Genomic DNA, 72,089 nt, shown 5'->3' on the forward strand with positions numbered 1-72,089 from the left:
ATAACCTGTCTGAACTGCTAGAAAGTGGAGTATTATCTCCCAGTGAATCCGGAACATACAGCTTCATTGTAGCCAGTGATCTTTGGCAAGCTCACAGATGTAAAACACCTCTATCTGCTTTCTCACTCCGACAGAGGCTGTATTTCACCTTCTGTTTCTTCAATTACTTGAATTAGAGATACATCAAATTTAGGAGGTCTTGGAAGTAGCTGGGGAGAATAGCTGAGAAGTTTGTTCTGAAGTAGAATGTTTACTGAAAAAAAATACTGTAATAATCTAATTCTTCAAAACCTAAGTGATGGAAAGAAAATATGCCTTTTAGCAACAGGCTATAAAGAACTGATAGTATGATGTTAGATACCACTTACTTTTAAGGGAGAGAACATTTTCAATCAAATCAAGAATTCTTGAACCTAAATACTTCCTTGCTACTCGATATTACAGGTGTTTCATTAAAGCATACTTAAAATAATATCAATATAAATGTAAAGTTAAAACCAAGTTCAATTTTGTTATTTTTAACTATTATTTGAACTCATTAGCAGCCCATCAGTAGGGTCAAGATTTGAAAAGCTCAAAAAGTTTCATCTCTTAATTACTGTGAACATACATTACCATTATTGTGAAGTTCTGAACCCAAAGCATACATTTCATAGAATCATAGAATCATAGGATGGTTAGGGTTGGAAGGGACCTTCAAAGGTCATCTAGTCCAACCCCCCTGCAAGGAGCAGGGACATCCCCGACTAGATCAGGTTGCTCAGAGCCTCATCCAGCCTGGCCTTGAACGTTTCCGGAGATGGGGCCTCCACCACCTTTCTGGGAAACCTGTTCCAGTGTTCTAGAACTCGCATCGTAAAAAATTTTTTCCTAATTTCTAATCTAAATCTACCCCCCTCTATTTTAAAACCATTACCTCTCGTCCTATCGCAACAGGCCCTACTAAACAGCCTTTCCCCATCTTTCCTGTAGGCCCCCTTGAGGTACTGGAAGACCGCTATCAGGTCTCCCTGGAGCCTCCTCTTCTCCAGGCTGAACAGCCCCTACTCTCTCAGCCTGTCCTCATAAGAGAGGTGCTCCAGCCCTTTTATCATCTTTGTGGCCCTCCTCTGGACCTTCTCCAACTGGTCCATGTCCTTCTTGTGTTGGGGGCTCCAGAACTGGACACAGTACTCCAGGTGGGGTCTCACCAGGGCAGAGTAGAGGGGGAGAATCACCTCCCTCGACCTGCTGGCCACGCTCGTCTTGATGCAGCCCAGGATGCGGTTGGCCTTCTGGGCCGCAAGGGCGCATTGCCTGCTCATGTTAAGCTTCTCATCCACCAGCACTCCCAAGTCCTTCTCCTCAGGGCTGCTCTCAATCCATTCCCCACCCAGCCTGTATTTGTGCCTGGGATTGCCATGACCCAGGTGCAGGACCTTGCACTTGGCCTGGTTGAACTTCATGAGGTTGGCACGGGCCCACCTCTCCAGCCTGTCAAGGTCCCTCTGGATGGCATCCCTCCCTTCCAGCGTGTCGATGGCACCACACAGCTTGGTGTCGTCGGCGAACTTGCTGAGGGTGCACCCTATCCCACTGTCCATATCGCCGACAAAGATGTTGAACAGGGCCGGGCCCAGCACGGACCCCTGAGGGACGCCGCTCGTGACCGGTCTCCACATGGACATTGAGCCGTTGACCACCACTCTCTGAGTGCGGCCATCCAGCCAACTCCTTATCCACCGAGTGGTCCGTCCATCAAACCCATGCCTCTCTAGTTTAGAGAGAAGGATGTCGTGCGGGACAGTGTCAAAAGCTTTGCACAAGTCCAGGTAGATGATGTCAGTTGCTCGTCCCTTGTCCACCGATGCCGTCACCCCGTCATAGAAGGCCACCAAATTGGTCAGGCACGATCTGCCCTTGGTGAAGCCCTGTTGGCTGCCACCAACCACCTCCTTGCTCTCCATGTGCCTTAGCATGGTTTCCAGGAGAATCTGCTCCATGACCTTGCCAGGCACAGAGGTGAGGCTGACCGGCCTGTAGTTACCTGGGTCTTCCTTATTCCCCTTTTTAAAAATTGGGGTTATGTTCCCTCTCTTCCAGTCATCGGGGACCTCACCAGACCGCCACGACTTCTCAAATACGATAGCCAGTGGCTTGGCAACTTCATCCGCCAGTTCCCTCAGGACCCGCGGATGGATCTCATCAGGACCCATGGACTTGTGCACCTTCAGGTTCCTCAGATGATCCTGAACCTGCTCTTCGAGTACAATGGGCAGTTCGTCATTCTCGCAGTCCCTGCTTGCACCTTCTACAGCTTGGGTGGTGGGACAGGAACTCTTGTCGGTGAAGACTGAGGCAAAAAAGTCATTGAGAACCTCAGCCTTCTCCATTGTCCTGGGTAACCAGGACACCAGTTCCCTTCCGGAGGGGGCCTACATTTTCCCTGGACTTTCTTTTGTCCCCTACGTACCTATAAAAGCTCTTCTTGTTACATTTTATATCCCTGGCCAGATTCAGTTCTGCCAGGGCTTTGGCCTTCCTTACCTTATCCCTGGCCACTCGTGCAGCCTCTTTGTAGTCCTCCCAGGCTACCTGTCCCCACTTCCACCCTCAATAGGCTTCCTTTTTCACTTTCAGTTGGTCCAGGAGCTCCTTGCTCATCCACGCCGGCCTCCTGGCCTTTATGCCCGACTTGTTCTTCATCGGGATGCACCTCTGCTGAGCCTGGAGGAGGTGCTCCTTGAATACGGACCAACTTTCCTGGGCCCCTCTTCCCTCCAGGGCCGCCTCCCATGGGACTTGGCCCATCAGGTCCCTGAAGAGGCTGAAGTCCGCCTTCCTGAAGTCTAGGGCAGAGAGCTTGCCATGTAGTTTCCTTGCTGCCCCGTGGATCTTGAACTCCACCATGTCATGGTCGCTGCAGCCAAGGCTGTCCTTTAGTTTCACATCCCCCACCAGTCCCTCCCTGTTGGTGAGCACAAGGTCGAGCATGGCACCCCTCCTTGTTGGCTCCTCTATCGCCTGCAGGAGGAAGTTGTCATCCATTTAAATAACTATTTAATTGAAGAGTATTAAGGCAGCACTGAAGAGACTCCACGAGGAAGGTGTAATAAAACTAAGATCATAGTACTGTAAAGGACTCATATTTTGGCCCTTTTACACTACTTTTAAATCCTTATAAAACTTTAGAAAGAAGTTTTTCAACTCTGTAAAGGAATAATGAAGAACTGGATTTTCTACACTACAAGGCTGCGCTGAGCTTAAGCACAAGGAACTGTGTGTGAGAATGGGAATAACTGCATCTGAATTTTGACAGCTTAATGTGCTCAGTTCTGGAGAACTGTATAGTTATAACCCAGATTTCTGAGGAAATCTGCTAATAAGATTGTCAGTTTGGAATTAATAATCTTGAATCATAGAATCATAGAATCACATGGTTGGATGGGACCTATAAGATCATCTAGTCCAACCGTCTTCCCACAGGAATCCACAACAAAAGGAATAATATTGAAGCATATCAAATTATTTTTAGAGAGGAATGACAAAAACTATTTACAAAACTGGGGGAGATGGGACTTAGCATGCAAAATATTAGGAAGCAGAAGAGCTGGCTAATGGGACATGACAGTGGACTGTATTGAAAAAGAAAATACTGACTTGAGGGGTAAGAAACAGTGGGATTTCTCAAAGATTAAGAAGTTAATGGAGTTGTATTTTCATTTATAATATTGCAGCAAGTTGTAGTGCTCTGCTGTTGCAGTGGACACGAATTTAGGAGGGAGTGTCAACAGAAAAAGGGTAGAGATTGTGAGAAGGGAAGAACCAGATGAACTTGAAGATTATAATAACAGAAATGTAATGAAATTCAGTTTTAAAAAATGCAGGATTATTCCTGTAGGTTACATGTAGACTGCTAAATAAAATGGAGAATAGGTCATGAGTATGAGCAGTGACTACAGATTGTACTGCTTAATTTTTAGCACAGTTCCTAATTTTTAGCATGCTCCGTGATGTGTTTTCAGGGCAATGACCAGGTATGCCTCAGGGAATAGTGTGCTCCAAACACCATTCCTGAAAGCCAGTTTGGACAAGACATCAGCGTTGGCACCACCTAACACTCATAGGCTTTGCACTTTCAAACATTCCCATGTGCTTTCATACTGTACCCTTGAGCTGCACTTCCATTTTGTATCATAAAAATACTACAGGTATGGGCTACAACATGGGGTTCTAATTTTTTTCAGATATTCTGAAAAAATCCCCCCCCAACAACAACAGTAATAATGCTAATAGTATCAATGATAGTCATTGTCGTCATCATCAATCATGTCCTTGGGCCAACTAGGTACAAAATATGCCCAATCTTAGACTCCAGTGCTGTGTAGTGTGTACATGGCTTTAGGGATAGGGAAGTCCTGGCACTTGCTTTCTTTAGCCTTACAGGCTACCAGTTTCTGCACTCAGGTGCCCACTTCAACCACAAATTAACAAGTACGAAAAAAAAAGACCTGCTAGGACCCCATGTACCAGAGGTACTTGCATATTGAGTGTGTGTAAATCAGGCTGTGGTATTAGCCAGTGGAAAACAGTGCATTTTGGTAGAGATAGGAGAGTGTTCACAATGTCATACAGGACAGCAGAGAAACCTCACCTCATTGTTTCGTTTAGCCGCATTAATGGAAAATGAATTGGAACTGGGACAGCTAGAGCTAGGTTAATTAAGGAAATGGAAAGATTGCCATGCAGAGGGGACAAAAAGATCTTGGCTTAAGTGTAGTACAATTAAGGCTGAGGAGTGTGATTACTCCTTCAGGAGCAGTCATCGGAGAAGGAAGTTAAATAGCTGTTTCAGCTAAAGGGCAGTGGTAGCACAAGACCAAAATGAATGTAACTGTCCCTGAATATATTTGGCTTGGGAGAAGGTTTCTCACCATGAGACAGGGTTCTGGAGCAACCTGTCAAGAGCAGCAGAAGGAGAAAAAAAAACTGGTTAGTTTTACAATGGGTCAGTGGCGACTTGTGAAAGGACTGGTGACCAGTGTAAAAGTTTAAAAGATGGAATTGATTGCACTCCCTGGGCTGTTCCTTTCAGGTTTATCTTCTTCTTTTTGTCTAGCAGAATGACCTAAACTATTTGGCCGTTCAAAGAAAAATAAGCTTGAACATCAAACACATTCAGGACAGTTCCAGCAGTAGTCTTCAGTTTTCTCAGGTTAAGCTGTACTGGGAAGAAACTGCAAAAAATCCTCTAGTGCTAAAGAATAAAAACTCTGTGTGCATCAGGTTGAACAAATTATGTGAAAACAATGCAAAGAAACTTTTTTATATTTTACTTACGAATTATTTTTTTGTGATTTAAAAATAAAGTTTGAGTGACACAAAGTACCTTCTATAAAATGCCAATGTTTTCCCACTTTTATTGCTGACCTTTTTCAAAGATGAAATGTAGTTTTGAAATAAATCTAGGGTTATTTTTTTTTCATACAATGGGAAACTGGTAATATCCCCAAGGACTCATGTTTCTTTGATTTTAACTTGGATATAGCATGAGCTTATATTCCTAAAGAAAAATGCAAATTCTTTGTGTGTTCACAGTGAAATTAATTGCATAAATCCTGTATGCTTTTAGTTATAACTACAAAATGGTAATGCTTTTATAGGCTGTGTGAGATCTCTGATATATATTGGCTACAATTTTCCAGTTTATTTTTTGTAAAAGTTGATGAATGTTTTACGTATTTGTAATTAGAGTGTTCATTTAAGAGAGACTATTTGACACATAAGACTATTTAATGCTGTATTTTTCTCTTCACCTTTCTATTTAATCTTACAGTAGTTCAGAGGATTGTGATTTCTGAAGTTCATTGAGATATAAAAAGAATAACTTCAGGTTAACCAAAGTTTACCAAATAAAGTATTTCCCAACTTATACTGGTGAGAGATACTCAACACCGCAATTAATTTGGCAGTCTTATTCTGGGTGCTGCAACCTTTTGCAGCTCTTGAAGATGTTATTTGGTGAAGGGGATAATTTAAGAACATTTGCTTTTAGAGAACTTGTGGCCTGTTATGGTTTCCTTTTTCTATACAATGATCTGATGATAAATGGACACATTCTAGAGGGAGAAGGTCAGTAATAAAATAAAAATGCATTGCTTCTTGGGGGGAGGAGGTGGGAGGAAGTTGCCATTTAAAAAGTGTGTTATTTTAGTGAGAGAGACGTAAGAGTTTTCAGGGTAGCACCTGGGATCTGAGGCTGTATATCCAATATTACCAGTGGTGGAAAAGTTGATTCACTAGGGACCATGTCTGGACATCTACCAGCCTGAGCTGTTATTTGTAGGATGTGCTGCTATAACCTCAGTTGTTCATATACTTCTATTTTTTTAACATGACAGCCTAGTCTTGTTGAAATTTCTGTTTATGCTATATTAAAAATACCCATTCCAAGCAGTATTACTGAGGGGGGAGGGCTAATTTAAATATATCATGCACTTATCTTTATTGGCATTCTCAAACATTATGTATGTCTGATAACTTTTCCTCTGAATAAAGAGACCCAACATATGCAAATATATGAGGAGGCATCCATTGTTCGGCTGCTTTGGTGCCTGAAGGCACTTTATGAAGCGTCAGTAATTACAGGTGCTTTTGTTTCAAACAGCCTTTCCCCTAAAATAGCAACAGTCCCTAGTAAGAGGAAAACAAAGCCTTGCCAATATCAGCAGCATAAATGAACTCAAGGGTGCTCAAGAGCCCTTCTAGCAATGGTAGCTGGTAAGGAGATGGTCTTCTCTTGGCATATTAAATGTGCTTTATTGTTTTTTGTTTTTTGGTTGTTTTTTTTTTTTTTCTGCAAGAGAGGAGAAATACACCTCTCAGAAACCCACTGGGAGTGGCACTGCAGCATCGCGGATCTAACTTTTTGGCTCCACTTTAAGTACCTCATCACAGTAGTGAGAGATTCAGGGAATGGGAGCTTCTAACCATTACTTGTGTGCAGTCCCTACTGTCCCTACTGTGTGAAGAAGCTGGAGAAAAACTAATGTATTGCAAAGAAATGTAAATAACCCAAAAGACTCTTAGGAAAAATGTCGTTGTATTGTTACAACCACAGGGGTTTAAGCATTCTCCCACTGTCCTTACTTGATAAAGACCCTCTGGCTCAAGCTGGTTGTTGGAAGGCATTTTGTTCAGAATGATGCCTTGAATTATCTGCTGCTACATCAGCCACTGCAGGTCCCTGCCTCCTGCTTTTGACTACTGTACTTTGGCGTTGGGTACTGTGAGAGCTTTTGAGTCCCCCACTAACCATAGCTACAGGTGTGGAAAGATGAATAAAAAACATCCCTAATGAAAGATGAATGTTCATGTGAAATTAAGATGTTAATAATGGTAAATATATTATTAACACCTGTATTAGAATTTGAGATAGCAAAATACAGGAAACATCAAGATCGTATCTTCCAATTGTTTTGATTAACTCCTTTTTTTTTTTTTCTCTCTGTTACATCTTGTTGCAAGTTTTGAGGACACTTGCATGACATCATGGCTGGGATCCAGTCTTAATACTGACTCTTTCTCCTAGGCTTTTTTTTGCCGAGTAGAGCCGCGATTTGAAGACATAAGTTTTGTTATGTGCCCAAACCTGCCTAGGATGCTGTTGCATTCTCTTCCTTCCATTGCTCTTCTGTGGAAGAGGAAGAGAGTAATTTAGAATGCTTTAACAATATCCCTGAAGGACTACTGAATGCAATGTCTAACTTCTAGAAATGCAAACCTCCATATGGTATTAGGCTGGAATCCCACATCCAGGCAGGGAGAAGAATGTGTAACCAGCTCTCAACATCTTAGCAATGTCTTGCGTCAGTGCTAGCCCGTGCTAAGGGAAACCTTTCTATCTGAATCACAAGCAGTGACTCACAGCTCTGGTTGCTCATACTGAGGACTATGTTTTCTCTACAAATGTAGGCAGATAATAATTCTTTCTGCAAGCCTGCATTTAAATTAGAAAAATGCATCTGGCTCAAGTCTAGTTTCATTCAGGAGCTAGTAATAAGATAGCTATTCTGAAGAGAGAGTCTGTTTGGAAGAAATATTTTGGAAGAACGTTTTTTTCTATTTGCTGTATTTTGTTGCAGGAGTAGTATTTTGTTGGATACTGCTGCAACTGTAAAAATAGAAGAAGAGTAATTGAACAAATATGTTCCTCTTGACATGAAACAAAATCTTATAGACTAACTTAAAACAATCTTGAGTAGATTTTTAGATTTTTATTTCTAATTAAGATTTACCAACCTTGGTAAGAAAAAGGGTTGATGTCAAAGTAAAACTAAAAATTATTAATAGATTTTACAGATGGAAATGATGAAGACTTGCACACTAGGAGATGAATGGCTATATAATGCAAAATCTAAATAGCAGAGAGCAAAAGAAATAGACGTGCCCAGCAGCGTTTCAGTGTGCCAGGCTACTGTGAACTAAAATGTATGATAGCCTCAAAATAAATAAGAAAATCCATTTTGGGGAAACAAAGGATGAAAAAAAATCATGGAAAATATGTTGGTTCCCCAACAGACTATACAAAAAGCCATTTTCAATTTCTGGTGATGCATCAAAAGAAAGATAACATCATTTTCTGTAGTGGTGCTCTCCTAAGGCAGAGTACATGAAGAGTTTCTGCAATGAAATAGATGAAACCTCAGATGCAATTAACTTGCATCTAACTCCTTAATTTTGCATAGCAGTAAATGCCATTAGCAAATTTGATCTTTCCTTTATGATAGACTGTATCAGGTCCTTTGTCTCGTATTTGTGTCTGTATGGTGACCAATTAATTCCAGACTAGTTTTTGCTGAGGTTCTCTCTGAACCAGTTTTTATTATAATGCATATGTCAGAGAAAAACAATGTTACATGGTTTTCAATAGCAGCCTAACTCAATGGACTATAGCAAGTAATCCAGGTCCCAGTTGTCAAAGCCCAATCCGAAAACAGAAACTCCAGTTTGTGGATACAGTCTCCTTTCAACAGTGTAAAAGGCAGTGAGCTGAAGGGTAGACATGTAGATGCCTTGCAGTGTAAAGTATGTGCAATACATTAAATAAATTAATTTGGAGAAATGTACTTTTTTTTTGCCAATAACCAAGTAGCTATTAGGTGTTTGAGTTGTTTTCAGGTTTCTAGAAGGTCTTTTGGCATACTATTTAATTAAATATAAGTTGCACAAAAGTTCTACAAGCAGTTTTATACTGTATACCATTTCAAAATAAACCAAGAAAAATCCTATAAACCAATTATTATTAAATAAAGACAAATAGTTCTAAAGCATTAAATTCCTTGTGTGAGTTATGGGCAAATACAGTATTTAGGAAGGCTTTTCAGTATTAGGTTAGTGAAACAATCATGGAGCACACTCAGCCTATTTGCTTTTGTCATTGAAATTTCCTGGGCATCTGAGCAGTCATATGACTCTAAAGAAGAGAATTAGTGATTGCAATCATATCTAGCTAATCAAGGCTTCTGCAGTGAGCCGTAGCTGAAATTTCTCCACGTACACAGGATATTTCAGTCGACTTCTAAATTTTTCTCACACATGTTCACAACAGTCCAATGTTGCATATTTGCTGATATTCCCTAATCTCATTAAACAGAGCGTGGAAGATGGGTAGTTAGTAGGGGAGGAGAATAATGTCAGAGACTTCTGTGAGCAGAAGTTCAGCTGCTGTGCCTCCTTTGTGAGAACTCCTGTTCTGTTTGTTGCTCTGATGTGAGAATTGAGAAAGCTCTGAGGTGAAAAACCAACAATCGCTTCTGAGTGAGGAACAATGCCTGGTCCCCTAGAGAAATTCACAGGCTCTGGTTTTTCCTCAATTGATTTTTCATTTAATGAAAAACATGACAATGTGCTAGATGCCCCCAAATAATAATCTCATAAATAAAAATGTTCATTTTTATAGGCAACATTCTTTGAGACTTCTTTTTGAGACATCTTAGCTCCAGCCTACAAGATCACAGTTTCTTCCTTACCTAAACTGTCACTCATGGTCACATAGAAAATAAGTATTTTTTGCAGGATCTTCCACAAAGAAGCAATCTTATAAAATTATTTAAGACAAGAAAAAAAAAACCAAACAAAAACTGCAACCCTGAATTATTCAAACTGTGATAGAGATCTTTCTCCTGACTGGTTTCAAGCAGTAATTTAATGAGGTATTTTCCGTACACATTTAATGTATGCTAGCTTTCTTTCCCATTTAAATTGTCTCACTGGAGGAGGAAGGATTTTGTCTGTCTTTGCTGGCTTAGCTACAGCAGCACAGGGCAAGACTGTTTTGTTTGCAGTAAAATACTGACTTCAAATTTTCTATGCCTAGTTCTATAAATTGTCAGGGAATTGAGCTTGGGGTTTGAAATCTTGAATTCCTGCATGCTAACAGCAATTCTCTTTATTGATTCTCACTGTCCAGCTTTGTACAGAGACAGTGGGAAGTGTAATGTCAGATCAGATGATCATAATGTCCTTTTCTGGCCTTAAAAATCTGTGGATAAAGCACTTAAGCCTCTCTGTTCCTCAGTCTCTCAATTTTTAAATGCAAATAATTCCTTCACACAGAGGTCATAGGATATGCTAGGATTATTTAGTGTTTGTGAGTGCAATGAAAGTAGAAGGGCATATATTTTTTAATAGAAATACTGAAATACTGTTAGAGATTTTCTTTAATCATTTACCAAAGTATCATCTGGCTGTCAGAGTTAATCTAATATGATTAACAATTATATTATTGTGATACGCAATGCAGACGTTTCAATAGACATTAGCAAGGGATTGCCTCTGATTAATTTGTATGGTAATCCACAATCATTTATTCTACTTTGTGCCTGTTTGTATGGGATGGTTACAGTTTATGTTAAGGTGTTTGCAAGCTGGATAGGCAGCTGGATTCATGCTCATTAAGCTTCAAAGCCTCTCACTTTCTCCCCTGCTAGCAGTGTTCAATGCGCTGTGGTTTTGTGATTTGGAAGTACAGCAGTGAGGGAACCGAGCTGAAACCACCAGTCTCATTTCGCTTTGGTCTTTTTTCACTTGACTGATCAGAATGATTTTCAGTCATTCCAGTCAGGGCTGGAATCCCGGAGGTGAAAAGTCAGCGAGTAATCCATTTAGCCACCAGGTCCTCCAGGTGGGGCTTAGCAAACTATAGCAATTATTGTATTCTCTTCTTTCTTATCATAGCATGGCCATTGCTAATGTTGTGCTGGAGCTGCCATTTTAAACCGTGCTTTGCATGAGGTGCAGAATTTGCTGTAAAACTTCCCTGCGTGATGAATCTGGACACAAAAGATTGCAATGCAAGAGCCATTTTTGGCACCAGTTTAAAGATGAGCTTCAGTGATTTTTAATGAAGAATTGACTTTTTCATCCAGAATGTTCTCCCCTAAAATCCATGCACAGAAGAAACCTTCTGTGAGGGAAAAAGGAGTATTTGGTGGGATATATGTCACCATGTCTCCACAGCTCCTGCTTAAGTTGCAGAGGGCCCCTCTTTTCAGTGTTGTAAGAAATGTGAAAGAGTAAAGGAATATCTATGAACTGACCCATTACCATTAAACATGGTAAAATACACTTACTTATTTATTTGACCTGTAACACCTCTTTTTCTTACACCTCAAGTAGTACCATTTAACCATAGAAATTGTTTTTCATGCTTTATAGTTTGCTAAAACCCTTGCATGTTTCTCAGGTTGGAGAACACAGATCTCAGGAGCCATTTGCGTGAACAGGCAGTTGCTGTTATCAGGTTTCCTGTACTTCAACATGTGGGAAGCAAATACCACAAAATCGTTTGGTTTAGTACAAAATGGTGGAATTGGGATGACTTTTTTTAAATAAATGCATTTCTTGGATCCCTATTGTAGAAAAAGCTCCACTTTATGGTAACTTAAATTAATATTAAATTAATATCTATCCCTTTTAAAATTATCTAGGCAAATCATGTGTGTGTGTGTGTATATATGATATATATTCTCACATGTGAATTTTTAACTTACAAAAAAACCTCCCTTTTTTGAAAACTTGAAATCTTATGGTGAAAACCAGATGGAAGGTGATAGGATCATTGTTATTTTAAAAGCAACTTCTTTATAACCAATCTTAAGTTTTGTGAGGCTTTCCTGTTGCCAATTACAGACCTAGAAACTGAGAGAACTCATGAAGAGTTTAAAAACATTCAAAGGAGATATTTCTGAACAATGTTCTATTTATTGTCATTTCTCCTATTTGGGCTTGGTTTTTTGTCTTGTATCGTTATATTCCTCTCACTTTCAAGAAGAAAACATTTGAAGATTAATGACCTTTCTGTTCCAAGACAGGGAAGAGGACTATACCCATAACTTGTTACTGTTGTTAACCATGCAGATACCTTCCCACACATTATTCTTCCAGTTTATCACCAGTGCTGGATTTCAGTGACTCCATGGAATCACATAGAAGCTTTTGGTATATGCACAACTTACACTTTAGCCATCTCTTTAAAAATTCAGCCTCCAAAAAAATAACCAGGGAAAAAATAACTAACAGAAAAAAAAACCCTTCTGTTTTGGTTTACTGACCTTTCGTAGCTGCTGTGGAACCCTTATAATTTTATCCTAAATTTCCATTAAATGATGTAACATTTGGCAGTATCACCAGGTCTTGCTTCTCTTAAATCCTTTGTACTAGAGTCTACTTTTGTACATGGGAACAAGATGGTATGTATGAGTGTTATGCACTCAGGATATCCCAAGTGTTCTGTCTTTGGGAATGGAAAAATAGGGAAAATTATGAAATAGAATATATTTTGAATGTGTCTTTCAGTGTACAGAACACAGCAGGAAAGCTGACAAAGTATTTCTGACACGAAGATCCTTTGTTTATTACAAATCTTGAACAGTCTCTTGTCTGGCTAGACTTGAGATGGATTCAGTTATTTTGAAAGTTACAAGTTTTAATCAATATGCAATTATTGGTGTGTTAATTAGTAGATGATGCCTTGTTTCTATTATTAGCATGGACAATTTGCTGCTGAACAACTTTTCTGTTTTGACTACTCAGTCTCTAGTTAAGAGTCAGTAACACTACAGAAGCACAAGCAATATAATGGTTGCCTTCTCGGAGCTTTAGGTTAGCATTTGGCCAATCAACATTCTCAAGAAACATGACATTTCTCTGAAGAAATATTTCTGTGGGATTATGTTGCATAAAACACTTTAAAGAGCTTTTATTCGTTAATTAAGCAAAGACAAAACTGCAAGAGTTGTTACAATATCTGCCTGTGCTTGTTTGTAAAGGGCAAGTGCACAGCTTTGGAGTCGGCAGCAAAACATTCCTTGACTTAATGCAAGCTCGCTTGGATTATTAGTGTGCATTGCAATTGGGATGGTCTTTCTATGAAGCTAGCTAATATTAAATTCACGTCTGGACTCCACTTGCAAACTATTAGGCATTGTACGTACACGCGAATATATTGAAGATACATTTCAATTTAGGGATTAGTGTGTGGGAAAACAAGAGCTGGAATTATTCCTCACTGTCATAAAAGCCTAGAAATTTATATCCTATCAAATGGCTGAATTGTTGCTTACAACAATAGTCTTTAAAAATGCCACTAAATTTAGGACACTGTTAATCTACTGTCTGCTTCTGAAAGTTCATTCATTTAGAGCAGTAGAATATTAGCACAAAATGAAATGGTCTGAGTCAAGGATTATTAGTAGAGAGATAAAGTTGAATGCAAGCTCATTTCAATCTGTGAGATTATAATGTAAGCACTCGAGCACTGTAGCAGTGTACTTCTGTTGAATCTACCTGTTCCTACAGAAACTGGACTTATACAAAATTAAAGATGATAATGTATACTTCGCAAATGTACTAGAGTACATTACTTTCGATTTTAGTGGGCACCTAGGTAGTTCTGGTTGATCAGTGATACTCTTGGAGTATTATTTGTGATACCTAAGGAAAACAGTGTACACTGCTAGTATATAGCATCAAGCCATTCCTGACCATTTAATTTAAAACATCCAGTAATTCTGCAAAAAAAAATATTTGAGTACCCATCACTTTACAAGCTCAGTATAACACTGGCATCTTATCTCTACAATGGTTCCATCTGCCTTTCTGTATTTTTTTTCCCCAAGATTTTCTTACTGAGCTACTAAATACACACTGCACTTCAGCTTTGCATTTTTTGAAGTGTTAAATATGAATTAGAACACAGTTCAGCCTTACTAATTTTTCCTGGTTTATGATACTGCTTTTCTCCCTTTGTGTGCAAGGGTGAGAAAAAGAGCTTTATTTAAATGAATGTTGCATGTTGAAAAGGGACTATGGAGAGGAGTAAGAATGGATGCTTTCGCTCATCAGAAACTGCTGGTGTGTAACCCACTCTAGCTTCAGCATGTTTTCAGATACAGCCTTTTGCCCGAGCGCTCTGTCTTACCACCTCTGGGCAGAGCTGAAGTCCTCAGTATTCTTCCCACCTCCCTAAGCTTTTCTCCGTGCGATTTAGCTGGGTAACACCTAATTAAACTCCATTTCTTCTCTTTATGGTTCAAGTATTATTGTGCAGCTCCCTTCAAGAGTTAATTTCTGGGCTGTTTATCAAAGCTGTGAATTTAATAATATCAAAGCCATGCTATTGCACTGTCACTGTAATGAGATGTATGACATTCCTTATGAACAGAATTTTCTCTCCATAAATGTGTTGTTCCTCTGCTGACTATTGTGGGCTTTCAAAATAATAATTAAAAATCTACATTATTTAGTCATATTACTCCATTACTGTCACCTCTTTCATAGTTAGATAGAGCCATCTAGAAAACAGAACTTCAGCACCATAGTACTTTAACTGCAACAGGAAAACCATCCCATGTTTTATCTAACAGCACTCAACAACTATTTATGATATGAGGCATGAGGGGAATATTAGATGCTGTGGTTCGTGAGCAGCACTGATTACATAATTCTAGAACTGGTCAAAGCATTTTTTTTTTTCCCCTGTGGAAATTGTGTATGATTTGTTAAAAAGTTGGGTTTTTTTTTTTTTAGTAGAGAGAGTTCAGAATGAAAAATGTAATTATTGTATAGAAAGTAGATGCTTTCTTTGATATAATAAAAAATTACTTGGTGAATTTTTGCTATATAGTTTCACAATAATATGTAGTACGATTACAGTGTTTTTTCTTTCTTTAACTATTATGTATAGTCCTCCTTTTTGTGTAATTTTAACTGCTTTCCATAATTCTTTCCCCTGCACTCAGGAGGTCTGCTGAGATTGCATATCTAAAATATCCAAAATGCAAATACTAAAAAATGGGCATGGAAAGAAGTATGGAAAAGACCAATAGCAAACAAAATTATGAAGTCTAACTCCCACTCCCTTTTTTTTTAGTTTATCTTTATTTTAAATTTCAGGAAAGTAGTGGGATGGGAAAAGGAGTGGCTTGTAGACATTATACAATCAGCAATGCTTTAGGTCGCTTTAAATTTAAAGGTCAGAATATGCAGTATATCCATGCATTAATGCTCATGTCGATGGCAGCATTGTGGCAGCCTTGTGGCATTTTTGAATTAAAAATTATTCTTGAATATTCAATCCAAATTTTTTATAGCTTTTCATTTTAAACTTGTAGGTTTTGTTACTTTTACCTTTGGGGGCTATTTTTAATATGTTTTTTTATTTTTTTGAGAAAGTATGAATTAATTATTTTCTTAACATTAAAAACTAGTGACTGATGTTTCTGTTCCTCTATTTGTAAGGGTTTCCCAGTGCTTGTATTGTTTCTTCATTGAATTAATGTCTGCAAGGATTCTATAGTTGGTTCAAGTGTGACTCCTGCACATGAGACTAGATTTATTTTGAGTACTGCTGTAAATATAGTGGCCATGGGTGCTGATGTTGTTGAAAATTCCTGGCATAAGTTTACCCTTGCTTATCTAAATACTTGCTTTCTGTTGACAAAGTACTTCCTTAAAGCAAATGTAGTTATGTACTGTCTGAAGAATCATTGATAAGATAGTCCTAGATATTTTGGTGGAAGGTACAGTGTCTCAGAAAGATCCCCCAAAAACTTGCTTCATCTGCCCTATGCTGTCATCTTATGTGCTGTCTCAGTGACTGAAGGTGCTGGTATAATCACAGTCAAATGCAGAGGACTTTCTCGTCAGCAGTCCTCTGTTCCTTTCCCTATTCCCTTCTTGGTGATGCCAAGACCCTCAGCATTCTTAGGCTGTGAAAAAGGAATGTACACAATCTAAATTCAGAGATTTTGGTTGAATTGGTTGTTGAACCAGGTCTTGGTTGTTGGAGGTTGTGGAATTGCTGGCCCCCCTCCACGGAAAATGTGCACCGTTACCCTCAACCACTTACCAGCATTGTCCAATTACTTCAGTCTTATGGTCAGAGGAGCTGAGAGCATATTTCAGCCTACCCCACGTCAGCTGTCCCAACACTAGTTAACATTAAAAGGACCAAAATGGTCACCAGCTTTATCTATGTTGGTTGCACTCTTCTCAGATCAGTAGCAAATGACAATGAAATCTGTCTTCTCACTTTCAAAGATAATTTGTCTTTTAATTGTGAGGAAAAATACAGACCTTATTTTCACTTCACTTGAAGTACAAGGGTACTGTACTTTTTGCATTTCTCCCTGAGTCTTGGATTCTGTACAGTAACCATATAGAACACCTTGAGCTGTTGGAGTAGCACAACCTGTGCTGGAGTTTCACTGTCATGATCAACTTGTCAAATGCTGAGGACATACTGAGATGTTCCTCAGTACTGGATGAGATCTAGGGTTTCATTTGCTTTGGGATTAGTACACACAGAAGAAGGAAGTCTAGAATTCTCAAATGAGACTTCTGCTGCCGGTTACTTAAGCAAGAAAAGAGGAGCTGGAGGTATTTGTTCATCTCAGGTGAGGAAGTTAAGCGAGAGCAGCATAATTAAAAGTAGTCCTGCAGGGGAGACTGGAAAATATTTTAAGATCCTATAATGCTCCCTTGAATTAACCATGTTAAATCAATCTCAGTATATAGTGGCCATGGTCTTTGAGATGAGAAAACAAGTCCATTATGAGACTACCATAGTGTTTGTGGTGAAGTATACACTCAGGAGAGACACGAACTTCAAAGAGAATTAGTCACCACCTTTCAGTTGTGTTAATTTGCTTAGTTGACTTGTAACTGTGTTTGTTCCTCAAATATCTGTCTGTTCTCACATGAATGTTCACACAGACTGTGAGAGTACATCACAGTGGAGAAATGATTGTTGACCACAACAAAGGACCAACAAGTCACGTTTAGTGTGAGACCAAGTGCTGGCCGTGTGCTCAGTCTCTTCTATGGCAGAGCTTACCTACGTGAGGGAGGTTTGCATTCTTATTTTATCATGATTTTATTTTTTCTGTTCTTTAAATTTCTACAAATTTGGTGTTTGGAAGGAAAAAAAAATGTAACTTTACATTTGTCTGTACGTCTAGCTTCTCCCTACAGACTGCCTTTTTCAAGAGGCTACTTTAGTCATTGTGGCAGATCCCTAGGCTTCTAGCTTGTAGGTCTGCCTGCTGAAATTTTTCAGCATGCAGACACCCTTGTGACTTCATCAGCTCTGCAGACAGTTGAACAATTAAGCTATTGCTGTGAGAGGCTCCAAACAAACTGTTTCTAAGAAGCCAGGAAAAACTTCAAGGTTGCTGTTGTTCTTGATCCTAGGCTCATTATTCCAAGACCTGTGCCTGTAAGCATGACTGTTTTCTTTGTCTCAAAGGATTATGATTCTGCTAGTGTTTTCTCCTCTGCAGCATCTCAGACACAGACACCTGTGATTTCCACTGGCTTGGTGTTAGCACCAGTCATGTCTTGTCAAGCCATGTAGCTCAGCACTGAACATTTCATCACTGAAGCTTCTCAGGACATTGGCCAAGCTTATGAATTAGTTCAGTGTTGAAATCTGGACTACTGCACTTCATGGAAGATGCGATATTCAGGTAGTTGCTAGCTCAAATTCCACTTAAAACAGCATGAGGTAAAATTGGCACTCTGCAAATCCAGGCCCTCAGTGGATGATTTTGTCTGTTTCATCTGTCTCTTTGAAAAGAAGCCAGAGTGCTCTCTCTAGTCACTTCTCCATCACAGATCTCATAGGAAGGGCAATACATTGAGCCATTTTCAAAGATGAAAAAGAGGATGTTTTCCTTTCAGCAACAGATCATCTATTCTCAGTGTCCTATGTTCCTCGGCAGCTCTATAGGCCTTGGATGTTTAATCTCACTGGATTGTGAATTACTTTCAAAGAAAGTTCTTTTAAATGATTGTGTTATTCCAAGGTCTCTCTCAGAAGAGCAAGCATACATGGATGCCTGTTGTACCTCTATTTTTTCAGTGTCAGTCACTAGAGGGCAAGGACTACTGCAGGAAGACCACTTTTAATAATGCTGCCTCTCCAAATTTATGAGGCACTCCTCATCATATGCTTTCTATGCTTAGTCTGCCTCAAAAGATATGATTTAAGAACTCAACAAAAGGTAAGTTGCAAAAATAAGTAATCATGGATAACTTGGGAGAGGAATCACAACTTTTTAAATAATACATACACAGCAGCATTAGAAGAACTCATCTATTGACCAAGAGTGCTGTAAGGACTTCAAAGTCATTGGGCACAATCTCACCTTCCCCAGAAAAACAGAGTAGAACGTATGCTAGGTCACAGCCAAGGAAGAAATCTTGGATAGCAAAATTTAAGGAATGACACATACAGTGGGGACACATGAAGGGTGTTATGGTTCAGCAACCCCGTGGCAAGCAGCTACTGAAGGAACAGTCTATTTGCTCTCCTACCCCAACACCATGTTCCCACTTCTCTACTTTGCATTGGATCAAGTAATTTTGTCACTAGAAGGTGTGTTGATGTATCTTGTTGATCCATCAGAAGACTGTCCTTCTGTTTTTCTATATTGGCAGAGTTAGTTTTTCGCAAGATAAGCCAATTGAACTAACTCACCATGGAGTTGCATAATTCACTAAATCTGACACAAGGCAGAGAGACAAGAATCCTTGACATAAGAATGTAGAGAAATGTAATTATTTTGGCTATAAAATCTGTTCAAAAGCGAATATCCAAAAGTGAGGTAGCCAGTGCTCAGAGTCTCAGACTTAAATCTGACTTTCTCCTGGGGGCCCTTTAAAAAAGTTGAGTTTGTAAAATAAATGTTACTAATATTGTATGCAAATAATGTGTCTCCTAAATGAAGAAAAATAACCTCTCTATTAAGTTGACTATGCAACACAGTGTTTTATAAAGAACACTTTACGCTTGGTACGTATTAACATTATTTCTTGTGCTCACAAGGATGCATCTCTCTTCTTATTGGCTTGGATACCCTTTTTTTTTCTTTTTTTGCATACTTTTTTCTCCCAGTCGTGCACACACAGGCTGTATCACAGATCAGCTCTGTTTCGAACCAGATTCTTAAACTTATTTTTTTTACACATGTCCATTAATATTTACCTGAACTAAGGTATGAAAGGAAATAATCCTGATGCTTTTCTGATGCAACTGTGTCTTATATAATCTCTTGTGGTGGTGCTAGTTACTCAAAAATAAGAATATAAATTCATTATAAGGAAAGGCTTGCTACAGTTTTAGACCTCACTTTAGAAGCTGAAGTCTCATCTCTGAATGTTCTGCAGCTGTTCTATGATCTTCTGAATCAATTGTTAAATTGCTGAAAATGAAATGATTTGTTCTTTCCAGAATATTTCTATGCTTGTCATTTGAATAAACCAAAACAAAACAAAGCAAAACCCAAACCAAATTTTTCTTCTGCTTGCCTTGCCATGTGTTTTATGGCTACAGTGCCTTATAGCTATGTACTGTGTTACAGCAGTTGAAAGGGTTTTTTTTTTCACATGTACTTTAAAGATTTAGCAGCAGAAACATATGTTCTTCCTCTCTTGTATATAAGAGAGATGAGAGGAAAGATATGTATTTGACATAGATAAATATGCATTTCTAGACACATTGGAAACAACTCATTATTTGAGAAGCCTGTAAAAAACCCAAATTTATCCTTCATTTTTGATGTTTTCCCTTTGTACAGTGGAAAGTGAAATCTGGAAACTATTAAATGACAGTTGTAAACTCCTTACGGTAAGCGCAGCGATTTTTTACTTTCTGCCAAACCGCAAGGTGAACTCTGGGAACGTTGTGTTTTCTCTGAGCTGATCTCAAAGAACTTTTCTCATGCTCTGAATTGGGAGTGAGAATTGTGTGGGCAGCAGCATCTTACTCAAATCATTCTGAAAATATCTTCACTTGGGTCTCTAGGAAATTGTTCTCATCAGCCACATGAGAGCAGGAGTTAAAATATAGCAGGACACTTCCATCACAAGTTGTCCTTTTCCAAATGATGTCAGTGCTGGTCAGTGCAGTAAAAGCAGGAACAAAAGTGAAAGCTCTTTTTCCTCCTTGAGTTGGGAAGTCTGACAAGGGCAGGGTGTGCTCTTGCCCCACTAGTGTCATGTCATGTTCCATAAATGGAGAAGACACTCTTGTATTCAAATAAACTCTTCCTCTCTGTACACCAGGGGATGTCTCCTTTTTCTTTTCTTTCTGTATCCAAAATACTTTTTCTGTGGCTCACTCGGTAATTCCTGCTGAGTAATATGCACGCTACTTTATTTGCTCCCTGTTGAATTGTCTGTTGCTTCGATTGTCTGTGCCCTCATGGGATATCAAAGAACGTGCTCCAGCATAGCATGGTGAGAGATGGGCTTATTCAGCCTTTCTCTTTTTCTTTACTCTGCTTAGACATCTGTACTTTTCTTGAGGGATTCTTGTGCTTTTCTTCTTTGGTGATGTAGCCACCATGTGAGTCATATAAGGAAGAGAATTAAATTCTAGCATATGGTAAGGGCAGGTATAAGTACAAGCAAGAAACTCAGGGATTATTTTGAAGTTTGCTAGAGATGTTTGTTTTAGATTTGGCAGGACCAAAAAGTAGGAAAAATATATGATAATGTGGAAGTGGAATCACGTTTTCAGGGCATTAGGAAGAAATACTAATGGAAGAACGGAAGGACTTGGACCATACAGATGCTGGATAAGAAAAAAGGGATGTTCAGGAAAGACATAGAGGGAGACTGAAATAGTGATAGCCACAACAATTGCAACACAGGGAAGTAATGGTAGATGGGGGGGAATAAAGGATTGCATAACAAAGGAAAATAAGCAGAAAAGGAAATAATATGGTTAGAATGGAGAAAGATTTCTAATAAGATGAAGATAAGACATGAAAAAGAGAAAAATAAATGGAATGTGCAGGAAATTAAACACCTTTTTTTCCTCATTTTATGTAAAAAATAGCTTAATGAACAGCTCAACTATAATGGTTCTTAACAAAAAAAAAGACAAAAGATTGTGGCAAGTTGAATGGGAACACATGGAGACGCATAAAGACAGTCAGAGCAGTAGCAGTATTTGTAGGAGATGTGGAGCAGCTGTTCTGTATTGTCCAGTTTTAATTTCTATTCTAAACAAATTAGTCTACCTGCCTTGTGATCAAGTTTCTCCTTCATAAAGTTTCATTTAAGGTCAAAGCAAATGTGGAATCCGTGAGATCTTATCTAAAGCTTCATTGCGAATGCTTTGGTAGAAGGTTTTTCAGAGCTTACACTGTTGACCAGAGAAAGGGCATAACATGCAAGAGGAACAGGACAATAGCAGACGCAGTATGTCACTGTATGCATGCCCCACGTGTCATTCTGTAATGTCCTTTTCAGGAGGAAAAGAGTGAGGGTTTGTTTGCTCCGTGCTTGGTTCTTTCCATGTGGCCATAGATTGGATTGTGTTGGCAGCTAAGTGTTTAGTTGTACTGAGAACTTATATTTTGGCCAAGCTTTTAATTAAACCGAGGATGTCAATTAAGATGTGTACATCATAAATGCATAAAGTGTTAGGATTTTTAGATCAAATTACTGGTTGTGAAATGTTCCTAATAACTGTTAAAACAAAGCATAGTAAGGCATTAAAACCTCTTTTTACTGCCATTTAGAAGATCACTGCACTGCAGTAGCCTACTACAGCATTTTCTTTTGCTGCTCTGATAGCTCTTCCATGTCTGCTCCCGTCAGACAAACAAATCAAAATATTGTAAGAACTCATCTTGCTATACCAGGATTAGGCAGGCTCAGATGTGTTACCAACTTCAAGATTGTCCTGTGCTGCATGTAGGTAGCCATTGCATGGATGGTGAATAGCAAGCTCACTGCTTTAATAGCTGAGTGCTCAGATATGGAAAATGTCATGTCTTCTGTTTTTTCTAGATTTTGAAGGAATTTCATTGTTGGAAGTAGGCAACGGGTCAGGCTTTTTTGGTCATAACATGAGTTACTTATGGACAAGTTACTTTATTAAAAAAATAAATAAAGCCTAGTGTTGTGGCAAAACATCCTGTTCATGCTGCTGCCAGATATTGCTACTAAAAAGAGATGGAAAACTATTATCCTGTGATGTATTTTTTATCTTAATACTTAAAGGGAACATCTATAAATTTAATTCAGTAAGATTTTCAGTTCCATTGAAGTTAATGGCAAAGCTCCCTTCACATCTTCATAGTTTTCACTGTCATATTCTCAGATCTACCTTCTGTAGTTTTGCTTATGTGTTTTTAAATTATTTTCAATGCTTGCAGTACTTTTATAAGAATAAAATGTAAAAGTATTTCATGTCTCTCTCCTTTAAATCTCAAACCCTTTTCCAGTTATTCACAGTGACTCTCTTCTGTATTCTCTTGGCCTCTTGTCAGTATGAGGAATACCTGTGGCAATTATTTCCTGGGGAGATCTGCCTTGGGCTGTAGGATTCTGAGACTGTGGTTCTTGTCTGTTCAATTCTCACTTAAAACTAGAAGGCTTAGGGTTTAACTATGAAGTAGTACTTTTCTGGACTGCTTTTCTATTTGTATATTAAAATTAAAGATAAAATCTTTAAGGTAAAGATAGGTTATATTTAAATTTAGATGAACTTGTAGGTGTGAATTATAGGATACTTGAGTATCTTTGTTAGGCCTTCCTAGAAAGTGAAGGTTCAGAATTTGCTAATTTCTAGTGATTTTATGAAACTTCGTATTTTGATAGTGTTTCCTTCCACCTGATATTTTGTGTAGCTGCTTCATTCCTCAGCTATAGGTACCTATCAGGCCTAAAGTTTCATTCCATTTAAGTCCTTGTATTTGGAATAAGTACATATCTTTCGTTGTACTTTCAGTATTGGATTGAGTGAGAAAAGAAGATGGTGAGATGGAAGTCCTTTCTCAGATAAATTCTTACAAGCAAAGGTAAAATATGGCCTGTATTAACATACGATACACTTAGATGTAGTAAAGACTGTCCTGTCAGACAGTTTTCACTAGTTTGGATCCCCTGTATGATATGACATACTCACAGTTTTGGCCACTGACAACCCAAAGGTGCTGCTTGAGAGAAACTGTTAAAAGATGTCTGTTGCCAGTGTAAGTAACCTTGCTACTCTCCTAAAATTACTCCTTAGCCTATGAGTTGGTTTTTTAATTTTTATATTTATTGTTTACGGCCAAGACATACTGATATGAAACACCATCTGTGTCTTTTTCAAGGCTTTTAAGGTACAGGCAGCAACTGCTAGTTCATGTATGATTTTGCAACTGTTCAAGGTATTGGGTTTTTCAGAATCTGCTTCTAGTGAAGCTTTTCCATGAAATGTTACTTGAATGCTAAAAGCAATAATTACAGTACTTAGAAATGACAGTCTGTGCATTTTTAGTGAAAACATGCAAAATTATGGTTCAGAGTTGATTATTTTATAATAGCCTCTAATTACATTATTGTTTGCAAAAACAGGGCAGTGTTTATACTTGCAGCGATTTGAAAACTAAAATTTTCCTACATAATAGCCTTGTTAGACTAAGACAAAATTGACCCCAGCAAAGCGTCTAGATTTGTGCCTTTGAGTAAGAGTGAAGAGGAAGGAGGGTATGTTCGGCTGCAAGCTGAGGCATGCCAAGGTTTGTTTGGAATTCAGAGCTCCCCTTTCAGTGGTACTCAGTGTGTACTTAAGGTAGGAGCATGTTCCTCCTGGTCAATTTGAGAATTACTGTAATTTTCTTATACTACGCTGCTCCATACCTGGTAAATTGCTTTACAGTACAAAAAAAGTGTAACACAATGCCTTTTTCACTTCCAGGAAGACTTTCAGTCCATGAAGGACATGAGTGACTGGCATAAATCCCATGATATTGCTAAAAGAACAGTATGCTAAAAAATACAACTTGTCTCTTCTCACAGCATTAGCTGAATTCTCTTCTTTGTTGTTAAATTTCACTAACATGATGATACTATGAAGAGCATGTCTTAGAAGCACTTATATGTTTGAAGGATAATATTTCTGTATACTGGCCTATAGACTTAAGAGTCCTCCTTCTTTCACAGCCCTTTCTCTGTCCTCTCTTCCAGGACTGTTAAAATTCAGCTCATATTCATGTACAAGGTTTCTGATGTCCTGTGTATTGTCCAAGAGGAGCTCTTTGCCAAGAACTTCTTAGTGTTTTGTTTTGTTTTGTTTTCCTAGATAAACCATAAAATACTATACACACAAAATAATAGCTAGTAGCATGAATAGAAGTGATATAATGTTTCTTGGATAGAAAGTCCAGAGAGATTTTAGTCACCAGTATAATATAGGTGTCCATGTATGGTATAATGAAGTGACTGTGTCAGTGTCTTTGTATCTTCCATAGCTCCTGTTGTTTCATGCAACTAAAAAGGATCGCTGCAATACAACCAAAGATAGCGCAATACGAATAAATGATGACCCTGCCTTCACTCTGTATAGACACAATACTTGTGATTATCTACATTACTGAAATACTGTCTTCTTTGAATCCTGTAAAATACACCACAAGGAACAGCTGTTGAGTATCTAAAGAAATTCTCTTTAGTCCCCTTTGTGGTCTGGTCAATTGCCCAAAGAGACATTCTTAGCAGAGAATATTTGGCAAGATATTTCAAAAGAGCGGGTTTCTGTTCAATATGTCTTTCAGGCTTACGTTCGCTATGGGAAATCCCCCTAATCTTTATTAACCCAAAGATTTGGACTATAATTTTCTGTAAGGCACAATAAAATTGATTATGAACCTATAGATACTAATATTAGATGAAATATCAGCATATTTTGACTGCTGCCAAATAATTTCTGGTGGATTTAGTGGTTTACAGATGAATGAAATGGTTGAATGGAACTGTTAGCTTCTCTTGGAAGAAGTCTGATTGTCCATCTGTACTCTGACTGGGGTTCATCACTGCTTGGAAAAACTTAACTTAATGTCTTCAAAAATAGTTAGGCGTCCCTACAGAAATCATAGGACCAAATTATTTTCTAAACATTGAGGTGTTTTTAAGCATGTGTAACATACGGTACTACACAAGAAAATTTCCTAATATTCTAGTGTGGGCCTCAGCTTTAGGAAAGGATTCTGTGGTGTTATAGTTTAGCAAGGATAAATTTTTTTATGAGCTCAATTTAAGAATGGAGAGTTAGTTTACTGTTTATTTTTGCAATTGCATCTGAATTTGTCTATGTTTGATTATAGTTTTACCTAAGGAAGGACTACAGGATGATAAATTCTTAGATACTAGTAAAGTTCTGTTAAGTTATCTAGTCCTTCTGTCTGCCACTGTACCATTGTTCTCCACAGGAAATTTTCCAGTGGTTTGCCTAACTTGCTTTATAAAACCCAAAACAAATTGTGCTTTTGCCATTTCCTATGGGAAGATGATATTCAATGAGTCTCAACAGCCATATTCAGTTATATATGATGTCATCAGAACTTTATCATCCAGATAAAATTCAAGCAGAAAAAAAAAATTATTTATATTTGTTCAGACAACTTCTGACATTGTGGGGATGTGTTCTTTTTCATAGTATAAATTTTATGCCTCAGTGCACAGCAGCTGCCTATAGTGCCATGTTCTATAGGAGACTTTTGAGGAGACAGATTTATATAATACAGTCATAATTTACAGTCATTAATATGAAGAAGTTTTATCGGTTACCTAAGCAAAAATGCAGAATTCATATCTTTCAGTTATTAAAAAGTTGTGACTATCTTAAATTAGTTATTGGAAATAAAGAATTCAGCAACAGAAATTAATCACTGTCACATTCTTGTGCATGTCTTGTGGATGCTAGGCTGTGTAGAACATTTGTTTGGAAAAGGGAAAAATATTATGATGATACCCTTAATAGAAACAGACAATCAAACAAATCTTAATTCGAAAAGGTTTTTGCAGTCATAAATCATAATGGCACTGTGCTCTAATGGAGGAAAAATATCTTCATAACTGTTATGACCTCAGTGCAGAGGGCCACATTCTGGGAGGGATATGCTCTCATCAGACATTTTTATTTTTCCATTTCAAAGACAGATGACATTTTTGCCAAAATACAAAGTTAAAAACATGCACTGCAGCTTCTAGTAAAATCATGTATTTATCCTTACATTTTGTGGCACTTAAATATGTATTTCACCAGTGTGTTAAGATTATCTCTCTCTCTCCATTAATAGACACATTATGGTCATTTGCAATGTCACTGAAGCCAGCACAAATTAAAGGTCAATATATGTTTAACATAGATACAAAGACCAAAGTATTGGTAACTCTTTGATTGTTAGGGTCACAAGTACTTGAGCCAAACAGGATGAAGTAAAAACACTTAGGCTGCACAAACATCAGCTGAGGATGTAATGGAAACTAGGAGGGTTTGTGATTCTCTGGGCAACCTGAACTGAAGCCAACAGGGCAGTGTTGTCCTGTGGAGGTACCACCTCTGCTCAAGAAGCAAAATAGGCAACAGAGCCTACCTAATAAGCCTACCTTTGCGCCTGCAATGTAGCTTAGCTGCCATTTAGGCAATCTGCCCATACCATCGAGAGAGGATTTATTTTCACATACCTGTGTATGTTAAAGATAGTAATCACATTTTCAGTGCCATTGAAGGAGAGAAGACTAGTCGAATATTGAGCAAATTAAGAGCTGAAATGAAGATATTTATCTTCAGCCTAAGAAAAGATTAGCATGAATTTTAGCTAATAAAGAACTGGATAGCAAATTAAAATAGATGAATTGTAGTTATTTATGTAGTTTACTGTATTCATTATTTACAAAAGCTGCTGTCATCTCACCTATTACATCAGCAGGAGGCAACTAGCATAGTTAAAAATGATGAAGAAGATATGAATTTATATAGTTGAGATAACTTATACAGTTTATACTGTTTATATAATCAAGATAACTGCCATTGGCCTACAAGGCCTGTTTATCTCGCTCCGTCGTATCCCTGAGATGCACCAAGACTGGTGCTCCATTACTTGTACACTGTACATGTACTGAGAAAAAAAAGATCCCTGCCAAACAGCATATAGTGTGAAGACAAGAAAGAGGAAAGTTAAAAACATGTGGACTGTTGAATTGAACCTGTATTTGCTGAGCCCAGCTGTAATACCTGAATCACATCTATGGTTATTCAACAGCCTGAGCTGGTTGTATTTTGAGATATGATGGTGAATGAGGAAAAAAAAAAAAAGAGAAGATTTGATCTATATCTTCTGAGAAAGAAATAAAAATAGAATCATGGAATCACAGAATCATAGAACTGTTTGGGTCAGAAGGGTCCTTTAAAGGTCATCTAGTTGAACCCCCTTGCAATAAGCAGGGACATCTCCAACCAGATCAGGTTGCTCAGAGCCTCATCCAACCTGACCTCCAGGGATGGGGCATCTACAGCTTCTCTAGGCAACCTGCTCCAGTGTTTCACTGCCCTTCATCATAAAAAATTTCTTCCTTATATCTAATGTGAATCTACCCTCCTTTAGTGTAAAGCCATTACCCCACACCCTGTCACAACAGATCCTACTAAAATGTGTCACTAACGAAGCAATGAAGGGCATAGCAAAATATTAGTGATATTGTTCCCTTTTGAAAGTTTGTCATCTATTAGTGTGTGAACTTGTACTGTGTCTGGCTTACATCATTACTGTGCATGTCTGCTGAACCACGCTCTTTGTGTAATAGGATGGACTTCCTGCAGGTTTTCTCAACCAAGGAATTTTATTTTTTGGAATAATTTGAGTGTGACAGGTTTTCTGCTGTAAAATGAACAGGCCCCATAATAAACAGCTCAGCAGCATCACATAATTTTTTTTTGGGTCACCTTTGAAGACAGACATAGTATTCCTACTGTGCTACATGCCCCCAACAAACTGCTTCCTTAGCAGGAGCTCTGTTGTTTTATTGATAGCACAACTAACTACAGATAAATCCTCTGATTTGGTAAGTCCCTGGTTACCTCCCTGATACAGGCATCTCCTACTGTGTTTCCTAACTATCAGATGATCAAAAAACTAAACTGAAAACAACACGAACCATTAATCTTTCTTTTAGAATCCAGTTTTTTGAAATAAAAATCTTATAACAAATTAGTAGATGAATGAAATGTATCTCATTAATATACATTATAGCAGTGAGAGAGAGCAGATTTTGTGCTAATTAAGGAAATAGAGTAAGTTGGAGAGAGTTCAGCTTTGCACTTTTACTAATGAGCTACATGGGGTGGACAGTCACTTAAATTACAGCATGGTATGTGATTCGTATGATACCTACAATTGTAGATCCATAGAGTAGAAGAATAATGATTGTGTGTGTATCCAGCTTATCTGTACACAGCATCATGCTGTGATCTTGGAGTATTTTTCTATTTGCTCTCAATGGAGAAGGCACTCACATGGTGTAAGCACCCACTCTGCGAGGAGAATGTGGGAAAGTTACTGATTTGATTGTATATGCCATCTGTACGTTTAAGCTTCACAACTTTGCTTCAGCGAATCTGTGTTTTGGGACGTAGCTCAGTCACATGCTTTCTCATGAAACCTCACTGCCTAAAACCATACTTGAACGTGTCTTGTATCCCACCCACATCTTGTGTGGCCCTGTTGGAAGGACTTTAAGACTTTGGTCATAAATGAATGTCTTCCCAGATTGCACCTCCAGGAACTGTTCAGCTGTACTGCAGTATTTACTCAATTGGGGTAGGAACTAGCAGGCCAGAAATACTCTAAAGAAATTAAGGGGGCTTTGGTCCAATCTTGGTAACAGTTTTGGTACATATTGACAAGGCTGATTAAGTCTCTGGAATAACTGCTTTATTATAAAAAAAAATGAGTAGTGGTGTGGGCTGTGGATTTGTATAAAACAGGCCTTGACGTTCTTAATGGGTTTTGGATGGAGCTGTTAGCTAATAAAAGTAGCACTGGCTAGAATGCAAGTGTTGCTTCTGGAAGAATCTCAATCAATTTGAATATGTTTGCAGAAATCCAGAGGATCGTTCAGCCACTGAACGTACTGACTCCACAATACGGTCCAGGACAACTGAAAGAAACTTTCTCTGCTTCTCATCAGCCTGACCACAAGAGCTGCTTTTTATTCTGATATTCCTGTGATCTGGAGATCATAGAAAAATAACTTCCTGATGAGAAAAAAAATAGCTGAGTTTTTTCAAAGCTCAAAAATTCCACAGTTTGACTGTGATTTGGATTTTGGATAAAGAGGCAGTGGAAAGAGAACATAGCTTCTGTAGTCAAGACTGGTTTTGCTGCTCATCTGATTTCAAGTTATTTCTGGATGTTATGTATTATGAAGCTCTAAAGAGCAATGGGTTATACTTCTCATGTACATATATGGATATATAAACACACACTTTTCCTTAAGAATCCAGATCTGCATTTGCCTCTGACATAAAATATGGCAAAGTGAATTAATTTATTTAAAGAAATAAGGTAGTATTCCCTGATTGTTGCTATAATTAGAGAACCAAGTTTCTGTTTCCAAAAGAGATACGTGCACGAATCGTGAAATACAGGACAAAAGCTCAAGAGTCAGTGCATTTAGTGTGTTTTCTATCCAATTAGATTAAGAGATTCGAGAAAGGAAGTATGTGGAAAAGTAACATAAACCAAGAGGCTACTGAAACTACTGATCTGAAAAATGAGGGCAGTCTCTTTTGGAAATAGAGAGCCATGCTGTCATCAGTTGGACATGGTCATTGTAATCATATTACTTTTTCAGTAAAAAACAGTAACATTGATAGTTTAGGGTCCAAAACAGTAAAGTATCAAAATAAAAATTGATTTTTTGCTTTCAGAAAACTTATAAGAAACTTTTCAACTGTGTGGTATTCAAAACTGAACTTGTCCTGTGTCCCTAAGGAAGAGGGCACAGAAGGCAGCTTTCATTATGCAATGATCTAAAAGCCTTTTTGCCCAAATTCCACAAGTTTATTTTATGATTAAACAAATTTATTACATTTTTATTACAGATAAGAAGATACTTTCTGCAAAGCAGAAATTTTTTCAATGTATATCCAGAGTGTCAGAGGTTATCACATCCTGGAGCTCAACACATACCGCAAACAGATGACATCCAAACCAGATGGACATCCAACAACAACATCCACATTCTCTCTTCCTTGAACAGAAACATTCCAAATTTTCAAGAGTTTTGGCTCTAACTATAAAGATATCTTTGATTCACAATAATACACAAATGTTAGGGAAGCAATGTACAGGCTATCTGAAAGCGGCTTGTCATTCTACAAATGCAATGCAGACTGTTAATTGTTTGCAGAAGATGTTATTTACAATAATAATTTCTGAGCCAGGTAATGATCTTTTACACTTCATGTAATGGTTTGGATATTATATCATGCCCCAGTGCATTTGGAATTATTACCAAGGCATTACAAGAACAGTAAAGTTTCCATAATTTATAGAAGTGATTATGCATGCTGTGTAGACTTGACCAAATAAATAATTGAAAATGACATTTTTTTCCTCTAGTGCCCTGCCACTAGCACATTTCTCCACTCCGACTATTAGAACTGTGTCTTATTCAGACAATACAGAACATGGTTACAAGCATCTTCATTTCCATCAATCTGAATGTGATACGTGCTTAATTCAATCATGTAAGCTTTCTATACTGGTGTAGTACTGTACTGATTACTTCTGAGGCAGCGAATGGAGTTTTGAATTTTTTTTTTGCTTTTCAGATGCTTGGTGATCTGAGTCCGTTACTTTTTTTTTACAGTTACATATGTTGTTGTCCTGGTTCTGGCTAGGATAGAGTTAACGTTCACCTGAGGTGGGAGGGGAACTGGAGCTGGTGGCCTGTGTGGCTGGGGACACAGCTGGGATAGGTTACCAATCAGCCAACAGCTGGGACAGGTTACCCAAATTGGCCCAAGGGCTGTGTCCCATGCTCAGTGTATAAAGTGGGGATGGTGGTGAAGGGAGGCTCCTGGTACTTGGGAGGAAGTGGGGCATCAGGATCCACTGTGAGCTACTGTGCTGTAAGTTCTGTGCTTTGGTATTTTCTGTTATTGGGTTTTGTTTGTCAGTTTCCCATCTCTGTTTTCTTTTCTTCTGTTGTTCTCTTAAACTTGTTTTTGTTTATCTCAACCTAGGAGTTTTGCCTTCTTTTCTTTACCAGTTCCCACTGGAGGGTGGGGGGAGTGAGTGAGAGGCTGTGTAGCTTGGTCCTGAGCAGGGCTAAACTATAAGAGTTGTACAGGTTGTCACAGCTTTAGTTCTGCAACCTGTATCTCCTTAGGGCTTTTGCCTCAGAGCAAACCGTAACTGTTGTTTCCGTGTTAAACTAGCTTGTTTAGAGTGTGTAACAGGAAGAGATTGAGTAATGAATTTCATACCTGTCTGTATTAAAAAAAAAAACAAACAACACTTTATTTCTCCTTGAGAGCTCTGAACCTGTGTATTCATTTTGGGCTAGTTCTAGAAAGGTCTGAAGCACTAATTCTAGCCTTGTAAGCAGTTCTACTTGCAAACTAGACCAGAAAGTGGTCCAGAGAGCAATCTGGCTTCTGAAGTAGCAGAGTAGGGGTAAAAATTGTGAGCTTGTATTTAATTCTCGGCTTTTTACAATTAAAGTCTTAAGCAAATGTCACATGGCAATCAGCTGCAAAAGCTTAAGAACAACCCACCAACTTCCTGTTTCTGCTGGACAGCTGGGTCAACAGGCCATGTGAGAGTATGTCAGCCAGTGCCAAGTTAAGTGGTTTTATTTTGTACTGTCGTGGAAACATGGCTCAGGCTAAGCTGCTGGGTTTCGCACTAAGTGGCTGAAGAATGCAGGTCAACGCAGTAACCTCAGGCACCAAGGCCGGAACACATTGCTGTGGAACAGCAGCATCTTCAGTTACTGCGGGTGCTTGCTAGGCAAAGTATCTGTCTGATCCTTAAAAATCTATATTCATTTAGTGAAGATAAGAATTCATTACATCCTTTGCCTGAGGACAGTACATAGTTTAATAATTGGATCTTTGAGTATAAGCTTGATTTTTCATTTACATTTTTTAAAGGGTTAGGTTTTGCAATTACATTCTCTTTTTCTTTCCTCGTGATATTAAATTAGTGTATATGCATACTTTCAGAAATCTAATTTCTATAGAATACGGATTTTAGGCACTCTGACAACAGTGTTTTCCTTGACAGCTGATGTGTAGTGTTTCATATGTGAAAGTGAAGTGGTATGTTGATTATAAGAGTTTGTTTAGAAGTATAATAGAAGATGAAAAAGGTAAAGAAGAAATTAGGAGGAGTTTTTAAACCAGAAACCCAATCTTGAGAGCTCTTTCTGATCACACCAATATACTGAGTTACTGACTTCTGTTGTACTCCTAAGATTGATACAGGGTTCTTCTTTGTTACAGGTTCTACTAGAAAATATCTTAACATATTTTATTTTAAAAAGCATAACAATAAGGAAGGGGGTAGTGTATGCCACCCATCTGCAAGGTTCTCAATAAACCATCCACAATCGTGTTTGAATAGAGAGATGTATCAAGAAAGTATAACAAAACAGTATTTTCCTTTTAAAGTTTTGAATCTTAGGTCAAGAAAACAGAATTCCGAACAAAACCCTTCATTAATATGAAAAAGTAATACCTTATTGTAATCAGAATGTGTCGGGTTGGTAAACTGCTATTTTATTTTAAGGACTTAGTCTGCACTAGACAGACTGAGTGGGCTTTGGATCATGTGGGAGGGACATGTGGATCACGTGTTAGAGACATGTCCATCCAAGAGAGGACTGACTAGATCATTTCCATGTTGTTACAATAGCTTGTTTAAAAGCCTATGCAAGTACACAAGTGACAGAAAAGCTGAGAAGAAAGCCTTGATGAAGAAAATAAAGGAAGTATACTGTAACTGCCGCAGTGTCACTTCTTATTCATGTTCACATAATGAAAGGAGCAGGTTTACCCTTGCTTATGTAAGGCTCTAAAATGCTCTAAAATTGCACTGACTGATGGTTCCTTCACTCAGTCTAATTTTCAATTGCAGATGACTGTAATGCAATGGAACAAACCTACAAGGTCATACAATTACTGTAAGGGTATGTTTGAAAGTTTTCAAAGGATTTGAGGTTGATATACAAAATTCACCCTCTGAGTAGTCTTTAAGATGTAAAATGTAAGAAATATACATGTATGTCTGCATAGGGTACCTTTCAGTTTCTAATGAGTCCTTGATTGTGGGGATTCTAATCTGATAGCAATTTTCATCTTCACTTCCTTATTTCTGGCATGGAATACTATCATAAAAAATAGACTGTGTTCTTTTCAAGTATAGTCACAGTAACTGTAGGGAAATGCATTTTGTGGTTTTACAATGGGGCTTCATACTTCACAAAGCAACTGTATTGGGTTTTATGCATCCTTTCAGCATCTAAGTAACTTTATTCAGTAGTAATCACCAGTAAAAGGCATAGCACTCTCTTGAGATGTGAAGCCATTGATTGTAAATCATAGTTTTGTAGTGTTTCACTACAGGAACTAGGAATATCAAACTATATGTATTACTTTTATTTAAGTGCCTGGAAGTATCCAGCAGCTTTCAAGTATATCACAAGTAAGCTGATCTAGCAGCAATTTTTTTTATTTTTTTTTTTTTTTTTTTTTTAGGTGAATGCGTCAAGACTTGGTCTAGTGAAAATCTCTATCCCCCTTCAAAATCTGTAGGCGTTTGCCCAAGCTCTGAGGCTGGGTGAGGGGGTGGAGGGTAGAAACACTAAGCAGAGTGCAGAGAGAAAAAAGGAACTACCCTTTTCAGGATTAGCATGGACTTAGATCAATTTAAGAAAGTGCTGAGACCACAAGTGACATAGACCAGAATGCTGGTTGCAAACATCCTGTCCTGGCCTGTGCATTGTTATTGTCCTTCTGCTCCTTGCTTCCTGGACTATGTAGGGATTTTACACAAACCAGCTAGCAAATATGCTCACTTTAATTGATGCTCTTCCTCCAGTTTTTTTTAGTCTCTCAAGTTGGATCAGAATGTCTTAATATTATGTCTCAATATTTTTATTTTCAAGAGTTTTAATACCTTTGCAAAAAATGATGTGCTGACTCAAAGGAAGGAGGGGAAACTGGAATGCCCGTGTGTGGGGAGGGCAGGAGTGCTTCTTTGGGTGGCGGAATATATTTAACCTGGCATAGGTCACGAAGCTACACAGAGTACCTGTCTCCCTGTCCTTTTGTCAGAGTTGAGAAGGCTTGGTTGAGGCATGGGTGAAAAGCAGAGCAAGGTTAGTGCCTCTGCAATTTATATAACTATTACAATCACGTATAGAGCAAACCACCTGCAGCCTGGGTTCCACTGTTAGAGCAATGCCTCAATGTTAATATGAAAGCAATACATTTTTTGAGCCATGTCTACAAAGATAATCAGTCTTCTTTTCATTTGGATGTTATCAGATTTGGCTTTCAACCTTTTGTGTTTCAGATCTTGAACTCTGCAACACATTCATTTTTTCTTCACGCTTCACAGGAGCCTTAAATAAGAAATACGTTTAAAACTATGAAAAGACAGATAATGACGTATGAAAATGGCCCCTTTATTGTTTAGCAGAAATGATAAGAGATGGTAGTTGAATGGGGGTTGTGGCAGATAAAAGGCACTGAGCAAATGTCAGAAAGAATAGGAACAGTAGAAGGACCACTCTGTGAGTTTGTGAGGCTCTACGTGTAGGAGACTGTAACTTTCTGTGTTTACTTGTATAAATACTTCATAGGATCTAACAACACTGATGACTTCTAAGATTCAAGAGATAATAGCAAACCTGAAGCCAGATCATAGCTTGGTCCTTCCATGAATATACTGAAGCCTTTGCTGCAGTAGGAGCAGGGCAGCTGACCCAATTTAACAAAGTATATATGCCCCTATGCTTAAAACTGCAGATTCTGTTGGTAGAATATTAGAAATTGTAATCAAGGCTGAATGTGCCACCCTTCAGAGCCTAAAGCCTTCAATAAGACCTAGCACATTGGGAAGGTGTTTCCAAGGCTTTAGGAAAGGATTGCAACAAACAAAACTGTAGCTCTTCTCAAAAATAGTTGGGCTAAAAAGTAGAAAGTTATTTCTGAATTTCTTATGGCAGTAAAATTTCTATAAATTACCTCAAAGGGGTGGTACTGCATCTGCACGGGTTAATACCTCACTGTAGTCTCTGTTTATCTCATTGGTCATTAATTTGTAGAAAGTGTCCAGTGCATCTGATAATGACTCCTCAGATGATAAATACATAAATAATGTAAACCAAGTAAGCCTTAAAATATAACAAACTGTTATTAAAAATTGTAATCATGCACAATAAATAGATTCAACAGTATTAGAAGGTCAGCATGTAGTAACTCTCTCTCTTCTTGATTGATTTGCTCTGATTTCTCAGACTGATAAATACTTTTCTGGATAACTTTCTCCTCTACTAATGTTAGCACTTAGCCTGCTGAATCACTTTTGCCATTGAAGTTATAGACTTTTTTTTAAAGTGAATATCACCAAATCTTAATGGGAATAGGTTTTGCCTGTGTGGCTGCTTTTTGTGGTGCCAGAGGCTTGAGGAGAAGCAGCCAGACTAGTGCAAGAGGGTCTTTCCTTTCTGTCTTCTCCTCCCACTGGAAGTTTATGCCCATCAGTTGTAATCTGTGATTAGTACCCAATCAACCACTGTTTCTAAACTTTTGATGCAGCTGCTGTCTGTGAAGGTGGAAGTCTCTGACCAGGAAAAGGGGAAGGGAAACAGCAGTTGTAATTTTTACAGTTTGTCTTTACTGCTGGCCTTTTTTTTCTTTTTCTGGTTGTAACTGTTAAATAGTTGGCTCTCAAAGTTTTGAACTTAAACTAGAAAGGCTTGAGGTGAATATTTTGATCTTTGCAAGGTTCAAGGAGGCTTAGAAGGGGCCCCAGAGGACTGGTTGCCAGTGCTTTTGAGCTGAGCTTCAAGCTGTTTCCTTTGTTCTGTTGGAGCCAGCATTGATTCTTATGAGTTGTGATGGTGGTTAGACATATTCATTTTTTTCCAGTTATTTTAGGTTTCAACATAGCTTAGGGGTTTTTATCCTTTATTATTTTCTCTCAGAGGATTAGGAAAGTTTAAAAAAAAAAAAATCAATGCATGAATTATTCCAGTCCAAATGTGTAGAGGGAGGGCTAACCCTTCTTCCCCTTGCCTGCAACCCTCCATATTAATTTGACTGTTTCAAAAGAGACCTGCCCTGGGTTCTATTTTGCAACTTAGTCTGCCATGAGATTAGCCTCTCATAATTTTGAAGGAGTATTTTGTATCCCATTGAGCACTTTTGGTTTTATATAATTATATAGGATGCAAATTACAACATTTGTGAGTGAGAAGGGTACAAAGACTTTTCTGGTTCAGATATAGCATAACTGAAAGCGCGTCTTTATTTTGAAGTACTGTTTCAGATATAGCATATAGGCAAAGGGGACAAGGTAGCATGTGAAAATGTACATTATATTCATATTTGTTAGATTTGTGACTGCGTTATTCTGTTCTCGTAATACCCAGAAATGTGTTTATGCTTGGACTTGCAGTTTGGAGCAAAGGCTACTGTAATAGGAATGCTATGTTGAGATTTAACAGCCTTATGAATTGTAGTACAATAAAGCGGTAATCCATCTCCCCTGTGATGGTTCTAATTTTTTATTCAGCTGTGGCATTCCGTACCGTGCTGTTTATCTTGTACTTTCATTCACTCATGGATCTGATGGTTGTGAAATTGGCAGATGGTTTGTGATGCTTTCCTAGGAGTGGTTGTATCAATCCCAGTGATTAAAAGACTTGCTGATTTGCTTACCCAGGATTAATGGCAGGCAACGACGGCTTTGTTTAAAAAATCCATGCCCCATAATTCAACAAGGGGACAAAAAAAAGGAGACTGGAAGTAATCCAGCATTAAAGCTGCTTTATGGAGAAGCTTTATAAAAAACTTACTGACTCAGCAACTGGACGTTTCCTGATGAGATCTGAACTGTCAAGGAAAATGCAACTTCATACTGTTTTCTCGATCGTTCGATGAGAACAAAGTTCAAGTTTTTAAGCAGATCAGCAGCAGAACTGAATGACATGTAAAACTTTGGAGAGCTGCCCTGTGTATTTTGCTTCTGTATAAAATCAGAAAAGCTAAGTGTGAAAGTATGACCTTGACCCATCTTCTGCTACCTATGTAATTTAAGCATTCGTAAATTGCTGGCTTTTTGTCTGTATAGTCAAACACTCAGGCAGACCAGACTATGAGCACTTTAACCTGCTGCTTAGGCTTCTATAAGTTATTGTGTTGGTTTCCTAGGAAATTCTAGTTGCAAATTGCAAACTATAGTCTATTGCAATACCAGGCTATTAAATTTGAAGTTAAATGTCAAGTACACAACACATAGCCTAATGAAGAGAAAACTCCTCTGAGAGTTCAGAATGCTGGTCCTAGTTCTCAAAACCATTTGTAAGGTGTGTGCGATGACCCTTGAATGGTAACAGAGCTACTCTATCAGCCCTTCTCACGCGCGTTCTCTCTTCAGCTCTTTGCCTCTTCCATTCTTGGTTTCCCGGTTCCAAGAATAGGTAGCTCCTTCTCAGTCCCACTTTTTGTCAGATGAGCAGGGTGCTCCTGGGTGGTGGGGTTCAAATACTCTTGGGTTGGAAATGCCTCAGTCCTGCCTCTGTCAGCAACTGTGCTAACTACTGGATGTCCTACAGAGGTAGGCATGGCTTCATCTACCCAGTATGAGCTTCCTATTTCAGTCAGTGCAGGCTGCTTTAGTCATTTGTGAGTGACTTGTTCTAAACATATTTACTGACTTTATTTCTCTGGGGAGTTCATGTGGATGTAGATCCACCAGAGCTTAGATGACAGATAGACACCTCTCCAGAGACTAAGGTACTTTTTCATATGCAGAAATCTATTTTGTGGCTAGGAAATTTAAATGGAGGTGTATCTTGACTATGCATTTCTGAAAATGAAGAGTGGGCATAATAGTCAATAGTCTAAGCATGCCTGTTTTGGGACCCTAATGGACTGTATACATTTGGTGCATCATACAGTCGCAGTGCTGCCACCACTCCTTCTGTATGTCAGCTGATTCAGCATATTGCTATCCTTTCTTAAAAATAAACAATATCCCTTGCTGTTTGTTTTTTTTTTTGGGTTTTTTTTTTTTATTCCATTATCTAGATTTTGGGACTTTGTGCAAGCTTCAGGTATTATTAAAATATACTTTGAACCAGCTCCACTTGCTTTTTGCTTCCAGCCCTTCCTTGTGATACCTTTGCATTTTTAATATTGCCTATGGGGTCAGAAACTTCAGCCTGGTCAACATGGTGGCTGTTGCTGGGAAAATGAGAGTCGCCTTGTAAAGGACTAATTCTAAGTCTCCTCAAATCTCCTTCTGAGATTTCTGTCCTGTAGTCTGATCAAGAGTTGGTCTTGTATCCCAGCTAATCCTCTGAGTTGCAAACAGCTTTCCAGCCTTAGATCAGCCACAGAACTTTCTTAAGGTTTAATTTATCTTCTTTCCTTGAGCTTAAAACATACATATTGTAAAACAAATGTGTTGGTCTTACATGAGGTACAGCTCTCTGCAGCTATATGCAATGCACTTGCACAGTTATCTCCCTCTGCACGATTGCCAGCCAAAACACATGAAGAACACAGCAATCTGCTGCTATCAGATTATTCTCTGCAAGATTTTCTTTTCACCAGCACCCATTCCTTAAAATACAGAATGTGGTTTAAATATCTTCCAGTTGACTTCCATATATCTAGATGTTTCTATCTTTCTTGCTCAGATTATTTTCTGTAATTTTATTTTCTTCCTGGTGCTAGGTGCTGTTCAGAAATTACTTTGGACCACAGTGCTTGAGAGAGAGACCCTTATTTAGGGATGCATTTTCAGGCATTTCTGCTTAATAGAGAATTTACTTTTTCACAAGACCTTCCTGGGTCTTCCAAAGAATGAGCAGAAGTATGTAAAGCTCTAGTTCTTCTGTCACATAATATTTGTGATGATATCAGCCAGGTGTTGTCCACAGAATCTGACACCCAGATGGAAATCCTGTCTTGTAGACCAAAGATTAAAATGTCAAATGTGCCCAAATAACCTAAGATTCTACCTGCGAAAGAGAAGAAAAAAAAAAAAATACTTAGAATTCTAACTTCATTGAAAGTACTCCTTCAGCATTCTTTTGCATTCTTTGCTCTGCTAGATTTAAATCCAGGGATTTTAAATGTGCATATTTTCCATGTTGTCTCAGCGTACTCTGGAGATACTCTATATAAGCTAGTTTTAATTAGATTTATGTTAGAGAGAGACTGCCTTTATTCTAGATGATCAACTAGACATATTTTGAATACTTTTAATGGCAGTCTCTTACTGCCCTAATTGTATGTGTGATTATTTATTATCTTTTTTCCAAGTTTAAAAAGACAAGCAAAAATAGCTTCAAGTAACAGAGGGATGACACTGATGTGATTCTGGTCTCACAGGTAGTAGATGGGAATAAACTACTGCCCTTAGAAACACTGGAAGAGTGAATGAACTTAAGATGTCCGTTTACCTAAAACTCAGTTATACAGGACAGCTTCACCAATCAAGTAATTTTCCTTTCAGTTAATTCCTCCTTATGTGGACAGGGTACTTGTTAGTAGACATTTGCTTTAGACAGATTTTTTTCTAAAGCTTTTGATTTGACTAGAAAGGATTAGCCTCATGGGGAAAAAAGTCATGCACGTGGGTAGTTTTTGTTGCCATGAGGAAGAATGAGCAGTTAAAGACATGTAAGGGCAGCAAATTATTTTCTATTCATTTTGTCAATGTATGGAAAAGGTTCTAAAGCAATGCAATTTTAGCTTCTACTCCACGAGTACCTAATGTATTCTAGCATTTTGTTAACTTTCTACATAGGTTATGTGTCCAGCCCAAACAACTTGGGTTATATCACTGTTTTCCTTTGTCCAGGAATTGTTGATTAGGCTGAGCACGTGCAAACTTTGAAGTATCTGTGATAGTTATGCATGTGTATAACTCAGTGTTAGAGAGGTTTGGGGGGAAAATAACTTAAATGGCATTGTGGAAGAGACTTGTAGTATTTATGTACAGATTTGTGACATGCAGTCTGATCATTTTATACGTACGGTCTTCACTGCAATGAACAGAAATGCAGTGTAAATATGTTTTTACATCAGAAATAGTACATTTGCTATCTGGAGACACTATTACTGTAGCTAGCTTCATACTTCTTTGCAACCAGCTTCTGTCAGTGCTTTTCTTTCAACAAAGCACCATAGAAAGACACATCTCACACTGAAAAAAAAAAAATACCAGGTCTTTCCAATGGGGAAATTAATACAGTTCCATTGTACCTCAGGTTAATTTTGTAACAGCTAACTTTGTAACTTTGGAGTTTAATGGATTCTTGTGCAGTCTATTGTTTTGGTTTTTTGGTTTTTTTTGGTTTTTTTTTCTCTCCCCATATTTAAAAAAGTATCATTACATTTAACCTGTGGAGTTCACTGCTTCCTATTTGAAAACTGGATGTAAAATTGGTTAGGACAATAGTAAGCTCATTCTATTTTGCAAATCCTTGTGTGAACATAGGATACAAGCATTAATAACATAACTTTCAAGCTTTTATAAAGGAAAAATATTTTCTTTTTCCTTCCTGATTTGATTGCTAGATGTTCACCTAATGAAGACCTGTTGAATCTGTAGATTCAACTGTAATGGGGCATGCCTCTGATTATAACCACAGTTTGTATTCTCTAACCATGGGGAAAAATATCCCTTTCAAAAGTTTGATCTTCCTAATAACTCTTAGAATAACTTTACTTTAAGACTGTGTATAGTCTGTAACTATCCGATCCCGTTCTGTGTATCATAGAGTGATACCATATTTCATTGTGCTACTTTTATTGTATAAGGTATAAAAGACTCAACACTTTACTCTTCTGTGCTGAATAAATACTTTCTCTATTATAAAAATGAATAAGTTCCCTGGAGTGAGGTACTGTACTGCTAGGACAAAGTGGTTGGCACGGGTGATCAAGTAAGCTGACAGAAAAAATGTAACTATTGAGGGGACCTTGAGAGAAGAGGCAGATAAAGAGGCTGGATCTTACTCATACTGTTTTCTCTAAGATTAGCATTAAGATTTTTTTTTTTTTGTCATCTTAATAGAGTACTGGTCCTCTGTAGTGTAAGCCTTATTGAAACTAAACCTTATTCAAAATCAGATTGCAGATAAAGAAGAAAGTAGTAACCATTATGGAGTAAATTCAGAGAGAGCAATTACAGGGATAAACGAAAACATTTTGTGATTTCATTAAACAATAACCTAAAGTCTTCTGAATAGACTTTTTTTATCTTTAAGATGTTTCAAGTAGAACAATGAAAACTCTGTGTGTGAACATATGAATATATATGTGAAGCTGCCAATTTAATATTAGTTTATACGCAAATCTGAGGATTCAAAACTCAATATAAATAGCAATATTTATATACTATGTTTTCTACCATTTCAGTTTAAGCACTGTTCAGTGTGAGCTGAAATGTACCTGACAAAAAGGAACCTGTAAGCTAAATTGAAATTATTTTTGCCTGGTATAAGTACCAGAAGGAACACAAACATCCTAGGTATATTATTAGTAATAATTATCCCACTGTATCGCTCAAAGATTTCAGTGAGGAAAAGATCACAGTGAGGAATGTAAAGAGGCAAAAGAAGAGTACACAGTCTAAAGATTAAAAACAGATTGGGGCTAGAAAAAGAAAAAATTCGTATAAGGAAATGAATTTGGGAAAAAATAACATCCTGACTTTTCAAATTGTATGTCTACTTGTTCTATTTCCTGACTCTAATTAAGTGCCGGATATGTTTTTATTTTTTGTGGTTTTTACAATTATTTTACTTACATAAAGAATGAATAAGTCTTGCCACCTGCTTTGCTTGAGAGCCTTTTGAACATATGGTTCAGAACAGGTCAGGATACCCTCGCACACAGATGTGTTTTTCCATTTGCACAGTATCGCCTTCCCAGATGAAAGACTGGCTGCGTCTTGCTGGGTTGCTAGTGTGTTTGCCAGTATTGGCTTTGGACCATGATCTATCTGGTATCTCTCTTTGGATCTGTGTAATGTCATGATGAAAGAGAGAGGAATTGTTTCTTAGCAGTGACCTACTTCACTCTGCCTCTTTAATGACATGATAGGTTAATGTGCTGTCCATAATGAAGCTAGTCTGTGATGACTTCACTTGGGATGGAACCAGCCTTAGGCTATAAAAGAAGGCCAGTCAGATAATTTTTATTTCTTAAAATATCTTCAAAAATCTTGAGCTATCTTCAGCACCCTCCTGCAATGATGTACTTTCTGCCTAACCTCTCTTCTGTGACTATATAACTTTAAAAAAAACCCAAAAAACTAAAACCCACAAGAAACCCCAGAGCTAATTCTCCAAATTGGTTATTTGGAAATTGTAAATCTGCACTAAATTTGGTAACAAGGTGTTCTGAATGTCTTTCACTAAATTGTTTTTCAATAATGGCTGAAAATCGAAAGCTAGAATACCCTACCACTTACCAGTGAGTGACTGGGGATGTAGTTTTTAGAGAGATCTTCAAAGTAGAGACTGAAGGTTACTATAAGAGAACAGGAAATAAGAAGAATCTTTGTTATTTGTGATCCCTCCCCACCCCCAGAAATGAGATTCTCATTACTTATTTGATTAACTCTGCTTTGGGAAAAGCTATATGTAAATTTTTGACACTGTGTGGAACAGCAGATCTGTGTGAAATAAGATTTGTACTGCAGATGAAGAACAGAGAACTGGTGCAGCATAGGAGTCACAAGTGCTTCAACTTCAGCTGAAGTCAGTATGAATCTTCGTGTCTTGTGCCAGGTTTATGAAAGGGATGTATTTTTGTCCTGTTTCTAGAATTTTAGTGTCTCTGTCCCTTGTAACTATAAGTATACCATTTGCAGTAATAAGGAAGCCAAAGATAGGTCTGTGTTTTCTGTTCTGTTTTCTGTTTTTTGTGGTTCCCTCCCTCCGCCCTACTGGTTGTTGGCTTTAGTCTGTTTCGAAGTGAGTGGTCATGAGACTGAAAGGTGAATTTATCTTTTTCTGTAAAAAAAACTACTGTATGATAGATGAGTTTCAATCAAACAAACAAGCCTATTAAACAAAGATACTGGCATATGTTGTAACTGGTATCTGCCAAAAATCCACAAAGTGATTTATGTCATCACAACGTGATACAGAAGAGGATGCCCTGTGTGATTCCCTTGTGAAGGAGATAGGTGAACATCTTTGTAATGCTGTTGAAGAAGAGCTTACATCTCATGTGAATTGGTGGCTGTCATAAGGTTTTCTTAAAAGTACTGCATAAATCTTACTTTGTGATCATTTCTGAGATTGAATTCAGTTGAGCTGAAGCCTTTATTGCATTGAATCACAATGTGAGTCAAGGACCAATGGACATGAATAAGAATTAAAGAGATGCAAGAAAATAGCCCTAATAAAAAAGCACATCACTTGGATGGCACAGTTAGATTGAGTCCTGAATTGTCATTGATGAGTTTCTCGATCTTGTCGGTAATGATGGTCTCCCATGGTGCCAGCAAACTGCGAGCAATTTTCTGCAGTAGCTGCTGTGACCAGATTGTATGAAGATGAAATGTTGTCATGAGACAAATATACAAAAGCTTCTGCTTGCTTGTGTCTCATGCAAGGAAGAAAATCATCTTTCTCTGCTTGGTGAAGCAGAGAGAACCCTCCTTGAATCAAAGCTGGAAGAAAATTCGTTGGTGTTTCAGTCATGTGCCATTTCTTGTGTCTTTATTAGAGACAACTTTTGTAACTGCAATAAAATGAGATTGCATGTGTACAGACTATTTTCATTATGTTAAATATCATCTGGTCGTTTATGTGGATATATTATCTACAGTAATGTTTTTCTCCTGTATTGCATAGTAGAACAAATGTTCTTTGCACTAAAAGTATCCTAACCTAGTATGAACATTTGTAGATAGCACTGCATTATGGTTAATACAAGTTTTCTGTACATAATTTAGATTTGTATTTCTTAGAAGTAACTCAGAGAAGCAGTGGTTGGTGGCGAGACAGGAGAATGACATTGTTTAATTGGGTTTGTTGAAAAGAACTGACATAGAGGACAGGTATCTACACTAGAGATACTCAGTTCTGTTAAATCCATTGCAGTCCTTCATTTGAGGCCTTTACGGTGACAAAAGTTCACAACTAGACAGCTCTTTCCTGGAAATTTAGCTATTTTTAATTATAATTATGAACTTAATTACGCCGAAGTCTGGAAACAACAGGAAGTTATCATACCCAATTAAATTAAAGCAGGAATTCTTGAAGAATGCTATTTAAGGTTTGTTTTTGTGGTTGCTTTTGTGAGTAGTGAGAGAGACATACTAGCAGGTACTGCATAAAAAACAGTTTCTGGGCATAATCAGTGAATTTTAAAAGTTCTATATTTGGATAATCAATTTAAATTGATAAAGTACATATGCAGTCAGGTGCAGTTGAGAGAAAGTAGAGCAACCCCTCTAAATCCTTTAGACACATCATTAGTGATAGTTTTGTTTTTAAAAGATGTTTATTCATCATTGTTGTGTAACTAACAGCAGCCTATAATTCATCACATAAACCACTCTTGAGGATTGGAGGGTGGCAAAAGTGAAACCAGTTTTTAAAAAGGCTTTCTGGAAAGTCAAGGTTAATATAGACCTGTAATCTATACAGCTGTTAGTCTGTAACATACAAATATAATTTTAAAAGAAATGAATATAAACTGTGGTAAAAGTAGGATTAATGTACATATGGATAAATATGATGAACATTCATGGTGGCTTTTTAAATGGAATGCTTGATTCACAGAACCACTAGAATTCTTCAGAGTTGTCAGCCAGTATGTGGGTAGAGGAGATTGTCAGAATTTTCCAGTATTTCTTTCAAAAAGACTCCTTTCCCAAATGTTTTAAGGAAAACATCCAAAGCACAAATACAGATTGGACAGAGAATACATTGGAAGCAGCCCTGAGGAAGAGGATTTGTGGATGCTGGTGGACAAGAAGCTCAACGTGAGCTGGCAGTGTGCGCCTGCACCCCAGAAAGCGAACCGCATCCTGGGCTGTATCAAGAGGAGCATGGCCAACAGGTCAAGGGAGGTGATTCTGCCCCTCTACTCTGCTCTGGTGACACCCCACCTGGATTACTGTGTCCAGCTCTGGAGCCCCCAACATAAAAGAAGGATGTGGACCTGTTGGAGGAGGTCCAGAGCAGGGCTATGAAGATGATCAGAGGGCTGGAGCACCTCTCCTATGAGGACAGGCTGAGAGAGCTGTTCAGCCTGGAGAAGAGAAGGCTCTGGGGAGACCTTATAGGTCTTCCAGTAGCTAAAGGGGACTTTTAGGAAAAGATGGGGAGAAACTCTTTAGCAGGGCCTTTTGTGATAGGATGACGGGTAATGGTTTTAAAATAGAAGGATGTTTTAAACTAGAAGGAGGTAGATTCAGATTGGATAGAAGGAAAAAAAAATTACAATGAGGGTGGTGAAACACTGGAACAGGTTGCCCAGAGAAGTGGTGGATGCCTCATCAGTGGAAACATTCAAGGGCAGGTTGGATGAGGCTCTGAGCAACCTGATCTGGTTGGAGATGTCCCTGCTTCTTGCAGGGTGGGGTTGGACTACATGACCTTGGAAGGTCCCTTCCAACCGTAACTGTTCTAAGATCCTGTGATTCTAAATTAAGTGACTTTAGGGTTGCTGGCTATAAAATTACTTGCATAAACGGGTAGTGGATCAAAAGACAGAAACAAGGAATAGAAGTAGCTAGAATGAATATAGAATCATAAATGTATGAGTCATATAAATGTGATTAAGTCTGTTGATGATATTAAAATTAACTCAGCAGAGTAAAGACAAGGTCCATCAGTAACAAACTGCAAGATGAACTTAGAAGAATCCATGACTGAGCAGTGAAATGGCAGGTGAAATGCAATGTGGATAGATATAAAGTGGTGCACATGGAAAATTCTGAATGTCACACAGAAAATTAAGGCATTGAGCTCACCATTAATACTCAGGAGGAATATCTGGAGGTTCTGACTGATCTAAGAAAAAATAATGCTGTGCTAATTAGTGGTAGAAAAGAGAAATCAGATCTTTTTAATTATTAGAAAAAGAATAGAGAGCAAACAAGAAAAACAAAAAAGATGGTTATGCCAATGTGTTAATCCATTGTGCATCCTCATTAGGAATAGCATATGTAGTTTGATTATCTCGCCTCAAAATCCCAGAGAAGAGTCTGGCCACATCTTATCTACAGCTAGTTAGGTAAGAAATAACATCTCCCAGAGCTTTCTCTTCTTAAAGCTAAGCAAAGTCAGCTCTCTCAGCATCTCCTTATATATCACACACTGCAGTATATAGTTGAAGTTGAAGAGTCTCAAAGAAGAGCAAAAGGGAAGATGAGAGGTATGGAATGGCTTCTGCCAGGAATGACTGAGTGAGCAAAGATGCTTTGGGCTGGAAAAGAGATTACAAGTGGGAATGTGACAAAAGTCTGCAAAAGCCAAGGATGATCTGGACAGGCTGATCACTTCTTCCTCTCTAAGTAAGAGAGGGCTGAACTGAAGCTGCTGCCAGCACTTTTCACAAGCAGCTATATAGTAATACTGATAAACCTGTGACGTATTGCTTCACTGCTACTGTTTTCAGTCTTGTGAAGATATAAAGGAAGAATCCCACAGGTACTCTGCTGTCCTGGAGAAGAAAAAACCTAAATCACAGAGGTTGAAGCATTAATGATGAGGACAGCTGAATAAACAGGATGCTTTTGAAGTGGTGAAAAGAGAAGGAATTGCATTTCTGAAATCCTGGACCCAAAAGCTGAGCCAGAAAGGATAAAGTGAAATGGAGGATTTCAAAATACGAGAAATACTCCAGCAAAGGTGACTGAGGTTGCTGGATACCTCTAAGCAAAGTGCAGTAATAACTCCCTTCCAGAGAATCCCAGAAGCTGTCTGATTTACCGTGAGTAACACTATCTCAGTATGCTCAGATCTGAGTAACTTCTCAGACCGCTGCTAAAATGAGTATTTTTAAACACATTTTAGGTGTATTTGATTAAGTAGATTGAAAAAAAACTTCTTCCAAAAAATGTGTGGCTTTTTGCTTCTGATCGTGACAAGATGTGACAGCTTAACAAGTGCACATGCAGAAGAGGAAAAAAACATAGTGCCTTTTCTTCCTTTTACTTTGTCAAGTCATTTCCTGTTGATTCACTGGGAATAAGTAACTGAGCTTTTCATATCAATATCACAGCGCGTGTCTGCTCTCTGACAGGGCTTAAAACAATAATAAGTGCTTGTTGTGTAACGTTGTTTATCATAATCTTCTGAGATTGTTTTGAGTCCTTCAGTAATTTAAGTTGTAGCTTAGACAGGCAGTAAATATATACCCAGTAATCAATTTGAGATGAGTATTTGGAGAGAGCCGTACATACTTAAGTGCTGTTAATATATCCTTTAGCCTGCAGGTGTACAGCATATGAAAAAAATAGCAAATAGCAGGTGGGAATACTAAAGACTTCTAGAATTTGATGAAACTCATGGCTGTTCATCCTAAGACACCATGTGGTTTCAACTGCTGTTAAATATGTTTTTTTTTTTAATGTTCCCTTGATTAGTTATTTGCTTATTTAGAATGCATGGATTTGTTCATGTTCATTCTGCTGTTTCTCATGGATGCAGGCAGTCTTTGTATCTCTGGTTGCCAACCCTCATTTCCTTCTCTCCACTTATTGCTTCTTTTGGTTTATCTTCTGATCTTTCTTTAGGTCTACTCAAATTCCTCATCAGTATCTTGTGTATCTGGGGTATCTCTCTTGAATAGATAGTCAACGTTTTGAAGTGGAAAAATCCCATCCCGATTCCCTGAATTTTCTTCCTTAAACTACTGAAATTTGCCATACCGTCCTTCTATCAATGGCCCTTTCTCTTTATTATGTAACTCTGAAGCTCTTTTTTTTAAAAAAAAAAAACAAAAAACCACAAAAAACCTCCAACCAAACAAATAAAAAACAACTTCTCAAGCTAAAATTCTATTTTCCTATTGCCTGAAGTCTCTTGATATTTTTCTACCAAATCATCCTTCACATCATCTCTAGATAATTTCTGCTTCAAAATATCCCTCCCCATCTGCCTTCTGAGAGCTGTTCCCTCTTTCTGTATCCTCTCCTTCTTGCAAGCTCCTACATCTTTCTTCTTTTCACCTCTCCTGGCTACCCAATATATGTACACCCATCCTTTTGCCTCTTATAGAATTATAGAATCATAGAATGGTTAGGGTTGGAAAGGACCTTCAAAGGCCATCTAGTCCAACCCCCCCCCCCGCAAGGAGCAGGGACATCTTCAACTAGATCAGGTTGCTCAGAGCCTCATCCAACCTGGCCTTGAATGTTTCCAGGGGTGGGGCATCTACCATGTCTCATGAGAATTGGGTGGCTCTAGCTCCAGCCATCTCTTTCATCTTTCAGGGGCTAGCACTGGCCATTGCAGCCTGATTCAAAGGGTTTCCAGCAGAGGAGTCCAGTCTGTGTTCTCCTTTTTCATACAGGGGGGGCAGAGAATACATATGGGGAGTGCACCCCACTATTTGTGGGGTGATTCCTAGCTGCAGAACTGCTGAGTGAGGCAGTGGCACCTCTCAGGCATGGGACGGGATGGGATAGTCACACTGAGGGAGAATAAGGGAAAAAAATAAAGCTGCTGGTCCAATCATCCTGCAATCATTTTCTTGATGTATGATACATATGGATCTGTTCTGAATATTTTACACAGATATCATAACAGAATTCTTTTTAAGAGTTGTTAATGAAATTTCTGAAGTTTCTGAAAATTATTTTTGGATTCGAGATGCCAAATACATGTGAAATTCACTTATATCAATTTAGCATGGTGATGAAGTCATTATTTCTGCTTCAGACTCTTTGCTTATGCCCAAGAATTTCATTAGTACTTCTAATAACGTCATCCTGGCAGTTCATGTTCTCTCTGAATCTTTTTCAGCTTCACTATTTTCCAGGGTTCAAACCTCCTGTTCTGTTAGCATGGCCTGTATTCTCTGTTCCTAGGTGTGCTTAGCTTCCCAGTAACTAGTTTCTGTGCGCTACTTCCTTCTCCAGATCAGAGTTTACAGGCACTCCTTCTGTAACTTGAAAAATCAGCATTTTTTTCTTTATTTATGCCTAGAGTATTTTTTAAACTGTTTAATGAGATTGTCTCTAGTGCTCAACATTACAAAATCACACTTTCAGCATTTTGAGAATGATTCAGTGTTGGATAGCTTCAGATCACTTAGTATTCTGAATGTATGTTCTACTGGTATGGTACAGTGTTGTGCTATTTTCTAATTAGTAGTTAATGAGGTTCTAACTGAACCAGTAAAAAATTCTAAGAATATCCCGAGTTGGTAGTTACCAATTTATAACCTCCTAAAATACTAGAACTAGGTAGGGGTGCCAAGTCTTTCATTATTTAACCCCAAATGTAGTGTTTAATTGTATTCCTATCCTCTAAACTCCAAATTTTTGGCAGTCTTACTGTTTATCATGCACAGCATTCATACTTCTTTTCCTTCATTGCATAGTGAAATGCTAGCACGCTTCCAAATTTCTTAAGTTTCCTGAGTATTATGAGGTTTATATAAAAACTGGTAATGGTGGTTGAAATATCTTTCCAAGCATCTCCATAGAGCTTTGGGAGGTCATTATAAAAAAAAGAAGCTGATTTAGTAATCCTTATCCCTAGTCCATGTTAGGTATTTATCCATTTATGTTACTTACACGATGAAAAAATCATTCTCATGTGATGAGTATCACATTCTGCTTTCTGCAAATACAAGTATTATTTGAATACTTGAGCTTCATTGGCATGTTATGAAGTTTTATCATTTCCATCTATAACTCAAGTTTTCACTATTGCTAAGTCTTCTCTTGTTACTGTATTTTAAAGCCTTTTTCATAATGGCTGTCTACCTGACATCTGTGATTTGATTCGAGTTCCTCTTAGATCTCATCCCCATGTTTCTAATAACATCCATCCCACTGGTATTGATAGCTAAATAATTTCCCCCTTATTTTATTATTTCCTAAGCCAAGATCTCTGGTGTGTATTTGGCATTAGCTAGAGCCCTTGGGGAGATGGGAGTAGAAAGGGAGAAGTATCAACCAGTTGAATCCTATGCTTCATTCCAGTTCAGTCCCTGTATAGTTGTGCTTTAATAAAGGTCACCTTTGCTTATATTTAGCTTTACTAAAGCAGTGACATAATTAATATTTTGTTGTTTGAATAGAATCTTCTAATTAATTTTAAATGAGCTCCTAAAAATCATGAAAGAAGCAGCTCCAATAAATAATCCCGAAGTCAAGGATTTTTGTAACTATCAAAACTAGCAAAGTAACCATATTTATCAGTTTAGCCAAAGAAATCACACATTGCTTTTGCAGTTCGTTAAGGTCTGACACAGGGATTCTGTGCAACTTTTGAAACAAGCTTTTATTACCTTGAAGTTCAGTGTAGTTAAATTGCTTCCATGTGCAAATCCTTTTCTAAATATCCCTGTATCAGTAGGCCAGGCGTCATGTCATGAATCAAAAATCATGTTGCTTTTTGCTCCCTCTGGAAGTCAGGTGCTGATATTTTTCTGAGAAGCTGTTTGCTCTGTAGTTACTGTGTAGGAGCAAGTCTGAATACATATTGCCATGGAACCAGTGGTTTTTTCGAACATAAATGGAACAACCCTCCAGCCTGCTGTGATGAATTTCCTGCACAGTCATGTCCTTGAATTATAAGCAATCAGTGAAGCACGATTGCAGGAGACAATTCTAGGAAAGAAACCTGGGGGATAAGTACCTTTTAGAGGGACAAATGTAAGCAATAAACCTGTAGCTTTGATCCCACAATCAGCTCCAGCTTAATTACTGAAATTACATGTATTGAACTTGCCACGGGATCTTGGTCTTGAAAAGGCACAGGGCTGTAGTAATGATTTTAATCTTGAATGATATAAAAAGTGTACTACTAAACTAGAGATTCTTCCATTCTTTAATAGACATTGAATAAAAATCTACTTTGTTATTTTTAAAAATGGTGAATCCCTTCAAAGAGAGCTGTTTGTTATTCAAGCCAAAAAGCCAGACCTCTTAGATACCTAAGTATAGATTTAAGAGTCTATCTTTTGACACTCCTGTTAAGAAATTTGAGTGCTCTTCACAGCAAAAATCTCTGTTCCTTCCTCTGTCTTGGATAAATGGGACTAATAAAAACTGATAAAACAGATGCTGAAAATAGACTTAGTATCCTAGGTACGAAGATGCAAATGGAAAGACTTTTGTTAAACCTCTCAAAATGAACTTTTTTTTTTTATGAATGACAGAGATAAAATCATAGAATGGTTAGGGTTGGAAGGGACCTTCAAAGGTCATCTAGTCCAACCCCCCTTCAAGGAGCAGGGACATCTCCAACCAGATCAGGTTGCTCAGAGCCTCATCCAACCTGGCCTTGAATGTTTCCGGGGATGGGGCATCAACCACCTCTCTGGGCAACCTGTTAAGATGATTGGATATTTTCTTATTCTTACTTTCTTTAAATTCCAGCAAGCTCCAAGCAAGAGGTTTATCTCTGCTCCTGGAACAAATTTCTATTTTGACAGGAATTCTTTACAGATTCCATACATACTTGGGTGAAGAAGGATCAAAAGTCATTTTTTTGATGTATTGAAAAATAATGTAACCGATAAGAAAAAAAGAATCTCAAAAACACACTCTGGAAATAATAGGAAACAGAATATTAAGTATTGATGTACAATACTTTTTTTTTTAAAAAAAAAATTTATTTTGGATAGAAGATTGTTGTAGAAAGTGACTCTGAAAGTGCAACATAACCTGAAATGCTGATGAAATCCATCTCTAATGCAAGTAGAAGTCTCTCTCACATGCTGCTTTGTTTTTGTGTTCCTCAAAAATATTTGTCTATTAGGCTATAAGTGACATTAGAGCCCTAAATATGATTAATTATTAAAGCAGCTGTGTTCTCTTATTTAAAGTAGTTACACATCTGAATAATAACATAATTGCTTGTGCTTATTCCTATTACTTGAGGGCTTGTGCGTTTGCTGCTTTAACGTAGCTATCTGGAAGGAGGCTACTGAGAATATGTAAAACATTTTTTAGTGATTATTCAGAAGGATAAAAGAGTATTATAATGATTTTTACAATGAGGAATTGCTACGTACTTATATGAAATCTGTGCTGTCTTAGTGTCTCAGGGAGGAAATGTCATTATGGTTCACCTTGGGATATTATACAGTAACCAGTTTGTACAGTTCCAGTACACCAGTTTTTGTGTTCCTCTAATTTTCTTTCAGCCAAGCAGTTGCTGAACTCTGTCCCTTATGCAGTAGCTTTGTTTAAAAGCACCCATAATCTCTTAGCACTCTTTGTTTCACACATCTTGGATCAGACAGCAGCATGCAAAGCTGCTTAAAACCAGCAGAATGGCTGTCAAAGGATCAGAGTGGGGAACTGGGAAGGCTATGAGGGAGGGAGGAAGGATGAAGAAGAACATGGACTGATCTCATGATCATGTGTGATGCATAGCAGCCATGCTTCAGTCCTTGAGACTTGGCAGGTTTTTGGCTAAATACTGTGAGAAAATTATACATTGTGAATAGGATTTGTGTGGGCATTGTGCAAAGTATTCGTTGGTTGTGCAGGAGGATCAGCTATTGAGCACCAGGGTAGCAAACTATGCCCTGGTTTCTGGGCCTTCAGTCTGTACTGCAAAGTGGAGTTTTCTGTTAGGACAATCCTACTGTTGCATTAGATACCTCCTGGAGGTCATATGTGTTTTTTTTTCACTTGCTGCTGTAAACAGAAAGAAGAGTAGCCTCTCTAGTTATGTCCAGCTCCACTAACAGTCATAGAAAACATAATAAATGGTTCATGATTATTCTTTGGCTTACAGGTCTTTGACCTGGTAAGGTATAGTATGCAAAGGGAAGGAGCTCCTAGCCCTGTCATAAAAATTGCAAGTTGTCTCAACACAGTAAAAAATTATTAAGAATATGAAGAAGGAAGCTGTAAAGGAGGGATTTAATTGTGATGCTTCAGTTTGGAAGTAAATGTTGTATCAACAGCTTGAGAGCTTTCTCAGCTTCTATACTAGATTGCAGAAAATGGTTATGTTATTGTAGGCTCTAGTTCTGTGATTATTTTTATCCTACACTTCTCCAAGCTCTGGAGAAATTTTAGGTGGCTATTGCTTTGTAAAGATCTAAGGAACCAATTTCAAGTCTTTTGTAACAGGAGATCCTTGCCTATTTTTACATGTTATCAAAAAGCAGCTACCACTTCTCAGCTAGTGCCGCTGTAAGAATTGACAAGTTTGCTGCCAAGACTTTGCTTTAAGCAATTGTCATGTCATATGCATAACAATGCGTGTTGGCTGCCTCCTTACACTACTTCCTGATGGCAAAACAAGTACCCCTTCCTTTCTTTGCCATAGCAGTGGAAAATAAATATCTGGCTATCTGTCTCTTCAGAATATATAAAATGCAGCTTCTCAGAGAGTGTCTACATACTGGAGCACTGCTTTATCAGAGAAATAATGCTTTCTCTACCAAAAAAAAAAAGGGCTAGAAAACTTAAAATCACAGTGTACAGCATTAACATCTGGTTTAAAGTGTGTTAAGAGCCAACAACTCAATGTCAATTTGGTCTGACTCTTCGGTATTACTTGTTTGATTATGGCTCTCGCTGGGGGAGCCGAGCATTTTGATATCATCCAAAGCCCCTGAGAACGATTCAAACCAGCTGGTATTCTCTGTATTACATAATTACGAAGCACACAGTGCCGTTTGGCATACTGAAGAGGCACTGGGGGCCCACTTCTCAAAATATTTACAGCCTTTTATTCTTCTCTAAACAATCATTTGCATAGCGTAAGTGATGTACAGCACACTAACATGCGGGTTTGGTTTATTTTCACTTTCTCAAACTTGCCTGGAAGTTGCTGTGTTTAGCAGTGAGGAGGCAGAAGGGAGATGGAGCTGGCAGGGATACAGGCTGTAGTGTTTCCAGGAAAAGCTTTACATTGACTTGGTCAGTGAAAGATGAGAGATATCTCAAAGAAAACCTGAAAGATCTATAAAAGTTCTCTTGCCTATGTGAAAGCATAGCATGAAATGTCTCCCCTGGAAGAGAAGAAGCTAGAAACCAGGGGAAGTTGCAAGTGAGCAAGCTGGTCATGAAGAGGGTTGGTCATGTGTAGATGAGGTGCAGTGGCTACATCTTGGTAAGGGGCAGGGGAAGTCGGTGTATGTGTGTGTCTTTGGTTTAAGTAATATATTTTTGATCGTGAGATCAAGCTTCTTTCTGAGGCAAAGTTGCTAAAACTGTATTTTATCTGAAGTGAACAAAAAGTCATGGAAGTTATCAACAGTTGAGATGCCAGAAAAAAGGGGGCGAAAAAAAGAATCTGTTGGAGTTTTTATGTTTATATATTCTGCGAGATTTAAAGTTTAAAAAGGGATAGGCGAATGGTTAATGGTAACTGTCTCTTCTCGCTGCCACACCACTAAAATCTATACATTTCTTATGCACACAGAACTCTTAAACTACAAATCTTTATCTGATCTCAGCACCCACAACTTACCATCGTGCTATGTATGGGAGGCATTGCACCATGCAGCTAAAATCCTTCAAAGCCCCAAATGCTTCTCAAGTTTTCTTGTATTAAATTCATCTTTGTCAAAAGGAATCACAGCAATGTTAAATGATAGATTAATGAATTTTTAAAGGCTTTCGTGCTGTGTAGTACAGGTTTTCTCTCTGTTTCATTTTGGTTTTAATTAAGAGATCATTTGAAGTACTTAGTTATGTTGTGTGTAGGGCTAAACCCCAAATCCTTTGTCTTTTTATCCACAAAGCTTCAAATCTGATTTGAACCAAACTTTCACAGCTTATAAAATTGTTTTGGGGAGGAAAAAATTATTAGCTGAAAGTGAGCATAGGCAATTTATTAGATACACTATGGGGAGTCTGGTATTTACATACTGTCCAAGATCTGAATGGTTGGTACAAACAGATATGATTAGTTGTAAATCTCTGCACCCCTGTGGGGGGTGTTATCATTCAATTTCCACACAGCAAGGGTTACTGAAACTAATTTTTGGTGCATTTTTGTTTCCCACTTTCAAGATGTTTTAATGCATTGCATAATTTGGACTGTAAGTGCAGATATTATAAGTGCAGAATCAAAATAAGAAATGTAATGGTGGTCTGAACGGACCATTGTAACTGGCTGCTGAGCACAGTGATACAGTATGGCAGGAGCCACTGTGTGGTTAAACCTGCAGACTGCAAACCTTACTGAATTCTGGACTATATTTTGCCGTCTGGTCCACTGCAGAATTTGACTCTGTGCCAGTGAGTTTCACAGCCGCTTTCCTAAACCTATCCAAGAGACAGGGCAAAGAAAGGACACTCTTGTCACATAGAGCAAGGACACAAACACCTTCACCATACAATGTCACGTTAGATAACCAGACATAAGCAGACCATTGGATTTCCTATTGTGCTATTTCTTAATTTACTCTCCAGAGTACCTGCCACAGGAGAGAATAGAAGAAAAAAAAAAAAACTGTAAGCCTGCTGCACATCTGGAGATGAACTTGGCTATTGCCTTAGCTTCTGCAAGAAAGTACCTCACTGCATTTTAATGTATGCTATTCCTCTAAGAGCTGCCTGAATGCTCAAACAGGAAACCATACCACAGACTGTTGCTTTATAATTCATCTTGTCTTTCAGTTCTCATTCTTTGATTCTGCTAGTTTTGCCTTGCAAGCTTTCCTGAGCAGAGATGACATCATGAAGGAAAAAGAGGTGAACTTAGAGGAAAAAGAGATTCATTTATGACACAAGTGATCAGTGAGTCAACAAAGGAAAACACTCTACTGGACTGCATACTTAAAACAAGGAAGAATTGGCTGGGGTCAGTCTTGGCTGCAGTGATCACGAAATGGAGTTCAGGATCCTGCAAGGAGGTAACAAGACAAAAAGCAGGATCACAACACTCTGCTTCAGGAGAACAGACTTTTGGCTGTTGAGGGACCTCCTTGGAAGGATCCCATGGGATATGGCCCTGGAGGCAAGAGGAGTCCAGGAGAGCTGGTTGATTTTCAAGGATCTCCTCTTCCAAGTTCCATAACAGTCCAGCCTGATGTGCAGAAAGTCAGGAAATGTTAGCAGGAGGCCTGTGTGGATGAACAAGGAAGTCCTGACAGAACCCAAACGTAAAAAAGTAGCAGACAAGAGGTGGAAGCAGGGCTAAGTGACTCAGGAGGGATACGGAGACACCATCCAAGCGCACAGGGATGGGTTTAGGAAAGCCAAAGCCATGAGCAAAAAGCCATTATGATATAGGTGAGGATATAGACTAAAGGCTTAGCTCTTGGGTCTCACAGATTGAGAATTTCTTTTTCAGAAGTGGATCTGTGTATCCTGGAAGCTGTTATCCTAATAACAACCACAAAGCATAGAAAGAAATCCAGGGGAGGGGTTTGTTGTTATTGTGTCTGTTCTGTGTGTCATTTTTAGGCTTTTCTGAATGTTCTGCCCTGTTAGGGGTAACACAGATTTAGCCACCCACTCAACTGAAGTGCAAGCTTTTGTCGGGCATTGAATCTTCCGAACAAAATAAATTTTTGTTATGTTCTGACATATTTTTAGAGTCTTTCTTACTTCTCTATTTACTCAATATAGTGGCAAAACCTGTTTTTATCTTGTATAACTCTGTAGATACTATGAGTTTTGGATGAGACAGGAAAGGAAGCTGCAATGCAGGGCAGAAATACTCCTGCACTTTTGATAATCTATTCAGAAATAGCAGAAACTTCCTGCACAGTAGTTCACTGAACTCCCAGTGATACCATTCTGCCTGCTAATCCAGACAGAGTGTTCCCAGTCTATAATAGATACCTGAGAAGCGCCCCAGAAAGGTGGACAATTGTGTCCGTCTGCTGTGACTACAGAAAGAGAACAGTCAAGATAATGACATATCTGGTGAAGTTTATGTTCTTTCAACGCCACCCGTTTTAACACTTAGTAACTTTCTCAAAAGACATTCACTGGAGCATCATATTAGCATGCGTATTTTATTTATGTGTTTGTTTATGTGTATTTATTAACACAAAAATGCCCTTTGAGTTTGTAATTTGAGGTTGAATTTGGAAATCTGCAGAGGCAGAAGCTTGGAGATTTCAGCTACATACTCCTTTCCATATATTCTCTGCTCATTCTGTCTGTGAAATCAGAGGAGAAGGAAGGGGAACAACAGAGTGATTGATGTAATCAAATCTAGTAAAACAGATGATGGATTTAATGGAATTCCTCTGGATGCTCACAGTAAAATCAGTAAATCGGATATGAATAAATCAGCAAAAGTTTACCTATGATTTGTTGCTATAGCACATGACCTATTAAGGAGACTTGAATCAGTCTAAGAACACTTCATGATAAAAATCTAATTTCTACTAATAAGATAGATTCCTTGAAGAAGGAAACAGATCTCTAATGAGGCAATGGAAGGATGTTGTGGATTGAACACCCACCTTCCTGAATGGGCTCTGGTCTGCACAGCAGAGATACACCCTGACATGTCAAACACATGTGCATAGAGATGAAAAGAGGATTTGACAAGAGTCAAATTTAAAACAGATTTTTTGTCCCCTTGCTTGTAGGTCTTGCTCAACAGTTAATGCCTCTTTCAAATGGACAGTCTTTCTCTGTCACATTTCCAAAATAGTATTCCTTTGCATTCTGGCATCTTTTAGCACCTCTCTTACCTCTCCAGCTACTTTAATATAACAGTGACACCTGGTTCCATCCTGTGTGATTATGTTGTTTATGGAAAATGGAAAAAGCAGTTGTAGCTGGAAGCCTGTCTGCCTCAATATAGAGAGACCTTACTAGTAGTTACTCAAGGCTGACTGAAAATTCTATTTATTACATATATGTTTCTCTCCACAAACTGAATATATTTTACACTCTTTTCAGTGTTCTAATCTGCTTCTGAAACAAACTACAATGGAAGTAGCCATAATCCTCTTTAATGATACAGGCAGAGGGGATAGCGAATTGCATCTAGAACAGATAACATATCTCTCCAAACCTATCTAAAATAGAGTTTCTGCTTTGTTCTCTGTTAAGTTTAAATCCATTTTTTAGCTAGCAGCTTCAATAGTCTGTGTGGTGCTACTACACAATTTAATGATGTTTAATGGTTGCATTCAATACTATTACTAATAAAAGTTCAACAAAAAGAACAGTGTTGTGGAAAAGCCATAATATCCCTTATGATGGCTCAAATAAGGAAGTAACCATTCTTCTATTGAGTCTGTGTCGTATCCTGATATGATCAACTTTAATTCGTATTGAAAAGACTTTTCACACATGGTTCAATTTCTTTTATCAGCTTTAATAATTACATTTATCTGGTACTAATTTTTCTCCTTTGCAAAAATGTCCATAGTTTTTTTGTGTATGTATATTAACTTGAATTGCCTAATTTCTTAACTCTGTAGTGCTGTGCTTTAAAAGTCCATACATCTTGCAACAGGGCAAGAACTTCTGTTGTTGACAGCTACTGTTGAGATATTCCAGGTAGATAATGCAGTTTGTGTACTTCTGAACAGTATTTGAGCAACTTTTAAAATGTTGATCTGTATGCCACTGTTGAAAATGATAATCAAACCCATATTTGCTGAAAGGTTCTAAGAAACATCCCTTTAAAATGTGCCTCAAGCCATTCAGTTGAAAGTGATACCTTTTTAAAATGCGTGGCAGCTAGCATTTTGCTACTTGAAGAAAAAGAAAAAAAAACCCTAAACCTTAATGAAGCAAATGCGTCAATTAGGTAATTAGCTTAAAAAGCAAAAGGGAATTTCATGTCACTTTTACTTACTAAGCCTTTGGATGTCTTACAAATTTACACATTACATTTTTCTCATGAAGAGGTCAATAGATTGTGTGCTTGTAACTTCATTTACGTTGATGGTAAAATTAGCAGACGTAGAAAATGAAGTTTGTAAAACTTGAAGAATGGTGCCTATTGCTCTAAAATAGGTGTAAGCATATGATATTAAAATGTTGATTAATAAAATCATGTTTTAATTTCTTTAATTCGGTTGCAGGAAGAACTTAACTAAGAATAGTGCACAGAGAGAATATTATGTTTGAATGCCATGTTGCAGAGCCAGTAATTATTCTTAGAGCAGAACGTTTTGGTTTTCCTCTTTTAGGAGCTGATTCCCTCTATTAGGAAGGCAGAGTTTCCAACCTTTCTTTTCCTGATTCTACTTTATGAGATCCAAAAGTGATTTCCCTGTTATGACTTTTGTTTGCTGACTTGAACAGCTACAGGTCCTCACCGTTGCACTGCAAATGCAGGATGAGGCAGGTTAAAAGAAAGGATTCTTGCAACTACGCCCTGGTTTGTACAATGATGTGACCTCCTCTAAAACAGCCAATAAACCATACCCATTTCTAAAAAGCACCTAATACCTCTCCCCTCCTGTGAATTATGTCTGCTGTTTTTTTGATGGGTAAGGGTTGGGTTTTTTATACACACAGTATTTTCCAGCCACAGCGTTCTAAGAAACTTGTTCAAGGGTACACTGGAAATGAAACAGAGAACTTATCCCAGTTTCATCTATTTCATAGTACTAATATGTAACCAAGAGGGCCCAAAGAAAAGGGAATCAGTATAACAATTTTAAAAACAATGAAATTACTGAGAGATGTTGCATATCTTTACAACCTGTTCTTGTAGGCTTTTGGTATAATACTTCATCATTGAGTGTCTTTAGATTTAAAGTTCCCTTGCATGAGGATTTTATAATTAAGTACTGTTTTAGTGCTGATACAGTTCTTCATGCTCTCATTAGAAACTTCTTTCAGATCACACTTTGATCATTTCTATATTTGTTATTCTTTCTCACGTTGATTTATATTCAAGGAAAATAGCTAATGAAATAGTTTCTACCTAGTTAAAACCCTGACCTTGAGTTCTGACATACTGTCTTTGCGTGCAATGCCTACTCTTGGAGACTGACTTGACAGCTGACTTTTCTTTGAAGCTCTAAGTCTTATTTTTCTAAGAAAGGGATTTTCAGAGGCTCACCTTATTCTTCAAAGTTCTATGAAAATCCCAGATGAATTCTTGATTCATTTGGCTATTGCACAGCTTCTTCCGTTATACTCTTAACCTCAACCTTCAAATAAATGAAATAGTGTTTAACTGGATTTATGGGTATCTTTCTTAGAGATACTTATAAGGGCTTTAAAAACTCAATTTGTAATTATTCTATAAAGCTTAATTCTAACTCAAAATTGTAAATTTCTCAGACTAACCAAAAAAGCTGAGTCATACCTACAGAGGACAAGCTGTTTTGTAATTTAGCTTTCCATAAGGTGCCAGCCTGGCTGTGTCTGGGATGTGTCTGTGTGGCGGCCATAAGCCAGCTGAGGGCTTCTGTGCTTCTGCAGAGGAGCAGTAGAAATGCAAGAATTTACTTGATTGTATCAAACTTGTGTGTGAACTCCTGTAACCTAGTTGCAACCAAACCACAATATTTGACAATAAATCCTTATAAAATAGACCAACGTGCTTCAAAAGTCAATTTGTACTTCTGTATATTGTGAGGCAGTGTGCTTGAATCAAGGTCGCTCTGATGTGATCCATCTATTTCAGTTCTCCATTTTACCTTTGCTTTCTTCTCTTTTCCCTCCTTCGTTTTCTACCTCATGGTTCAGCTAGAGTCCAGAAAGCTCTAGCACAGTCTGTGAACCTGCATGCCTGCCGTTTGGCCTTCCTTCTGCTTAGGGACCATCTCATCTCCACACCTGCTTTTACTGTACTGTCAGTCTGCATAGACCAACAAGCACAAAAGTGACTGGAATATGCTTGAAGAGTTTCAATTAAGCTTTTTTTCTTTTTCTTTTTTTCCAGTTTCTCTTCATTTGTGCCAGATTGGCTTAGCATGCAAGCTTACTAAGCCGAGCAATGGCTTTTATCTAAGCAGTGTTGCTGAGCGTGTCTAATTTCTTGCACCATTGGCTTGCCAGCTCCACTGAACTGGCTAAATGGTTGTGAACCTGTCAGCACTAAAGGACACGAGGGCAATATTTTGTTGCATAGTTATAAAACCACTTCAGCAAAGCTGTAAGAATTGCAGAATGTTATTGTTCCAGGTGATAGTATGCATCCTAATACCTTTCACAATATTGATAATGAAAAGTAAGATTCATGATACTGCGAAATATGTGATGCTATGAAACTATTTAGGTTACATTTTAAGAGTCTGGGGATCTCTCTCTTTCCTCACTAACACTCTTCCAGGCGGTCTTGGTTTTGTTGTGGACATGAGGGCATCTCTCTGGGAGGTTTTGCCTTGTATAGTCAGCTCTTTTGCTGCAGCTTGTGCAGACACTCTCCCTCCTCAGTGCTGCGCACCACCCCCCCCCCCCCCCCCCACCAAGCTTCCCTCCAGGTCCCTCCAGCAGCCCCTGAACCTCATACGTGGCATTGTGCTGGTAGAAGTCCCTTTTGCTGGTATGCATAAGCTATGTTTGCAGTACTAGGTCCCATGCTTGGCCCAGGCTGGGATGAGTTTGGCATCACAAAACACACTAGCTTAGCAAAGAGCCGGACCACGTGTGGGACTACAGAATAAGACACAGGTCTGGTATTGCCAATACCACTGTAACGTTAGTATGTAATACCTTTGATAATACAGGTTTCAATTTATTGCTGTTCCAGGAAAACACTCCAAGCATTTGAGTTATTCCTGACCCTCTGTCTATTACATGTATGCTCCTTATCTACCCAGGATGATGGGTTATCTTGGAAGTGGAAGCATTTCAGGGGAAAAAGGATATTAGGAAAGTTCATCAAGTGAACAATCTTATTTAATATTCTCCTTAATGACCTTGACTTACAAATGAAATTTGCTGATAAAGCAGAGATGGGGTCAATCTCAATGCAGAGGAGGAGCTGAATAACAAGTAGGATGAACTCAGTAATATCAAGAGCTGAAATGAATAAAAAGAGATGGATTTTAATAGTAGAGAAGACAAAGCCATGCATCAGAAGCAAGTAATAATTTCTGCTATGTTCTGAGCTTTCATCAGTTAGAATAAAAAAAGACTTAAGTGCATTAGGCAGTTGTAAGGTGTTTACGAAATACTGATGAGATTTGGCTGTGCAAAACACACGATAGCAAGAAGCATCCGATAAAGTATTTCTAGCCCTTGTACTGAGTAGTGTCAAATATTTAAAATATTGATGGGGTTCCTTCTAAAATGCCATGGACATGTTTGCCTTCAAGAAGGATGAAAATGATACTGAAATCACTACAAATAAGGACTCCAAGGATTGCAGGTTATCAGGCAAAGGATGTGTTTGTTCAAGAGCAAATAGATGTCAGCCAGTTGTGTGTACCTTTTGCCTAGAAAATTTCTGCAAGTACCGAGACAACCACTGCGGTAGCTTTCCAGTGGGAATAAGAAATCTAACCAGATTTGAGATGACATTTGATAAGGTTATAAACAGGATTATGTGACACAACTGCTTGTCTGGTATAGCAGGGGACTAGATTTGGTGCATGCAAGTGCTTCAAGTATACATTTTCCCTTTGAAGAAAGCTCTGAAGCTTTCAAGTGTTGAAAATAAAATTTAATAATCCACACCAGAGAGATGCATTCTTAAAACTATTTAACCTCTACAAAAGAGGCAGTGAAGGATAGAGTTCTGAATTGCTTTTGCTGGAAGTATTTACTTTTTTATTTTTTGATAAGGGATTCTGGAAGGTTGTGTTTCCATTTCTGTGTAACAGGAGAGTTTTGCACAGTATTGACTCTTCCCAGCTGACTAGAAGAACATTTTCTTCACAGAATCTGGGCCTCCTGGGTTTGGAAATAAAAATATTTATGTCCTGGAGTCTCATGATTTTCATGAGTCACTAGTCCTTCTTGAACTTTGCCACTTTGCCACAGTGTACTGATTCCAGGCAGCCTTTTTGTCCTCTTCATTTTTTTCCTGTCTTCAACCTGAGTCTGGATTGTGACAGGAAATGCATAAGTAATCTGCTGATAATAACATCTGTGTGCAGTGACAGAATCTTTCAGCTGAATACATTTTTCAGCTTTTTCATGAATTTTCCAGAGGGGTTCCTTTATTCTCAGCCTAGGTTGGTCTATTTAAATATATATATATTCTTAGTTTTAGTTCAGATACCAAAGAAAAAATTCCCATTGCTTTTTTTTCTGAAGAATTTCCAAGTATTTGCTCTCAAGGAACTCCAGTTATTTTGACAGTGACCAGATATAATGCTGGTTACTTTCTAAGTTCTCATTAAAGATAATTTCAAAGACCTCAGAAAACAGGCATCTAATTATTACAAGTGCCTAGATCTGAATAAAAAAAAAGGTCAGATTCAATAGGATTCATGAGAATTAGAATAAGAGTTCCTAGACAACTCACAGAAAGGTAATAATTCAGTTACTACCAGAGTTTTAACAGATACCAATTCAGCATCTACATAGCAGTTTTCTCTCAGAATCCCAGACATTCGTATTTTAGGCTTTAGGACAAGAAACTGATGGATTTACCATTCAGACAATAAGCATCATTGCATTTTTCAGTCAAACTTAGAAAATATACACTTTTTTGACTTAGGCATTCGTTGAAGGACTTGACCTTTTTTGTGCTTCAGAAAGGACAAGGTTTCAAAATTCAGCTGAGGAATAAATTAGTGTTCCTGTACTGTTAATTATACGCGTATCTTAGTTTTCTGAAGTTTTGGGTTTCAGTGGAAGAAGCATTCTTTAATTTTCCTTCTCTTGCTTTCTCTCAGCATATTCTAATTTCCCAAATTCTTAAACTAAGTCTGTGTCCTGGTTCTGGCTAGGATAGAGTTAACATTCACCTGTGCTGGGTTGAGAACTGGAGCTGGTGGCCCCTATGGCTGGGGCACCCAGCTGGGATAGTTAACTAATTAGCTAACAGCTGGGGTTAATTTACCCAAATTAGCCAAAGGGCTGTTCCATCCCATCTGACATCATGCTCAGTATGTAAGTGAGGAGGGGAGCCTCCTGCTACTTGGAAGAAACTAGGTGTGGAGATTTGTTGTAATCTTCTGTTATTGCTGTTAAATTTATTTTTTGTTCCATCTCAACCCATGTGTTTTTTCTGGGTTTGTTTTTTTGGTTTTTTTTTTTTTGGTTTACCAATTCTCCCTTCTGTCCCACTGGAGGGGGGGAGTGAGAGACTGCGTAGTCTGGTCCTGATCAGGGCTGAACTATGACAGTCTGCAAGAATAAGTCTAGAGATTTCCAGCAGGAAAATATTGTACATAATCATTTCACTCTCATCATTCTCTGAACCCTTGATAATTTTACAGATGGGGGACTTTTTTTTTAAAAAAAAATTGTATTCAAGATTTCCTATTAGCACTGATAGTGAGCCCATAGAGTTAGTATGTGTTGACAGCTTATATATCAGGAATCCTTAGGTGTGCGTTTTTCCTTTGCATACTACGGCTCTCTTGCCAAAAGCAGGTTTTTCTATCCTCTAAGAAGTTTGGTTGGAATTAAAAAAAACATCTACCTGTCTTTGTTCTTGGATTTTCATAACTGAACTAGTTGACTGCAACTTTCGTTGACACAACCGAATTAATGCAACAGTTATCACTGAAGAGAAAAATTACAAGTAGTAGGTACTACTAACTACTGTCCACTACTTTCAATCTATATACCTAAAACATTTCTGAATGCATGTAATGCTTCATAAAAGGTTACCCTTGCTCACTTAAAGAACAAGACTGCTTCTTGGGCAAAGAAGAGCAATGTTTCAATTTTATCATTTTGCTGCTTGGCTTCAACATTTTCAGTGTATTTCTGCACTTGTCACTTTCAAAAATGGAAGAGAAGAAAAATACAAGTTGTTCAACAAATGATGCTGTTACATTCTCACAATCCCTGTGTTCCTGCCTTTGCTCTCCCAGACTTCTGCACCAGTTCTTCCTCTTCTCCAGCATTTGCTCTCTTCCCAGAGGGCAGGAATTATCTGCTGCTGGGACTGGCTCGAGTTCTGAACATACTGGTTGTCTGTCTGATTTCTGCGGCTTAAAATGGGCAAAACGTTCTTTCTACTTCTACTTTCAGAAAAAATGAGACACAAGTCTTATTTCTTTACCCAGGTAAACACAGAACTATAAGATGTGACAGACTGCAGAAGCAATCTTTAGGGAAGCAGTTTGGAGAAAAAGAAAATAATGGCAGGATGGTCAGAGAGATTTGTTTTCAAAAATATCTTCTATTTTGTCAGTAGAAGGGAGAAGGACTTGGGTCATTTAAAAATACAACTACTATCTGGCAATCTGCTTTTAATAAATGTTTGCTGTTTGTTAGGATTTCCACAGGGCTGCTCTAGATTAGCCGATAGGAAAGTTGCTGAAGTGTGAGGAATGTGTAGCTCACCTTCAGTGTAGTCTTACTCCTCAGTTTTGTCAAGGAGTGTCTTCTCCAGGTGAGATCTGGTCCCAGCAAGTGGTGGTTGAACGCGTGACAGGAAAATAAAGTAATTTCTTGTCTTAGGAAGTATAAAATTAGATGGGCAAAAAGTATTCTGATTTTTTTTTTTTGTACTGTAGTTCTTTTTGCATTAAACATGTCTGGGAAATTGAGACCCTTTTCTCACTTTCAAAAATATAAAGCCCCAATAGGTGTTACTCACTGAGAGAGTTTCAGATTATTCACCGCCATTTTAATCAATACTACTTTTCTCCTTTTTTCATTGCCTTATTACCTCACTCACACACAGTTTTTAACTCAAAATACTTTCTGAAGCTGTTCCACTTTCAGGTAGGTGCATTGAAAGATTACCAGCTATCATTGCCAGTTCCAGTGGAGAAAATATTGAGTGGTTTGTTTGTTGTTTTTTTTTTTTTTTTTTCTCCTCCTTTCTCCTGCATACCACTCCAAAAGACACTGATACATCGTACTTGAGCCTTTGGACACAACAGTTGCCATGGGAATCTGAATGTTGACCCCCAAGTCCTTTGCAAAAGAACACCTTCCTTGTGGCAAAGGTGTTTCTATGGTAACATTTTACTGGAGGCCGTAGAACTTACACGGGATGTGCCATAAGGCTCCTTTTGCACATTATCTATCTTAAATATGTCAATACAGGTTTAGCTATATTAAGGCAGGTAATAGTGAGAAAAAAATGTTTCCTTTGGTGTCTAGACTCTCTAGGAGTTATTGAGCACAATTCATCAGAATTTTACTTTATTCCAGGTTTTTATTCTGTGCTATTTCATTATTTCTGATGCCGTGCCCTATTTTTCAGTGGTAGTCATTCTCTGAATAATATTGGCTGATTGTATTATCTTCAAAGAAAATATTATATCAGTATCACTTCTGGTCCTTCTTTAATAAACCCTATAGGACTTGATTTCTAAGAAGATGTCAATGTTTTTCAACTTCCTAAGGTGTTCTTTTGGTGTTTGGAAGTTGCTATCTATAGCAAGTGTAACGGACTGAAGGGTTAAGTATGGGTTTTTATTGTTTATTGTTTCTTTCAATTCACTATAGATCATTGTCACCTCTGATAATGGCTTTCACCTTAAAAAAAAAAAATGAGATGACACTTCCAAAATTAAAATGGGCTATGTTTTCTCACTGAGAGTCATCCATTGATGTTGGTTTCCATTTACAGCAGAGCCTGAGCAGACAGTAGTATTCTTACCTTGTAATAAATAATTTTGGGTTATCATCATTGTTTTATTACTGTGCTATCAGCCTTTATATTTATTCCTATCCATCAGTGAAGGGACTCTTATTGCTGCCAGATATGTGGGCCCATTTTGTTTCCCTGCCTCTTTCAAAATGCTGGTCCTGGCTTTGCGTCAGCCATTGCTTTGCTTTCACTAGTGGGATTAGCTACAAATATGGGTTATTATTAATGTCGATCATTCGCTGCTGGCAAGGGTACAAAAGAAGCCTTCAGCCAACACCATGCTACTTTTAACAGGAGTCTTAATCAGATCATCTTCCTTGGCCCAGGGAAAGGTGTACAAGAGAAAATGAGATGAGCTAAAAGAATTAGGGCAACTAACGGCATTTTGTGAATACACTTGTGATAAATTAGCTCAGACTGCAAATAGAGATTGATTTGTTTGGGTGAAATGAACAGATTCTCAGCAACATAAGGATCAGACTCTTTAAGGTGAAGGAAGATATATTTAGAACCAACATTAGCTTTTCTTATAGCTCTAACCCTAAACTGAACATAGAGTCTGAAGTGAAGTCTGTAGAAGCTCCTTATATATACAGTCATCTTGGTAAGGAGCAGCTGTTCTTACACAGAAGTTGGATAAAATGCAAATTCTGAAAGTGAGAGGTAAACTGAGTCACACCCCATTGCATTAATACTGCCTGCCACCTTACACGTACTGCCACTGTGGAGGAGGGTGCCGCCAGCCCTTGTGCTCACTTGCAGAGAAGGTAGCAGAGTTCTGTTCACCGGTGGTGCACTTAGATCCATATACACTTGAGATGAGTCCCATCAGTCAGCTCAAACTAAATACTCTGAGCTGTTGGCCAGCATAGGATTGATGCTAATTTTTATCTTTGCCACATAAAAGGACAAAGAGAGGAGAGGAAACTATTTCTATCCAACCTGTTGGCATTTGGAGTATTTCATTCAAGACAGCATTACTTTATTTTGCCTCATAACACAGGTGCCATGCAATTAAAATCTTTACATGTGAAAAATTCATGCACATGTGACTTTATCTGGTATTAAATCTTCTACTTGGAAAAATAAGAAATTCAGTAAAGTACAGAAGCCATATTTTCAGTAGGGGCTCAGTGAAGCATCTGAAATTATTCAAGTACTTTCTTAAAAAGCATTTGTTGCCATGCATAAGTTAGGTGACTGCGCAGAATCATTTGATACTTATGTGTACCATTTGGTGCTTGGTTTCAGACTGACTCAAAATTGGAACGTTTGTTTACTTAGCTGGATTGTTTAGAGATGTGTTTTGCCAAGACTTTAAGCAAGCCAAATATTTATAGATGCTGTTTGCTAAGGATTCTTCCTCCGGGCAAATCTGGACCTCAAGAGTTAAAGTATTACGTCAGTTTACTTGAAAGAGGATCAGGAACACTCTATGATGCTACCTGTTCCCTCTCCTGCCTTTCTTTTGGTTAATTTCCATCCATATTTCTCTACTTCTTTGAAAGAAATAATTTCTGTGTTCAAAATAATAAGTTCAACCCTTTTGTAATTGAATTGTGCCCAGCCAAATGAAGTCTGTTAATTCTAGCATCTTGGCCAAATCAAATTACTTAATGCTGGCCTCTACTCCTTCCTCAGGTCTTCTCTGCTCTTAACACGAACCTGCACCCTGGATAAGTGGCAGGCCTTCAGGGCACCATTTATTTCTCTTTACTTAAGCCTGTTGCCCCCTCTTCTCAGCAGTTCAGAAACTATTTGATACTCCCTTTCCATGCCTAGGAAGAAGGATGAGGCACAAAGGTTAGTGTAAACCTTGTTCTCATCTTGTAGATGACGAGAATGTAGCTGCTCCCTCTCTTTTTCCTCCTTCTCTTCCTTTAACTTCTGTCTCTAGCAGCGTCAGTATTGCTCTTGTTTTGTACCTTAATTGTCTCTTGCTACCCATGCTTGATGCTCTTGGAGTGTAGCCCACTGATGGAAGATAGAGATCATGTGAAAGGGATAGCAAGGCACTTTAGTTTTTTCGTGACTTACAGGAAAAAGACCTCTTGATGTTTTGCTTTGCTTTTTTTTTTTTTTTTCCCCAATGATGTTAGAAGACAATGATAAAGTTAAAATAGGGGTGTGCTATTAAGTCTGCAATTTGGCATGCAGGGAATTCTTCCTTGAGATTGCACAGCTCCACCTGTGCTCTGCCTGTGTCTGAGAAGCTGAGCAGTTTTGCAGAAATGGAGGGAAAGAGGCCCTGGTGATGAGCCCTACTCCTTTCCCTTTTTTTTCCTTAGCCAGTAGCAGGTTTTCCTTATCCCTTGATGTACCAGAAGAGAACTCTCATTTCTGTCCTGTCATAGGGGAGGAACTGGCACAGGGAACCCTGGAACCCCAGGAACCCTGTGCCTGGGGAAAAGGGAGAATGTAGAGATGGTACCGTAAGTGCTCTGGGCTGCAGCCTCTACCGTGGGATATTCATCCTTCCAGCAGGATTAAATTTGGAGTAAACGTTTAGTTTAAGGCAGAAAAGGAGATTCCTGTCTTTGCTCACAGTTTCCTTTAACCTCTTCGAAAAATTTTGTAATATTTCCATTTAATCTTTGTGTAATTTTGGTGAGAAAGTTCAAACAGTGTCACCCTGGATATCAGTGAGAGCCAGGCTAACCCAAGGCGCATTCAAATAATTAACCTGCTCTTCTGGCACCGGTATTTGCTCCGTAATTAAAGTAGAATTTTCCATTATACGCTTGATATTGGATCCTTCAGTGAAATCTGTCTAAGAATTTCCATCAGTGTTAAAATGAATTAGACTTCCAGCAGGACTGAGAATTCCTCCCTTCCTTCCTTCCTCCCCAAAAACAGACAGGAATTAGATAATATTTGCCTAAAGACAATATTCCTTAAGAAGAGGAAGATGCGTGGTTGTTTCATAGAATCATAGAATGGTTAGGGTTGGAAGGGACCTTCAAAGGTCATCTAGTCCAACCCCCCTGCAAGGAGCAGGGACATCCACAACTAGATCAGGTTGCTCAGAGCTTCATCCAGCCTGGCCTTGAACGTTTCCAGGGATGGGGCATCCACCACCTTTCTGGGCAACCTGTTCCAGTGTTCTATAACTCGCATCGTAAAAATTTTTTTCCTAATTTCTGATCTAAATTTACCTCCCTCTATTTTAAAACCATTACCTCTCGTCCTATCGCAACAGGCCCTACTAAACAGCCTTTCCCCATCTTTCTTGTAGGCCCCCTTGAGGTACTGGAAGACCGCTATCAGGTCTCCCTGGAGCCTCCTCTTCTGCAGGCTGAACAGCCCCTACTCTCTCAGCCTGTCCTCGTAAGAGAGGTGCTCCAGCCCTTTTATCATCTTCGTGGCCCTCCTCTGGACCTTCTCCAACTGGTCCATGTCCTTCTTGTGTTGGAGGCTCCAGAACTGGACACAGTACTCCAGGTGGGGTCTCACCAGGGCAGAGTAGAGGGGGAGAATCACCTCCCTTGACCTGCTGGCCACGCTTCTCTTGATACAGCCCAGGATGCTGTTGGCCTTCTGGGCCACAAGAGCACATTGCCTGCTCATGTTAAGCTTCTCATCCACCAGCACTCCCAAGTCCTTCTCCTCAGGGCTGCTCTCAATCCATTCCCCGCCCAGCCTGTATTTGTGCCTGGGATTGCCATGACCCAGGTGCAGGACCTTGCACTTGGCCTGGTTGAACTTCATGAGGTTGGCACGGGCCCACCTCTCTAGCCTGTCAAGGTCCCTCTGGATGGCATCCCTCCCTTCCAACGTGTCGACGGCACCACACAGCTTGGTGTCATCGGCGAACTTGCTGAGGGTGCACTCTATCCCACTGTCCATGTCGCCGACAAAGATGTTGAACAGGGCCGGGCCCAGCACAGACCCCTGAGGGACGCCACTCGTGACTGGTCTCCACATGGACATTGAGCCGTTGACCACCACTCTCTGAGTGCGGCCATCCAGCCAACTCCTTATCCACCGAGTGGTCCGTCCATCAAACCCATGTCTCTCTAGTTTAGGGAGAAGGATGTCATGCGGGACAGTGTCAAAAGCTTTGCACAAGTCCAGGTAGATGATGTCAGTTGCTCGTCCCTTGTCCACCGATGCCGTCACCCCGTCATAGAAGGCCACCAAATTGGTCAGGCACGATCTGCCCTTGGTGAAGCCATGTTGGCTGTCACCAACCTGTTTGTACCTAAACAACACTGAATAAAAGAAAAATTGGGATTTCAGATAGGCTGACATGGGAGAATGAGCATTTTTCTTGTTGGATATTTAATAGTGGTAATTTAGAAAATGTGCAGTAATGAAAATCTGTAATGCAGTAATTTTATAAGACTTAGCACAATAATTTGATGGTAGATTTTTCCATCAATGCACTTTTATTGTGACCATCCTTTCTTCTGTTTCTAGTTCTCCTTTAGGTGAAATAAGAGAGTGATGAGACATACATTGTTTATGTGTGTTCAACAACTAATTGCTAGTTGGGATGAATATGGATATACTCATATGTACCTAGTAGCGTGGCAAAACTAATATAAGCCCTTCAATATTTTAGTGGTAACATTCCTCGTGGTCCCCAAACCTGCTGTTAATGCAATTACCTTGAAATCACTCGAGATGGAGACAGAATTAAATGCAGGAGTCCTGCTTCCTGGGCAAATTCTTTAGAATTTGATAACACTTTTTAGACTTGATATTACCTTTTTCCTTCCAAG

This window comes from Chlamydotis macqueenii, chromosome 3 (assembly GCF_036417535.1).
Source record: "Chlamydotis macqueenii isolate bChlMac1 chromosome 3, bChlMac1.mat, whole genome shotgun sequence".
Lineage (NCBI taxonomy): Eukaryota > Metazoa > Chordata > Aves > Otidiformes > Otididae > Chlamydotis > Chlamydotis macqueenii.